Source organism: Vombatus ursinus, unplaced genomic scaffold (assembly GCF_900497805.2).
Source record: "Vombatus ursinus unplaced genomic scaffold, bare-nosed wombat genome assembly UNPS02012122.1, whole genome shotgun sequence".
NCBI classification, from domain to species: Eukaryota; Metazoa; Chordata; class Mammalia; order Diprotodontia; family Vombatidae; genus Vombatus; species Vombatus ursinus.
The window spans coordinates 1,402,983-1,466,061 of record NW_020951900.1 but is presented as its reverse complement, the minus strand read 5'-3'; the positions used below and the strand labels follow the sequence as shown (position 1 = coordinate 1,466,061).

The window sequence follows — 63,079 nt, the reverse complement described above, 5'->3', positions numbered from 1 at the left end:
TGGATGGACTGATTATTTGTTGAAGATTCCTCTTCTCTTCACCAGGGCCTCCATTTTAGGAGATTCTGGTTCACCTCGTGATACAGAGATTGCTCTGATGCCACGTGCAGTCTGTGGATAGATTTCTAGAGTCACTCCTCAAGGCCAGTGACAGCCGAGCTCCTTTGATCAATTTCTATCTGGTTGGATTTCTTCTCGCACTTTCCTCCTCTCTTTACCTGGCTCTTTTCTGGGGGGAATTGTGGTCCAGTTCCTGTTGTCTCTCTTGGTCAAGGGTCTGAGTTCCACAGCCTGTCTGTGGATAGATTTGAAGAGATCTTTACTCTAGGCCAGTTTAGGCCTTAATGCTGTGAATGACTGTTCCCTAGATTGTCTTCTTTTTGAATCAGAAATTCCTCTTTTCTTTAACTCTATTTTAGGAGATTGTGGTCCACTTCCTGCTCTTCATGGAGACATGAGAATTGTCTTGGGACCACATGCAGTCTGAAGATCGATTTCTGGGGTCTCTGTTACAGCCTAGCTCCAGACCCTCTACTGTGATTCATGACATCCTGGGTGGATTTCCTGTTGTCCATTCACTTTTCTTTACCTAGGGCTTTCTGTGGGGGAATTCTAGTGTCCCTCTGAACCATTAGACTGTATGATATCCCCAGGTTGCTCCAGCATCTATTTTAGGAAGTCTATACTAGAGTCCAGGGTTGGCCCCCTTGCTGGGAATGCTATTCCCATAGGTGGTTTCTATGAGGCAGATTCTGCTTATTGTTCCTTGGGTTTCCATTTCACATGTTCCCTATATCAGTAAAATCACAGCTCACAGCATGGTCCTAGAATTATATGGAACTTTGGAGACCATCTGGCCCAACCTCCTTATTTTACAGATGAGGAAACTGAGGCCTAGAGAACTGAAGTGAATTGTCCAAGGTCACATCGTCAACAACTCTCAGAGGCAGGATTTAATCCTAGGTCTTCATGATTTCAAGTCCACAAAGCACTCTACCTGTTATATCACACATTATCTCATTTGTTCTTGCCAGGTACGACAGGTGTGGTAACCTCTTTTTTTTTTTTTTTAACTGAATTCTGGTACAGTGGAGAGAGCACTGGTTATGGAGTCAGAGGCCTGAGTTAAAATTCTTCCCATGTTGCTTGCTTACTATCTGTGTGGCCTTAGGGTAAGTCACTTAACCTCATTTACCTTATCTGGAGTAAAATGTGCAAATTGAACTCAATGACTTCTGAAGGGTCAGAATTGGAAGGGCCTAGTTCTAAATCTCTGAGATTATGAGCTGTGATTTCATTGGTGGGTGACTCCCAGTAAGGAAAACCCTTCAACCAATGCATATTAACAGCTGCTTTACAACTCATGGTCTAAGAGGGACACTGAGACTTGTCTAGCAACTCAGACACACCCACCTACATGCTTATTGCCGGTTTGTGGTTGAAGTGGGACGCCCATTCAGGGCTGACTTTGAATCCACAGTCCAAGCCAAAGGTGTCAATCTCAACTAGAAAGGATCCTTTAGGGCTACATATTGCCTTAGAAAACCACAAATTAACATCGTCTACATTGTTTTGTATTTTTGTTTATTTTCTTAAACTTTTCCTAATTATATTTTAATCTGGTTCTGGCCACCCTGGGGAGTTTTGTGGGTGGTAAGTTTGACACCTCTCTTCTTTGTTAAACTGCCTCTCTCATTTTATAGAAGAGAAATGGCGGCTCTGGGACTTGATACTTGTTTATAGTCACAAAGGTTGGATGGTGCTGGAGGCAGGATGAAAACCCCAGTCTCTCTCTATATCTAAGGCTCCAACTTTTCTTCTCTTCCACACTGGTGACAGCATTGATCCTGGAGTCAGGGGACCAGCTTGTGAAGACAACCCTGGTATCTGCTTTAGTGTAACCCTGGCTGAGTCACTTGACTCACCTGAGTCTCCGTTCCCTCACTTACACTACCTACTGGGTATATGAGAACAATTTGTTCCAAAGGCCATGAAGGCAGCTGAAGCAGACACTGTGGAGTGCTTAGAGCTTGGTCAGACTCGGAAGACACCAAAGTCATCCATTACACCCTGGGCCATCGCTAGTCATCCTGACTTTTGTTCTGCCAGTGGACCTTGATGACTCTGGAAGAGAGAGTGAGGTTGAAGATTTGTGCAACTCTGCCTCACTTAAATCTAAATCACTCCCAGGTCAAGACATCACCCTGTGATGTCATTGGCCTCCTTTGAAAATGAAGGATAAACAACAATATACTGAAAGCATAATAAACAATAGAAAAGAAACTTAGACAAGCCAGGGCAGGAGGAGGAAGTCTCTCCTCTTTCCCTGATTTTCTGAGTGCGTGTGAGTGTATATTTTCTGCTTGTGTGTGTATAGATATGTTGTGTATACATGTACATTTACATATATACATACAAGATGGAATCAAAGTATGTGCATATATATATACATACAGACATATACGTATAAAACCCCTGAGATAGATGTATATGTATACACTGATATACTTGTATATATCCATTCATGTACACATGTGTACATATGCACACCCCTATATGGTGTACATACTATGTACATACACTTGTGTGGACTGTTTGTGCCCGACTTGTGGTAGAGCCTTCTGAGCTTTTATCAGCCACTGTTGGAAATGCTGTACCTTGACCCCAACAAAGTGATGTCATTTTGGTCCTCTTCTAGCATGGAGGACAGCCACCACATTTACATGCATGTATATACATAAGCACTAGGATAAACTATGAAATATACCCTCAGATGCTTATGGGGAGGCCATGGAGCATCAGGACACAGGGAAGATCTATCTATCTATCTCTCTCTATCAAGGTGTTAGAAAAATCTGAAACAAAAATCTACTACAGTGAGTGAGTGAAGGAAAGTATTTATTACGCTTCTCGAGAGAGAAGTGGGCACAACGCACTTTAGTAGCATGTGGGCACTGGTTCAGTGGTAGAATCAACTTTTAAACCGTTGGTAAGATCCATACTCCACCCATCAGGGCTACTATGGTCTGGTTCATCTGAGTTACTCCCTTCCTGGACAGACCATTGCATGTTTGTCCATGTTCTATTAACTCCGCCCACTTCATGGGTCCCATGTTCAAAAATGGTGGCCATCTCCCCCCTTGGGGTGTGTCAGTTCATATTCAATAAGCTTATAAAGCAAGCACAGTGGAGAAAAGCCTTTGCCCCGTCCTTGAACCCGACTGGTTGCAACCAGTTTGGCCTCTAGGGTTCTTTCTTAAGGAACTAGTTGTTCACAGAAAAGTTTGGGGCACTTTCTGATTGGTTGAGGGTCTATCCACGAGATCTTGGAATTTCTTATCCTGCTGTGGAAGCCTAACCCCCTAAAATCTTTCTTATAAAGAGACAGAGAGAAATAGAGAAACACAGAGAGCGAGAGGATGGAGAGACAGAGTCACTGAGACAGAGCCAGAGTGCCTTAGTGGATAGAGAGCTGGCCTGAAAGCCAGGAAGATCTGGGTTCAAGTTTTGACTCTGATACATACTGGCTCTGTGATCCTGGATAAGTCCCTTAACCTTTCAGTGTTCTAGGCAACTGAAGGTGTTTCCTATATGCCAGGCACTATGCAAAATACTGGCAGCACTTGAACCCAGGTCTCCTTGACTTTCTCCTATGTCACATTGACCCTCCAGGGGTGAAATAAGTTAAGAACAGAGGCCAATTCAGTTCAATGCAACAAGCACTTATTAAATACTTATGTGTCAGGTATTGTGCTAAGACCTGGGAATACAAAAAAAAAAAAAAAGTGACACAGTCCCTTGCCCTCTGGGAGCTTTCTTTCCACTGCTAGAAACAAATCCCTGACTGTGGCCCTTGAAGGTATGGAAAATTCAAATACCTAAAAAATGCAAGGTATCCCTGGCACCTCAGTCAAATGTCAACGGAATCCCTGAGATTGAATTAGATCTTTTTTTGTGAGCATATCTTTCTTTACAACATTTTTAAACATTATTATTTTTTTTTTTTTGGTGTTAACACTTTTATTTTCTTATACTTCTGGGTTTTACACATGCAAAAATGGATGGAATAGAATGGAACTCAATTCTTGTAAATACATAAAAGAAAGACAATTTTATAAACATTTTAAGATAACTCAAAACAGTGTATTTTCGAGACCAAGGAGTAATTCAGTTCCATTATTTAGCTTTCTGTTACATACTAAACATTATTTTTTAACATTCTTTTAAAAATTATTTCAAAGTATTTCATTAAATATTTCCTAATTACATGTAAAAAATCTAACAATAGTTTTAAAAATTTTTGAGTTCCAAATTCTCTTCCTCCAGTCCCTCTGCCACCCATTGAGAAGGCAAGCAATATGATATCAATAATACATGTGAAATCATGTAAAACATATTTCCATATTAGTCACATTGCAAAAAAAAAAGGCAAGAAAAATAAAGTGAAAAGTGTCAACCATTACTGTTTGTTCTAAGAAAGACAAAATTAGGCTGCATGTGCATGCTTATTTCTCTCAAAGCTGGTGGAACATGCAAATAGAGATATGCATGGTAGCTCATTGTGAAAAATGAGCCCAAGGACAGATAGACAAAGGGGACCTGATATCTTCAGATATAAGATATATTCACCTCTCCTTCCCTTCCTTACTCAAGATGCCTGTGTCAGCCAAAATTATAGTCTCCATATGTGTTAACCATAATATGAGAAAGGAATTTCTTAACTGGATAGATTATAAATACAATAAGACAAGAGAATGTCAAGGTGTCAATTAAAATTATAGATTCAGGATGCCTGTGTTTCTTTTACCATTAACACGACTATACATATATATATACACACACATATATATATACACACACATACATATAGCATAACATGTGTCCATCAAATACCAAGATAAGAAAAAGTCCCATTATTCAAGATAGTGTTTGGTTCAAGGCATCCTGCCCTGGACAGGCTTAAAAAAAAGAATGCTCCTTATCAGCTTCATCTGGCCTTGTAGTTGCTGACATAGGAAAGGGCATTTTGGGTTCACTCAGAGAGTAAAGCAAAGCATGTCTGTTATGCCAAAGCATACAAAGCATTATGGTAAGTTAAGTTTAGAGTGGGTCAAAATGTCTTTCTCCTGATTGGCCAATCCAGGTTTTAGGCCTTTCTCAGGTCTTGGGGGGCTCAAAATGGTTCACAAAAGCAATATGCTTCAGTCTACATTCTGAGTTCATCAGTTCTCTCTCTGGAGGTGGATAGCATTTTTCATTATGGGTCCTTTGGAATTGTCTAGGATCATTGTCTTGATCAGAGTGACTAAGACTAAGTCTTTCACAGTTGATCTTGACTTAATTAGATCTTCAAAGAAATCCTTACAGGCTAAGTTTTGGAACACACATGGATTTACGTGGGAGAGTGTTCCATTCTCTTTGACTGGATGCACTGCCTCGGCAAGGCCACAGGGTGGAGCTGTAACTGTCATTTTGATCATTTAGCCTAAGTATAGAAATGGAAACTGGCAGTAGAGAATGCTTCCTTCTAGATGGGGGAAAAAACGGGTCTTTGCTCTCTTAGTATCTGCTATATTGAGCTGTGGAAGAGCTGGCTGTTACTCGGAAGCTGAACTTTTCAGGAAACCACAAGTGATGTCCTCTTGTTCCTTCCCAAAGTAGAGCCTGTGAAACTCAGATGATGATAGAGTCAAGTGAGAGGACTGTAAGAAGTCTGAAGGTAGAGAAGGCTCCATTTTCTATTGAAAACTGAAAAATACTGAAAATATTGAAAAGTAAAGAGCTTTGATGTTATGGAAACATGGCAGAAACATGGCGGCCCAGTGGATGGAGTGCTGGACCTAGGATCAGGAAGTTGTAGTTGTTCAGTTGTGTCCAACTCTCCATGACCTCATTTGGTGTTTTCTTGACCAAGATACTGGAGTAGTTTTCCATTTCCTTCTCCAGCTCATTTAACAGATGAGGAAACTGAGGCAAACAGGGTGAAGTGACTTGCCCAGAGTCACACAGCTAGTAAGGGTCTGAAGCCAGATTTGAACTCAGGAAGATGAATCTCCCTGACTCCAGGCCCAGTGCTCTATCTCCTGTGCCACCCAGCTGCTCCTCCCCATACTTGGTTAGTCATTATTGTTTCCTAATCTCTAAAATGGGGAAAAAACACTGGTACTGTCACCCTCATAGGGCTGTTGTTATAAAGTTGTTATAAAGCTAAATAGCTGTGATGGACTTTGATGACCATTCTCTTCTCTGCGCTTCATCTTCCTCATCATTTGGCAGTGATTTTTTAGGTCCTTTCATAAATCTATTCATGACATTTTCCCTGAAAGTTCTCAGGCCCCATATGGCCCAGATGGCACTCTTAGGTCTTAGGATTGGAAAAGACTCAAGAAATCATGCAATTCAACCCCTTTATATATAGATGAGGAAATGGAAAGGCCCGGAAGAAGGGAAATGACTTGACTAAGGTCACACAATATGGAGCACAATAATAGGCTTTAAACCCAAGACCTCAGAACCATTGCTCTCTCCTCTTCCCCACACTTCCTCAGTGGGCTTTCCGGCAACACACCCTTTGAAGGTAGTAGGTTTAGATGGCATTCCTGAGCCTGAGCTTTAGTCAAGAGGATGAAGGGACTTGTCAGGGCTTGTCATGATCTTCTGCACTAGACATTCTAGGCCCACACACTTCCCTAGGCTTGGACAAAGGATGCTCAAACAATGTGAAATTCGTGAGACAGGTTTCTGTCTCATAATTCAGGCATTCAGGTTTCACTCCTTCCCCAGCTAGGTCCAACTAAGCTCTCTCTCTCCGTTCCCCACCCTGCTCTCCAGCCAGCATTCCCATCCATGTCAACAGATGAGGGTACCGATTTTGTCTTGTTAATAGTCTGCTTTTATTTTAGTGGTGCATTGTCTGATTCTATCTGCTGTTTCATTTCTAGGACAGTAGAAGTAACTTTGGTTTAAAAATCACATGAGAGTGTAATCTCATTGGGAGTAGGGATTATTTCATTTTTTTGTAGACAATGCACTCATGTTGACTGACTGAAATTCTTTGACTGAAATAATTTATTAATATTATGATCAGAAGCAGGGGAAAAAAAACCAAGATAATTCAGTAAAACAGAGTGCTTGGTTTACCTTAAATTCATTTACATACAAACAACATTTTGATGTCCACTAGGGTAAGGAAAACTTTCTATCTCTTCCAGCAACTAGCACGAAGGTCAAAATACAGTAGATAATTAATAAAATCTTGTTTATATTATATTTGTTATTATGGCCTTTTTTTACTCCTGATTCCTATTAGATTGTAAACTCCATAGGGGCACAAACAGTAGTTTAAAGTCTAAATTTTCTTCCTCTCCAACTAGTTGACACAGAATTCTGCATAAAGTAAACATTCAATAAATAGGATCACTGATTTAAGAGATGAAATCACTGAGTCCAAACCCTTCATTTTATAATGAAGTAACCGAGTCCAGAGGGGTTAGGGGCTTGTCCAGTGCCACAGGCAGTGCCACAGAGAACAGTCAAGCCCAGAGCTTGCTGTTTCCAAACACAGCATGCACTCTGTCTACCACATTAAGCCCCTTCCTTATATGTAGCTAGGTGACACTGCAGACAAGATTTCTGACCTGGAGTCAAGAAGACCTGAGTTCAAATATGACCTTAGACACTAACTAGCTGTGTGAACCTTAGGCAAATCACATAACCTCTGCTTGCTTCAGTTTCTTCATCTATAAAGGGGAGATTATAATAGCACTTACCTCACAGGGTTGTGGTGAGGGTCACATAAGATAACATATATAAAATGGTTTACAAACTTTTATGTATATACTCATATATATTATATAGCTATAAGGGGTGTATGGGGTATTCAGGGAGGACTAGTACCTCTGGTGTGAGGGCTGCCTATCCACCTTTGGTGTCTATCTTCACACAACTCTCTGTTGCGGCTCCAAGAAGTTGTAGCATAGGCAGCAGCAAACCCCAGTAAAAACTTTTGGCAGACAAGGCTAAACCAGGTTGAGGGGTTTAACTAAGTTAGGGGGATGTCTAACCCAAGCACGTGAAGACTTTCCAGCAACCATGAAGGCGGCTGAAGCATGCACTGTGGAGCACTTAGAGCTTGCATCGTGGGTCATCTTGACTTTTGTCTTGCCACACGACTTCAATGACTGTGGAAGAGAGAGTGAGGCTGAGGACTTTGTGCAACTCTGCCTCACTTGAATCCAATTCATACACAAGTCATCACCCGTGATGTCATCGTTCCCATTGAAAGAAAAGGATATAATGTTTTAATTTATGTAGCCATATAAATGCCAGCTGTTATTATGATGATATTGTGTCTGTTTGTTATTATTATTATTATTTTTTTTAGGATAGGCAATGGGGTTAAGTGACTTGCCCAGGGTCACACAGCTAGTAAGTGTTATGTGTCTAAGGCTGGATTTGAACTCAGGTTCTCCCAAATCCAGGGCCGGTGCTCTATCCACTGCGCCACGTAGCTGCCCCTCTGTTTGTTGTTATTCCCTGAATACTTTTAGCTTCATGAAGGTAGGACCTATAGCTTATCTAAAATTTCTATGTCCTCTAACGGCAGGTGCCACTGTGTCTAATGCACTGGACCTAGCTAGTCAGGAAGACCTGGATTCAAATCCTGCCTCAGACACTTAATAGCTGTGGGCAAGTCACTTAATCCCTATTTGCCTCAGTTTCCTTTTCTGTAAAATGAGCATAACAGCAGTACTCTCATAGGAGGACTAAATGAGTTAAGGTATGTAAAATGATCTGCAAACCTTAAAAGGCAACCTCAGTGGTAGCTATTATTACAACAACTGAGAATCACTTTGGTTTTTGTTATCTCTAGCACAGGCAGGGCTTGGCACACAGGCTTGCTGTTTGATTGAGAGAGTTTTGTATGCAGCAGGGACTTAACAGATGCTCTGGTTGCTAGATCTGTGAGCTGAGGTCTCACTGCCTCCCTCTGCACACAGCTGGGGCTTAATAGATGCTCTGGCATCAGCCGCTGTATCTGCAAGCTGGGGTCTCACCCCCTGGGCCTCAGTTCCTCCTCAGCACCAGTCTCCCTCCCCACACACAGAGCGCTCTGGGTGCACACAGCTGGCGCTTAATAAGTGTAGCTGTCAGTAGGGGCCCATGAGCTGGCTGGGCCTCAGGGCACCTCCCTCTGGGAGCCTCGGGGTCAGACTCAGGAGCGAAGGAGAAGTGGCCTCTCGATCGTGGGCATGGCCGTGCCGAACAGGAGTACCACGAGCCCCCAACACCCCATCTAAGGCCGCAGACTGACCTCCAGGCCGGAAACACGCGTTGCCTGGGCGACCGCGGGGCATCACGGGAGGAGGCGGGCTGGGGAAAGGAGAGGGGCGGAGCAGGCTGGGAGAGGCGGAACGGGGGGCGGGGCTAAGCCAGCCCGAGGAAGGGGCGGGGATTGACGTCAGGCACAAGAGCCTGGGGTTCAGACTTGGGGGGAGGATGACGTCAGGAGAAGTGAGTCACCTCTGAGGACGCGAGGAGACCGCAGTGGGGGGCGCAGAGCGAGGGCACTCTAGGGAGGAGGATGGCGTCAGGGGAGCCGAACGACGTCTACGAAGGGGACGAGATTGACGTCAGGGCAGCCTAGCGAGGTTGGGGAACTGGAAGGGGATGACGTCAGGGGCTCAGAGCCCTTCTCTCCCCCACTCACCGTACCCCCGCCCTGGGGCAGAGAGGAAGAGTAATGTTAGGGGCACAGAGTAGATCTTGGAAATTGGAAGGGATGACGTCGGGTGCTCAGAATAAAGACTGAAAGATGACGTCAGGGGCTTACGACCTTCCCCCTTCATACCTCCGCCCCCTCCCCGCCCCCAAACACACACACACCTACCCCAGGAACGGAGACAGGTTAATGTCAGGGGAACAGAGCGCGCCTAGGGAACTGGAAGGGATGACAGTGGGGGCTCAGGATAAAGAATAGAAGAAAACGTCAGGGGCTTAGAACCCCCCACCCCAACCCTTGTGGAGATCGTCAGGAGCAGAGAGCATGTCTGGGGAATTGAAAGGAGATGACGTCAGAGGTGCAGAGTGAAGTCCAGGGAACTAGATGGAGATGACTTTAGGATTCTCAGAGCTAGCTGAGGGATAGAGGACACTGACATCAACCGTTCAGGACCAGGTTGGGGAAGCAGAAGAGTGCCGGTGACGCTGATGACGTCAGTGGTGCAGACCAAAGTTAGGGAGCTGGCAGAGATTGATGTCAGAGACCAGATCTAGGGAAGGAGAGGGGGATTAATTTCAGGGGCATAAAGCAAATCCAGGGAATTGGAAAGGGATGACAACAGGGGCTCAGAGTAAAGTTAAGGAAAGGAAGAGCATGACATCCTGGGCACAGAACAAATCTATGGAACTCTTAGAGTCTGATGGTGCCAAGGCCAAAGGAGAGGTTGAGAGACTGGAAGAGACTGACTTCAGGGGCACAGAGTGAGCCTAGGGAACCAGAAGAGGTCGATGTCAGGCAGTGACCTGGGATTCATGGGATCAAGGTGTGGGGATTCATGTCCAGGGTACAGAGGGTGGCACCAAAGTGAGGTTGGGGAATGGAAGCAGATGGTGTCATGGACACCTGGGGAAGGGGAAGAGATTGGCATCAGGGGTGCAGAGCCGGGTTAGGGAACTGGAAGATAAGTCAGGGATACAGAGAGAGCCCAGGGAAGGGGAGGAGACTGATGCAGAACATGAAAGGAGGAGGGTGTCGGAGGTGCTGAGCAAGCTTAGGGAAATGGAGGCCATTGACATTCAGGGCTCAGAGCACAGCTTAGGGAGGAAGATGAGTCAGGGGTGCAGAGGAAGAAGGCTTGGGATCTGGAAGAGGATGACTTCGAAGGAGCAGAGCTAACCCAGGAAGCTGGACAAAGGCCTGGGGACACAGCAGTCTTGGAAAGGGAAAGATGATGGTGTCAGGAGAGCCAAGAGAGCTTAGGCAAGGGAGGGAGGATGAAGGCAGGGAGACAAGGATGGGGTTTGGGGGTTCACGGAGGAAGGAGTGGGATAGAGAGGGAAGAACACTGATGTTAGAGTCAGAAGACCTGGACTTGTTCTGCTGCTGGTGGAAAGACTGCTGGGAAGGACCCTCAGACTGAATCCCAGATCTGCTACTTCCTGCCTGTGTGACCTTGGGCTAGGGGAATATGACTTCTCTGGGCCTCAGTTTCCTCATGCATAAAATGAGGAGGTTGCATCCTTAAGATCACTTTCAGCTCTAGGAGAAGCATCATCATAAAAAGCAGGAGTGGGAAGCACCTTGGATCTGAGTTAAAGGAACTGGGTTCTAATCCTGACTCTCCTACTTACTACATGCATGACCTTGAACAAATTATCCAACCTGAGCCTCAGGTACCTCATCTGTAAAATCAGGGCATTGGACTAGATGACCTCTAAGGTCCTTTCCAGCCCTAAATCTCTGATCCTATGACTTAGGAAGTTATGCGGAAATAAGATCAGGAGAAACAAAATAGCCCAAGCACTAACAATACATATGCAAGGTAGGCACCATGGCATACTGGGAATTGGGAAGTCCTAGGTTCACATCTTATCTATGCTACTAGCTGTATGACTATGGACAAGTTGCTTAACCTCACTGAGCCTCAGTTTCCTGCCCTGTAAAATAGGGATAACAAAACCTAAGAGTAATAATAACATGATGCAATACCTGTCTCATAGCTGTTGTGGATGAATGCATGTAAATGTATTAAGCACTTACTAAAAAGAGGACAAAGAGCAAATGAACCTTTTGTTGGCTTTCCATTTATTTGTGTATTACAACATTGTTGTGGTTTATGTATTATTTTATATGTTTATTTGGTTCTTTGCTTAACTACCAGGGTCCTGCTCATCAGTACCTGAGCTGCATGGTTGTACTCTCCACTCAACAGCCCAGGGCACTCTGGGAGACCAAGATGCTGATGGCTCTCAGAGAGCTTAGCACCTACCACTCCTTATATAGATGACAGCATTCACATTGTTAGTGTCGGAGTGTGGTTAGTACAGGAGTAGTATAGGAGAGTTAGTATAGAGGAGTATAGATTTATCCAGTTGGATTCCTATGGTTCATGCTCTACTCACTAGTAAAATTACTTTCCATATCCTTATTCCTTTCTATGCTCCATTTCAATGAAATTCAGTCACACATGAGCATATGTAATGATATTCTAGACTTGCTCTCCCAGCCCACCTGTGCATTAACAGTTTGGGTCTCTCAGGGCAAGACAACATCTCCCCTTCAAGGTTATAGGGTCCCTTTCAGGAGTCTAATTAGCTCAAGTCCCCATTGGCTATATTCAGCCCAATGTTAACCATCATTGATCAGCACCCCAATTTCATTGAATCAATGTTAACTACTCAATTAAATTAATTATTAAATGATAGACAATCAATTAACATTAGCTATCATATGGGCATTTACTATAGCAAAAACAACTTAAAACACATTTTTGCCCAACACCCAAGTGGCTACCTGGAGGCCCACACCCACTGCTCCATCTCTAGCCTCTGGGCATTATCTCTGTCCCTCATGTTTGGAACGTTCTCCCTCCTCATTTCTGCCTCCCAGCTTCCCCAGCTTTCTTCAGTTCCCAGCTAAGATCCCACCTTCTACAGACAGCTTTTCCTAATCTCCTTTAATTCTAGTTCCTTCCTTCTGTTAATTCCAATTTAGCCTGTCTCTGTCTTGTTTATGCATAGTTGTTTGGGTATTGTCTCCCCCAACAGACCATGAATTCCTTGATAACAGGGACTGTCTTTTACCTTTCTTTGTATCCCCAGAGCTTAGCACAGTGCCTGGTACATAATAGGTGCTTAATAAGTGTTTATTGACTAACACTAGTTAAAAAAAAAATAAGTGCTGGATTTGGAGTCAGAGGGCTGTGTTTAAATCCTAGCTCTTCCATTTACTATCTGTGTGACCTTGGGCCAGTTACAACCTCTCTGGGCCTCACTTTGTTGTTATTCAGTTGTGTCTGACTCTTTGTGACCTCATTTAGGGTTTTCTTGGCAAAGATATTGGAATGGTTTACCATTTGCCAAGCAGATGAGGAAACTGAGGCAAATAGGGTTAAGTGACTTGCTTGGGGTCACATAGCTAGCAAGTATCTGAGGCCAGATTTGAACTTAAGAAGGCGAGTTTTCCTGACTTCAAGCTCAGCATTCTATCCATTATACCACCTAGCTGCCTCAGTTTAATCATTTATAAAATGAGGGAGTTAAATTGGATGGTCTCTAAGTTTCTTCCCAGATCTAAGAAATATGAACCCAAGCCTGGCATAGTTATATACAAATCTTGATTCATAACCGTAAAAGTTGAAGAATAAAAATTAAATCTGTTAAAACAGCCGCCTTGGGTTTTTCTCCCAAGCCCACATAGCCCCAGACCTGTCTTTATGCCTTCCTTAAAACTCAAGAATTCAAAGAACACAATTGGGGTACTTGTAATCAAAACTTCATCTTAATCACTCCTGCAGGGAACTAGCAAGCATTCTCCACGGTTATGGAGAATTGATATCCAATCATTTGAGGCCCTGGAGGTATCAGGCATCTTGGACACCACTCTGTTGCTGGTGGCCGCCACTCTATTGCTGGTGGCCACCTCTGATCTTCCTTTCTTACTGCTTTCAGCAATAGTTGGCTTATTGGCTTGGTTGGATGGGGTCCTGGCTTCTTGTCTAGGCTTATGGAACATTATTAATCCTGGAACAGCAGAGCCAGGCCCTAGCACTGGCACAGGGGGGAGGAAAGATGCCTGTCATTTCTCCATCTTCCCCCTGAACAAACCTGCAAAGAGAGCTGCTTCCTGGGTCCCCGACTTTGGCTCTTCACATCTTCTAGAGTTTATAGGCATGTCCACCTTCAGAAACTGTAGGGGAGGGGCGTACTCAAGACCTCTGATGTTTATTTTCATTGGTGATTAGTATTTCAAAGAAGGTAATTCTTAATAATAGCAGCAATCATTCATTAAGGTTTACAGAGGGATTTATTTACATGATCTATCTTATTTGGCTTTCCCTATCTCAGAGCTGGTGCTATTATTATCCCCTTTTTACAGATGAGGAAGTAAGAGGTCAGCAGGGGATACATGACTAACTTCCTCAGGTCTACATAGCAAATAAATGTCTGAAATGGGATTTGAATTCAGGTCTTGCTGATGCCAAGTCCAACACTCCAAGTACTTGGCCACCTCACTTCCCCAGATGCAGAACGTGGTGACCAGATGACTTCATAGATAATCTTTAAAAGTCTCCGTTGCTAAAATCATTCCCTGCTCCCCTCCCACCCCTGAGGCCAAACTAGTGCTGAGCATCTCTAGACTTAGGTAGGTTGGTTTGGAGGCAGCAGAGATATATCTCATGCCCAGGACCATCCTCAAAACCCTTCCAGATGGATAGAACCTGCCATGTCTGGCAGTCTGCTGGCAGCGCCTTCAAGAACCCAGGTTGACTTCCATGGAACCCACAATGAGGCCAAGAAGAAAGACTTTGGTGGAGTTTCCTTTCTAGTCATTTTTGGATTATTCAATTGAAATGATTCATTAATTACTCATTATTAGTATGAGAAAAGAAACACATAACATGCTTCTGTACAACTTTCAGGAGAGTACCATGGAAGAAAGTTGAAAGGGGGAAGAGTGGACAGATAATTCAGCTGAAAAACCTTCTTGGAAGGGTCCTCAGAAGGCAGAAAAATCTCTCATTTCCCACTTTAGGCAGCTGGATTCTCTAGGCAAAAGATTCCTTGCTCTGGGCCATCAGTAATTGTCCCTGGCCCTTTTGCACTAGTCCTATATGTATCAACCTAAGGCACTGACTCAATGGGCAAATTACTTAACCTCAGTCTCAGTTTCCTCATCTGTAAAATGGGGATAATAATTACACCTACCTCCCAGGGTTGTTGTGAGGATAAAACGAGATGATACTGGTTGTGTTTTGTAAACCTTCAAGGACTAGTTAGTATTATAACAACTATTATAACCTTTCTGGTAGCAGCTTACGGGAGGACCTGCAAGGTGATCGGGGGATGGTGGGGAGAGAGGACACATACAGAGGACATATATGACCATTGAACATACATGGAGGGACACACATACAGGGGGATGTGCAAGCTCAGAGAATGTCTGGGGAGGAGTACACATGTAAGAAACATGTCACTGGGGTATTCATGACTGATACTACAGAACCACCAATGTCTTTTGCAAACGTCATTGGGGAACTTTTGCAGATGATAAGCACTTCACAAATGCTTTGCCATTCCTTCAGTCATTCATCAGGCAGGCTGCTTTCTCTGCTGAGCTTGAGTCCTCTCCTGCTCTGTCTGTTCTCCTGGCCACTCCATTACCACTAAGCTGAGGTCATCACCACTGAGCTGCTCTCTACTGGCTGCATGTAGCGCCGCCGCTGCTGCTGCTGCTGCTGCTGCTCTCTGTCGGGTTTCTATCACTGCTACTACTGCTGTTGCCAGCTAAAAGCCACTTATCCTTCATTATTATACGACCCCTTCCCAGCAAGGGGAAGGGTCTGCCAATTCTCGAGCTTGAGAGCCCCAAGAAGTCTCTTTAGCCCTTTGCTGATCCCAGGCAGCTGGGGGTCTAGGTTTACAGCTGGGAGGACCTTTGAGGTCTTCTGATCCAATACCATCATTTTACAGGGGAGGAAAATGAGGTGCAGAGAGGTGATATGACCTGCCCGAAGTCACCCAGATAATAAGCTGCAGAACCAGGATTCAAACACAAGTTCTCTGACTCCAGATAATTAGAACAGCTAGCTAAGTTCTTGTTTTACAAACATTATATCATTTGATTCTCACAACAACCTTGGAAGGTAGATGTTATAATTACCAGATAAGGAAGCTAAAGTAGACAGAGGCTGAGTGACTTGCCCAGGGTCACATAGCTAGTGACTGAGGCAGGATTTGAACTCAGGTCTTAGTGACTACAGCTCCAGCTCTTTACATACTGTGCTCCCTAGCAGCCATTATACCATTTGCACCTTTGTAATACTATTCCTTTGCTACCACCTCTTCTTTTTCTTCTTCTTTCTCAGGAACTGCCCCATTTAATAACCTTCCAGTTGCTCTGAATGATAAGGAAGAGAATAATTTGTCCTTTACTATTTTAAAATTAAACTTTTATTGATGACAGAAAACCACAACTCAACTAAAACTCCTCATCTTGGTGTAGAGCTGACGTGAGGTACCCAAAGGCCATACAACCATGGTGCAAGCCCTGACCCCATCCTGCCCAGCTAAACAGCTTCAAATGCAAGAACAAATGTTTCTGGAGGGGAGGAACTGCGTCACTTTTGTCTATGAACCCCCAGCACTTATACCAGTGCCCAGTACATAGTAGGTGCTTAATAAATGCTCAGATTGAATTGAAATGAGGGCCCAATAACAGACTGTATGTCTGTCACCCAAGGACTTCACTTTCTAAATGAAGTTTGGAAAGGTTTATCACCAGTTGACTATGGGACAATGAATCTTTTTGCCACAGCAACTCTCAGAGACCAACTAAACCACAGAGGGGCAATGATATGTGATGAGGAAGGAAGTCTGTACACCCTGAACAGAATCATAGATCCTTGAAGTACTGGAAAAAACATATTGCAGAATTTGTAAGAAGTACCAAAAAGCAGGCAGTTTAACCCCGTAATGGGGTGGGAGGTTGGTCTAAATTACCTGGAAGGCCTCTTTCTGCTCTGAAATTCCTTGATTCTTTTTTTTTTTAATTTTTAAAAAATGGACTTTTTTTTATAATTAATTAATTTATTTTAGTTTTCAACATTCACTTCCATAAGATTTTGAGTTTTTAATTTTCTCCTCCCCCCCACCTAAGATGGTGTACAATCTTGTATAGGCTCTACTTATACATTCATGTTAAGCACATTTTCCCATTAGTCATGATGTAAAGAACAATTAGAACTAATGGGAGAAACCTTGGGAACAAAGGAAAAGGAGAGCAAATAGTAAGCTTTGCTCTGCATTCAAACTCCCTAGTTCATTCTTTGGATATGGATAGCATTTTCCATCATGAGGCCTTTGGAGTTGTCTTAGATCCTTTCATTGTTGAGAAGGGCCAAGTCTATCAAAGTCAGTCATTGCACAATGTGGCTGTTACTGTATACAACTTCTCCTAGTTCTGCTCACTTCACTCAGCATCAGTCCTTACAAGTCTTTCCAGGTTTTTCTGAAGTCTGCCTGTTCATCATTTTTTATAGCACAGTAGTATTCCATTACATTCGTATACCACAACTTGTTCAGTCATTCCCCAATGGATGGGCATCCTCTCAATTTCCAATTCTTTGCCACCACAGAAAGAGCTGCTACAAATATTTTTGTACATGTGGGTCCTTTTCCCATTTGTATGATCTCTTTGGTATTGCTGGATCAATGGGTATGCACAGTTTTATAGCCCTTTGGGCATAGTTCCAAATTGCTCTCCAAAATGGCTGGATCATTTCACAACTCCACCAACAATGCATTAGTGTTCCAATTTTCCCACATCTTCTCCAACATTTATCACTGTCCTGTTTTATCATGGTAGCCAATCTGATAGGTGTGAAGATTCCTTGATTCTATGAAAGCTGTTGCCAGTTAGACTAAACTTAACTCGGTCAATTCAGTTAAAGAGAATTTAACAAACATTTATCAAGTTCCTATTATGTGCCAGTCACTGTATTAGATTACTGGCTGATCAATCAATCAACTAATATTTCTTTTTGTTGTTCAGTTGCTTTTTAGTCTTGATTGACTCTCCAGGACCCCATTTAGGATTTTCTTGGCAGAGATACTGGAGTAGTTTGCCATTTCCTTCTCCAGCTCATTTTCAAGATGAGGAAACTAAAGCAAATAGTGTGAAATGATTTGCCCAGCATTACACAGCTAGTAACTGTCTGAAGTTAGATTTGAACTCAGGTCTCCCTGTTTCTTGGCCTGGCACTATCTGTTATGCTACCTACCTGTCAAACATTTCTTTTCTTTCTTTTTTTTTTTTTTTTTTTTTTTGGGCAATTGGGGTTAAGTGACTTGCCCAGGGTCACACAGCTAGTAAGTGTCAAGTGTTTGATCTGAGGCTGTATTTGAACTCAGGTCCTCCTGACTTCAGTCCAGGTACTCTATTCTCTGTGACACCTAGCAGCCCCTTCAAAAATTTCTTAAGTGCCTACTATGTACCAGTCATTATATTAGCTATTGGATAAACAGTCAACCAACCAATCAAAAAACATTTCTAAAATATCTACTACGTGCCAAATTTTGGCTGTACTATGCTTATGAATAAAAGCCAAATACAAAATAGTTGCTGATCTCAAAGAATTTACATTCATGGGTCACAGATCCAGAGGTCACCTAGTCCAACCCCTTCATTTTACAAATGAGGAAACTGAGGCCCAGGGAGAAGTTGCTTGTTCAAAGTCATTTAGGTAGGAAGTAAGCAGTAGAGCCTGGATTTGAACGTAGGGCCTGTGACTTCTAGTTCCATGCTTTTTCACTTGTACCCCATCACCTTTCCAACATTTGAACAAGAGAGACGATCATGGACACAAAATGAATATGAGATAGTTTGGGTATGAAGAGTACTAGGAACTGGAGAAATCAGGAGAGGCTTCAGGGGGAAGGTGGCAGAGCTTACATCCTACTGGGTGCTTATAATCCCACATATATGCACACACAAATAAAGGCAGAGCACATACATAAAGGAATACAATGGACTTTGTTTTTCAATTTTCAATTTCTTTTTTGAGATAGCTCTACAATTTTTTTCATCTTTTGTTTTTCCACCACCTTCATTTAAAAAAATATTCCACACCTTTCCTGCCCAGTGAGGCTTCTCCCCCTTGCAGCAAAGAAAAAAGAAAAAAGAAAAAAGAAAGGGATGGGGGCCGTGCAGAAAGTGATTCAACAAAACTAACCAACACATCAATTGAGATTCACAATTTTGGGAATGTTCTACACTGGTAACATCGTATAAAGAGTGGAGGAAGGCACACTTTCTCATCTCTCTTTAAGTATGAGCTAGGTTAACAATTACACAGAACTCTTATTTCCTTCTTTTATGGTCTTTCCATTTGTAGGTTGGTAGCAATTGTGTACATTGTTTTCCAGGTTCTGCTCACTTCACTTTGCATCAGTTCATTCAAGTCTTCCCATGATTCTCTGCAATTATCATGCCTGCTATTTCTTCCAATGTAGCAAAACTCCATTACATTCACTTACCAAAATTTGTTTAACTATTTCAGTTGAAGGGCCTCTATTTTGTTCCCAGTTCTTTGCTTCCATGAAAAGTGCTTTTATCATTAAGCCAATTAGAATATATACTGGGCCTGTAATCAATATCTCAATTGTATGAACAGGAGTAAGGACTCACCATTTAACAAAAACTGTTAGGAAAACTGGAAAACAGTCTGGCAGAAAGTAAGTTTAGCCTAACACTTCCCATAATATACTAAGTTAAGTTCCAAATGAATGTATGGCATCTATAAAAAGTCACATTATAAACAAATGTGAAGAGCATAGAAAAAATGACTTTTCAGATGTGTAGATAGAGGAAGAGTACACGACCACACAAGTGATAGAGAGGATCACACAAGATAAAATGGGTATTTCTGATTATATGAAATTTAAAAAATTTTGCACAAACAAATCAAATATTATAAAAATTAGAAGGGAAACAAGTAACTGAGCAAAAAAATCTTTCCAACAAATGTCTCTGAAAAAGGTCTGGTCTCATTTCCAAGATATAAAAGAACTGATTCAATTATATAAAGCTAAGAGCCATTCCCCAGTAGATAAATGGTCAAAGTATATGAATAAGTATTTTTCAAAGGAAAACCTCTAAGCTAACAACAATTATGCAAAAAAACCCAAAAAAACAAACCTGCTCTAAATCACTAATAATTACAGAGATACAAATAAAACCGATCCTGAGGTTCTAACACATACCTAGCCAGCAGGCAAGGATGACAAAAAATAGAATAAAACAGAATGACAAAAATCTTGGAGGGTCTATAGGAAAACAGATACATTAGTTTACTGTTGGTGCTGTGAATTGGTCCATCCATTCTGGAAAGCAATTTGGAACTGTATCCAGAAAGTTACCAAAATCTTTGGACCCAGCTATATCACTACTAGACGTATAGTCCAAAGAAATCAAAGCAATAAGTAACTAAATCCCTTGTCCAGGGTCACATAACCAATATATGCACAAGGCTTCTTCCTTCCAAGGCCATTCCCCTACCCACTATATCATGTTGCCCTCCTGCAGTAATAAGAGTGTTATTAACTGAAGAGATTCCAGGTAACAGGAAACAGAAGGAATAACATAGTTAGACTTTAAATAGTTCCCTTCCTGCCCACTGACCTATTAGTAATGCCCAAGTGCTAGGATGAATTTTTCTCGTTAGTGGCCATAGATAGTAGGAATCTTCACAAATAGGCACATTTATAGGAAGATGAACAAGATAATACACTGTTCATAAAGCTTCGAATTGGTTAAACCATTCTGGAAAACAATTTTGATTACATGAAAAAAGTCACTAAACTGTTCCCCTACGTTTTGACCCGGAGATCCCTCTACCAGGTATATAGGATCAAAGACAGAAAGGTACTATATATATCCTGACTGCACAATAAAAAACAGTGATCGCGAGAGATTCAGGGAAGTATAGGAAGATGTGTACAAACTAATGAGGAACAAGGAAAGCAGAACCGAGATGGCTATATACACAGAAACCACAACAAAAGACATCGGGGCCGAGTTAACACAAGTACCAAGGTGGGTTCCAGAGCTCCATCCATGACACACACTTTTCACTGGGGACAATGGGAGACAATGTTGAATATTCTATCAAACAGCATAGTTGTGGAGGTTTGTATTGCATTTTTGCTCCATATTGTGTGACTTTGGTCAAGTCTTTTCTTCTGGGCCTTTGGGTTTCCTCGTCTGTAAATAAGGGGGTTGAACTGCATGATTTCTTGAGTCTCTTTCAATTTTAAGACTTAAGAGTGCCATCTGAACCATACAAGGCCTGGGAACTTTCAAGAAAAATGTCATGGTGGATCCAGCGATGAAATATACTTTCCAGTACAACAGATTCATGAAAGGACCTGAGAAGATGAAGCCCAGAGAAGAGAATGGTCATCAAAGTCCATCACAGCTATTTAGGCCTTTATAACAACAGCCCTATGAGGGTGACAGTACCAGTGTTTTTTCCCCATTTTAGAGATTAGGAAACAATAATGACTAAACAAGTATGGGGAGGAGCAGCTGGGTGGCACAGGAGATAGAGCACTGGGCCTGGAGTCATGGAGATTCATCTCCCTGAGTTCAAATCTGGCTTCAGACCCTTACTAGCTGTGTGACTCTGGGCAAGTCACTTCACCCTGTTTGCCTCAGTTTCCTCATCTGTTAAATGAACTGGAGAAGGAAATGGAAAACTACTCCAGTATCTTGGTCAAGAAAACACCAAATGGGGTCATGGAGAGTTGGACACAACTGAACAACTACAACTTCCTGATCCTAGGTCCAGCACTCCATCCACTGGGCCGCCATGTTTCTGCCATGTTTCCATAACATCAAAGCTCTTTACTTTTCAATATTTTCAGTATTTTTCAGTTTTCAATAGAAAATGGAGCCTTCTCTGCCTTCGGACTTCTTACAGTCCTCTCACTTGACTCTATCATCATCTGAGTTTCACAGGCTCTACTTTGGGAAGGAACAAGAGGACATCACTTGTGGTTTCCTGAAAAGTTCAGCTTCAGAGTAACAGTAGCTCTTCCACAGCTCAATATTTATAGCAGATACTAAGAGAGCAAAGACCTGTTTTTTCCCCCATCTAGAAGGATCCCAAAGCATTCTCTACTGCCAGTTTCCATTTCTATACTTAGGCTAAATGATCAAAATGACAGCTACAGCTCCACCCTGTGGCCTTGCTGAGGCAGTGCATCCAGTCAAAGAGAATGGGACACTCTCCCATGTAAATCCATGTGTGTTCCAAAACTTAGCCTGTAAGGATTTCTTTTGAAGATCTAATTAAGTCAAGATCAACTGTGAAAGACTTAAGTCTTAGTCACTCTGATCAAGACAATGATCCTAGACAATTCCAAAGGACCCATAATGAAAAATGCTATCCACCTCCAGAGAGAGAACTGATGAACCCAGAATGAAGACTGAAGCATTTTGCTTTTCACAATCTTTTTCTTGCCTTTTTTTGGTAACATGGCTAGTATGTAAATATGTTTTGCATGATTTCACATATATAATTGATATATTGATTTCCTTCTCAATGGGTGGCAGAGGGACTGGAGGGAGGGAGAGAATTTGGATCTCAAAAAATTTTAAAAACCATTGTTAAATTTTTTAAAATGTAATTGGGGAATGTTTAATGAAATAATTTGCATAGGTACACATGTGTATATCCACATATGTACATGGATATATGTGTATATGGAAATATATACATGCCAGTATATACATATCTCAGGGGTTTTCTATATGTCTATATGTGTGTATATTCATATTGTGGAGGGGCCCCCTGAACTTGTTTTCTTCAGTTGCCCCATTTTTCAGGAGGAAGCCCCCTCCACAGCTAATATAATTTGTGACTTTGAACCCTAGCTAAACTCTCAGGGTACCCCTAAGAGTCGAACTAGCTAAAAGACAGGCACCAATCAGTCTGCACCAGACCATGCAGCTTGGACCCTTGTAGATAAGCAGACTATGCTATCTTCCCAGTCCAGCAGTTCCCAAGGGAACTTAATGCTGCCCCTCACATCCTGCGCACTCTGCTTCCCTTCACTTTCTCCACCCTTTTCTCTGCCCTTGGGGAGGGGGTGACTCTTTTTATCCCTTCTTAGGACTTCCTTTTTTTGTTGTAACCCATAAATACTCAAGGATCTGCCTGTATTAAAGGCTCTTTGTACTTAGTATAAAGAGTTCTGACACATACAATCTTCTCTTTTTTTTTTTGTTTTCTCTTGGAATAAAATAAGTTACTACTCATGTCTTGTGGAGTCACGACTTCTGGTAAACAATATATATGTATATGTACACACACAAAACACACACATATATGTATATATATATGCATATATGTGTGTATATATACATATACATACCTCAACTCATTATATAGAAATATGTGTGTACACACACACAAGTATCTACTCAGACAACCAAGGATGGGAGGTGAGAGCTTCTTCTTCTGCCCCTGGACTGAGTTGCTTTTATTTTCTTATCCTTTCAGGATACACAATAGACCAAAGAGCAAAATCTATTTTAAAATGGGTGAACAATTGTTGTCAACATTATACTGACACACACAGTACATATGTGTGTGCATACCAAGATTTGGTCATTCAGTCCTGTCTGAGCCTGCAGGACCAAAAGCTTAATCAAGTACAGGGTACCTGAGCTGGGCCATGAGGTGGCTTTTCATACATAGAAACAGGTGGGTGGTTCAGTAGATAGAGCACTGGGCCTGGAGTCAAGGAGACTCTAGTTCAAATCTAGCCTCAGACACCTGCCAGCTCTGTGACCTTGGGCAAGTCACTGCCATCTGCCTCAGTATCCTCATCTGTAAAATCTGGATAATAATAGCCCCTACCTCCCAGAGTTGTTGTGAGGATCAAATGAGATAATATTGGTAAAGGATTTAGCACAAGTAGGTGCCTAATAAATGTTTACTATTAACCAGTCGGCACTTAAGGTTTGCTTTTTTGGCCAGTTGAGAGTGGATGATAATAACTGACATTCATATCGCTAATTTTCGGAGTTACAGGGCACCATCCCATCGGAGCCTCACAACAACCTTGTCAAGTCGCTGCTGCGGGTATCATTTTGCCATTCATGCCCATTTTACCGATGAGCAAAGTGGCTGAGAGGCACCGCTAGACTGTCGTCAGGGAGCGCAAAGGTCCGCTCCTGCCTCGGACGGTAGGGTGGCCACGTCACTGCATGTCTTCGAGCCCCGAGTCCCCATCTGTGAAATGGGGACAGCGTCCTAAAAAGCCCGGAGCTCCCTGACGCGGCGGCTCTAAAGCCCTTGGCCAGGGCCGAGCCAATGCGAATAAAGCACGGGAGCGCTGCCCCCAGCCAGGAGCGGGATGGGAGGGAGGACCCCAGGACTACACATCCCAGAGGGCAGCGCGACGGCGATAGGCTCTGGTCCTTGGAGCCGGCTAAACTAGAGGGACCCCGGATAACCTGACCGGGCATGGATGGGGGCGGGGCCCACGCCAGCGCGGGGCGTGACGTAGAGGAAAAGGGGAGGGGAGAGGAGAAAGGGGGCGGGGGGAGGCGTAAAGGGGGACAGGGAGGGAGGACAGACAGAGGGTGAAGCGGGGAGGGGGCAGCGTCTCTCTTCGAGTGAGGGCTGACAGACGAACGGCCAGAACAAGGGAAAGACAGGAGAGGTAAAAACCATAAAAGAGGAGTGGGGGCGGGGCAGAAGCGTTGCGCGGCCTTGGCAGGCGCTGGGAGGAGCGTATTGCAATTGGTGGAAGCTGGGACAGGGCGGGGCCTATGCATTTGGCCAAGGAGGTACATCGGGGGCGGGGCTTAGTCCTCCACCAAGAGAAGGGAGAGAAAATACTGGGGGCGGGACTTCCTACTCCAGGGGTGGAGAGGGTGAAAGAAGATGGGGAAAGCATAGAAGGGGCAAGGCTTACTGGAGGAGGGAGGGAAGAAGGGAAAGAAGAGGAGGCGAGGGTTATTATTTATAAGAAATAGGAAGGGAGGGAACTGACTGACTGAGGAAGCAGGGCTTAGAGTCCATAGTACAAACCTGGAGGGAGGGAGGGAAAGGAGCTGAGGGTGAAAGGAAAGGAGAAAAGAGGCGGAGCTAACTTGAGAGGATCCGGGGAGAAAGGGCGGGCGGGGGCGGTGCCTATCCCTAACCGATAGCGGGAGTAGGGGCGAGGCCTGGGCCGCGGCCGTTGGCGGTTGGCTGGGAGGGGGCGGGGCCGAGAGATAGGCCAAGTTGCCGGCTGGTCCCGAAACTCCCTTAGTAGAGTGTAAGATGGCTGTGGCCGTGGGTCTTTTCATACGGCCGCCTGGTGGCCCGGGCCGTGCTGGGCGGCCTCTCGCAGACCGACCCCCGGGCGGGCGGCGGCGGGGGAGCCGGCGGCGGCGGCGTTGACTACGGGCTGGTGACGGCCGGCTGCGGCTTCGGCAAGGACTTCCGCAAGGGCCTGCTCAAGAAGGGCGTCTGCTAGGGGGACGACGCCTGCTTCGTGGCCCGCCACCGCTCCGCCGACGTGCTGGGTGAGTCGGGGCCCCCGCCGCAATCGGCCCGCGCCATCTCCATCCTCCGCGCCAGGCCTGCCCCGGGCACGTGCGTGCCGGGCCCCGAAGGGCCGCCCCATCCCCAGCAAGGTCATGTGGGGACGCGGCCCCCTCCCCCGAACGGGCCCCCGACTCGGGCTGGCGAGAGGCCTGGGCCGGGCCGTCGGGGCCACAGGTGCCTCGGGCCTGCTCCGCTTGCACCTGTAACTTGGGAGGCGGGGGGAGCGGGGGGGGCGGGGGGGGGGGGGGCGGCTGGGGCAGGTGCGGGGCAGTGCGCGCCGGTGGGGGGGGGGCTCCGGGGGTCGTCTGCCTTGGGTCTGCTTGTCTTTTCCTCCTTCCCACGCCTTAGAGACCTAGAGCACTTCCTCGTAGAGTGAAGGACGCCGTGACTTTGAACTTGGGTTCACATGTCACCCTGGCTTCGGCTCCGAGGGAGAAGTTGGGTGTGGGAGCACCTTGAGTTTTAGATGCAGCAGAAAAGTTGACAGTTGGGAGAGAGATTTTGGTAACTTTTCCTTTATCGCTTTTTAAAAAATTCTCCTTTAACCTGGAGCTCGAGCAGCTGCTGTCAGCTGATTTGTGGAAGGTAGGGTACAGAGTGTGAAAACCATCGTTCAATTTAGTTAGGGTGTCACTGCTGACCTTTAGTGGAGAAAGTCCTTCAGAGGATTTGGTGGCATGTGAGGAGTCAGAAATCTGATCCCAAGTCAGTTTGTTTCCTATTCTGTAACATTTCCACCAGGGCTGTCAGGAGTTCCCTTTTTCCATTGCACTTGTACATACTCTCTGCCTTCCCCGTCCAGCTTCTGACCTCTTCCTTTTCAAATTGTAGTCATAAGAGCAAAAGGATGTGGAATGGGGAGACGTTAACATCTGTCTTCTGAATGAATGTACTTTGCACAAGCTGTCCAGTAAACTTCTAATCTGAGTTTTCACAAAAGTTTCGTGGGGCTGATCCTTCTGTTTAAAATTGTAATTTTTAATACCCAGTGGTTCTGTCCATCATCTAATTCAGCCCTCACTACAGCTCAGAAAGGTAGATACTATAGATGTTATCTGTTAATATAACTGAGGCTGGGAGCAGTCAACTGACTTGCCTGTGGTTATACAGCTAATGCTAATAGCTGGCATTTATGTTCCCTTTTAAAGTTTGCAAAGCATTTTGCATACATTATCTCATTTCAGCTTCCCATTGACCCCATGAATTAGGGACTGCCAGTGTAATCATCCCCACTGTATAGAGGAGGAAACTCAGAGAGCTAAAGTGATTTGCCAGTCTTCACAATAGGAAGTTCTAGATATGTGGGATTCAAACCCAGGACTCTTCTGGCTCTTGAGGTCATAGTTCTTCCCACTGCAAAGAGAAAAAGGGTGAAGGGGGGAGGGTCTCCTTCAGTCAGGGAAAGAAGGAAACAGGCATCTGTTAAGTGCCTAGCAGGATACCAGCCACATCCCAGGGGCTTTACAAACATCTCCCTTGATCCTCACAACAGTCCTGGGAGGTAGGTGCTATTATTATCATCCCTTTTTTACTGTTGAGGAAGCTGAGTCATATGCAGGGTGAGTGACTTACCCAGGGTAGCACAGCCAATAAACGAGGCTAGATTTAAATTCCAGAGTCGAGGCCCAGTGCTGTATTCACTTTATCACCTAGCTGCGTTTGGTAAGCACTTCTTAAGTTCCAGGCATTGTGGTATGGATGCAGGTAAACAGGTCCATACAAGATCTGTACAGAATAGATGGAAGGAAATCTGGGAGGGAAAGACTTCCTGGGGTTGGGTGCTAAACTGTATTCTCAGATCAAAGCTCTAATGCATCTACCATGCTGCCTAACAGTGCCTAATCTGGCACTGTTGTAAATCAGTGCCAGGTGAGATCAACAATTATGACAGACCAGGGGGACTGAAGGAGATTTTAGGGCAGTGGTGACATTTGAATTGGGCTTTGATTTGTGGAGAGGAATTCACCCGAGTAAGAGGAAAAGTGAGGCTGGGGGGGGCATAGGGAACAGTGTGGACAAAGACAAGGAGGCAGGAAGGTAGGAGGAAAGGGCAGAAATTCAAGGGGCAGACAGTTTGCCTGAAGAACTGAACTGAAGTAGCCATCATTTTTAATGCTAAACCTCACCCCAAAGCCAGTTTCCTAGGGAGGGGTCATGTTATACTGTCTGTATCCCAGGCCCTTGATAGACTGAACTGATGCTGGAGGCTGTGGAAGAGGTGGAGGTGAGCAGTGAGTGTCAGTTCCTCCTCCTTTGGGGTTGGACTGGAGCTGCAGGGCACAAGCTCTTTTTGCACACAGACCCCTCAGCTATCCATTTCCAGAAAAGGGGTGTTCTTCAGGGTGAAAGTGTTTGTGGCTTGTATGATAACCAAGACTTAATTCACTGTTGGCATCCAGGACTTCTGGACTCTGGAGAAAAAGCTGTTGGTAGTGAAAGTGTTTCTTTTCTTTTGTGAGAAAGAGATAACTGTTTTGTTTCTTCTGTTGGAAGTGATTTGGCCTGTTAGTCATGCAGTGACTACAGTGTGCCAGAGAACTTGGTGTTTGACATTCTTCTGCTGGGAGTCCTCCCTGAATTTCTTTTGGGAAAAGCCAGGCACTGTGGTTTAGAGGTGGGTGTGGTGAGACAGAAGAACCACTCCTTGCTCCTGGAAAATTGGCATGGGCCACACTTACTCTTGGCTCAAGAGAACTTAACCAGTACCAACAGGACTTTGGCCCCTTTTGTCCTACTGCCTATCTATAACCAACCCTGGCTTCTCTTATACTCCAGTTGAGTTTTTTAAGGACATCACAGTGGGAGAATTACTTACCTTTTATTGTCTTGACCCGATGCATAATCTCTTGTCTTGCCCATAACATATGCACCCACACCACAGGGTAAATTTCACTTCTATAATTCTGCCAAGTTAAAAGAATTATGAAGTATGAATTTGAAATCCTTTTTGGTCTGGTGCCTGCCTTGCTCCCTCTCACTCTCTTTTTTTTTTTTTTACTAGAGTCTGCTCCCTACTATATGACTCATAACAGAAATGCAACAGAAATCCCTCAGCACACAGCATCAGAACACTAAAATACCAATTTTCTCTTCCAAAAGGGCCAGCAAACATACTCTGTGACATCTTACCTTAAAATAATGACTTTGAAGGTAATTTTTACGAAACTCAAAGCTGTGATGAATAACTAAAAGTCTAAATAAAGTTTGATAAGGGAATGAGTAGGTATTAGTCAGTGTGGTCAATGTACAAATGTAGTCAAACTGAATAGAATGGATGGGGATATACAGGAGGCAAGGAGGGGGAGCTGCGTTTGTGGCCAGACCACCTGAGTTAATCGAGTTAGGGCTTTGTCACTTAGGATTTATTCCCTGTGTGACTTAACCTTTTGGACTCACTGAGTGTCAATTTCCTTATTTATGAAATGTGAAAAAATTATGAAATTAAACTTGCTGACTCCTATCGTGCTTTCCAGGTCTAAATCTACCATAATACCGTAATGGGACAATGAGAATGAGGAGGATAAGTAGCTGCAGATGCCAACAGCACGGGCGACAGCATCTGTCGCCCCTGGAACACAGAGCAGCACCACCATCGTTCCAGGGGAAGTTGTCACCCCTCCAGAGGTCCCCCCAACCTTTAGGACTGTGTTGAGAAGGCACTTCATTTCCAACAGGTTTCAGGTAGGTAAGACTGAAAGCCGGACTAGTGGGATTGAGGGGGAAAAGGTCTAGGAGACAGGAGGTCTTGGGTACTGGGCAGTCAGGTGTCTGGTCTGAGCCTCATGGTATTTAAAGTGGAGGTAATAAAGCCTGCCCTCCCTTATCTTGCAAGGCTATTGAAATTGGAAAATCAGATGATAGCTGTGAATTTTTAAAAAGTTCAGAGCAAAGATCATCTTAGCCAAGTACTTTTGTTATTGTCATAATCATGATGATTATTATTAAAAAAGAAAATAAATGTGCTGTCTGTTCTGCCCACTTCCCATTTTCCTTTCTAGAATTGGAATGTCAGAACTGGAAATGACCTTAAAACAGATTATCCAAGCTGGAAGGGATCTTAAAATAGGGAATATCAGAGGGGCCTCAGAACAAGGAAGGTCAGAGCTGGAAGAGACTTTAGAACCTAAAATGTTAAAGTCTGAATGAATGTCAGGACACTAAATATCTGAGCTGGGAGGCCCCTGGAATCATCAGGGTCAATCCCCTCATTTGACAGGTGAGGAAAGCAGAGACACTGAAGAGGCCATGATGAATAAGGATCTTAGATATGGGTTGGCAAGTTGGACCCATTCAGCCTGCTCTGTGACCTTGGACAATCTCTTGCCCTCTCTGAGCCTTCCTTTTCCTTTCTATGTTTGATCCCTGCCTGTGCCTAGAAGTGAAACAGGGAACATGTCCCTGCAGCTCTCAGCATTCCTGTTGGACACCGAATGATCTGTGAGGCTAAGGAACCATGAAGCGACTGTCAGGATTGATTCTTGAACAGTTTTTTTTGTGACCCTGTCATAGGCCCCTAGGCATGCATGGTGCTAGAAATAGAAATGAACCCAATTCCCCAGATTGTGCAGATGTCATTTCCACTGTACCTGGGGGTGGGAAGCAGCCTTGTTTCTCTTCTGTCACTGTCATTGTTCAGCTCTTAACACGTTTTCCCTATCCTGGGGCTTAGAGAGAAATAAAGCTGCCCAAAAATCCATTTCCAGTCTGGGATCAGCCCGTCCCAATTGCGGCTGTAAAATTGAGATTGTTTGAAAATCACCTATAAAAGGAGACTTATTCACATTGACAAAATAATGACAAAAAGGTTTGTTGATGTCTCTGTTCCCTCCTGGTCTCTTTTCTTCTGTGTAATTTTTTTCACTTTTGCATTGAGTTGCTATTATTCTTTTTCACCTTTTTATCTCCAGTACGCACTTACATGTTTGTTGATTAACTGTCAATTGACTTTTTAAAACAAAGCTGTAATCAGTGTGTTCTGATTCTGCTTTCTTCATTCTGTATCATTTATCTTTCCATATTTTTTTTGGGTAGGGGGAACAGAGGTTCCTGTGATTTTACTGGTACAGGCAACTCCCCGGTGATAAAGTTCTCTCCACTAAGGCAAGGTGTACTCGGAGAGTTACCTGGGGCACTGAGAGAGTCAAGTGACTTACCTAGCATTCCATGGCAGCCAATACATAGATGAGGCAGAATTTGAGCATAGGTCTTCTTAATTCTGAGATGGATTCTCTATCCAGAATGCCATGGTATCTCTTAGTCTTCTATTTTCCTTTGTATTCTTCATGTTTACCATCTTCTGCAGCATAGCAACATTTCATTTTCTTAATGCATATAATATTAATATACTATATTATCATTTGTATTAATGTATTTCTTATGTAATGGAGAAAATATGCAGTATATTTTAATATATAACCGTTTATATACACACACATAAATGAAGGGTTTACAAAGAGCTTTGCACACATTATCTGCTTGCAGCCCCACAGTAACACTATGACATAGGTTCTACAGGTTTAATAATGCCCTTTGTACAGAGCAGGAAAAAGACACTCCTGGAGGTTTAGTGACTCGCCCATATTTACTGTCAAAGATGGGCTTAGAATCCAGGTGCCCTCCAGGGTTGAACCTCTAGGCCATTTTCTTGTAAATAGCAGAACAGATAGGTCTGTTTTTGCCTCTTGTAATGACACCTTTAGGATATAGTTCCAGGAGTGGGATCACAGGGCCATGAAGCAGGATCAGTTTGGTAATTCTCATTGTGCATTAAAGGATTACTTTTGTGCTTTTGAAGAAAGTTTGTACCAATTCACATTTCCCATCAGTGTAATTGTGTGCCTGTTTTCCCACAGTCCCGCCAACATTGAGCTTTATCCTTTATTTAACTGGTTTGGCAGCTGTGATAGGTGTAAGTGTACCTCTGAGTTGTTTTAACTCACATTTTCTCATTATGGAAGGGTTTAAACTTTCTTTATTGGAAGAATCAGTGGGTTTTCCCCATTTTTTAGAATAGTCTGTTCATATCATTTTTGTGTACCACTAGGAGGCACAACAGATAGAGCACCAGGCCTGGAGTCAGGAAGACCTGAGTTCAAATCCAGGTTCAGACATTTCCTGGCTGTGTGACCCTGGGCAAGTCACTTAACCCTGATTGCCTCCATTTCTTATTCTGTAACATGAGTGGAGAAGGAAATGGAGAATGACTCCAGTATCTTTGCCACGAAAATCACAAATGGGGTCACAGAGTCAGAAAGAACTGAACAACAACAAATCTTTCAACCTCCAAATTCTCATATATGGAAGAAGGTATAACTTGACATTTTCACTGTGAAGAGTTTAAAAAGATTTTCCTCTTCTTCTTCCCATAGGTTTTCATCGTTTCTCTTGTTGTTATGGACGCCATGCTAGTGCTTGTTGAGCTGATGTTAGACTTTAAAATCATCCAGCCAGACAAAGACAACCATGCTGGCAAGGTAGACCATAGATGGCTTATTTGTCTTTTCATTGTTCTGTCTTTTATCTCACTTCGAGGCCCAGGTTATCCCATAGTAGCTCACCCCAATGAGCATGTCCCCAAGGCTTTCCAACACATTCTGGTACTTGAATAGGGATTCATATCGGAGGCTTTCGTATAAAGGGCCAGCCTTGGAGTCAGGAAGACCTGAGTTCAAATCCTACCTATGATGCTAATTAGCTGTGTGACTGTGGACAAGTCACCTAAGGTCTCTGAGCATCATTTTGCTCATCTGTAAAATGAGGCCTTTGGACTAGATGGTATGTGAGGTCCTTTCAGTTCTAAATCTATAATCCTAAACTCTCTATGCCCCGAGGCCGCTATTGAGGCCTATGAGATGAGTGGCTTGGGTAGAGGGAGTTTCTGACTCAGGACTTGTCCTCCACTGATGAAATCACCATTCCCCACCCCCATCCTATGCCCTCCCAAAAAGACGTGTCCAAAATAACTCTGTGAAGTCACAGCACCCTGAATAAATCCTAAGGCCCTGTTGTGAAGGATGACTCAGGAGCAGGGGGAAAGCTGCCCACATTTTCAGAGATCGTCTCACTGGAGTCCAGGCTTCTCATCTCCTGCTCCAGTGAACTCTCTCAACTAGAAATCATATGCCCTCCCCCACACAGACTCCATCACCATGGTAGATGGTTAGAACTGGTCTTCTCTGCTTTTACATATGCCTTCTCTTTCCCTTCAAACTTCCTTGGGTGTGGATGTTAATTTGAGTTTATTGAGACAAAAATGGTCAGTCAGTCAGTCAGTAATCATGTATTAAGCACTTACCAAGTGATAGGTGCTATGCCCAGTGCTGGGCATAAAAAGCCAAAACAAAACAAAGAAAAGAGTCTAAGAGTTCCCATTCTAATGGGAAAGACTTCCAAACAAATATGTACATTTGAGATGTCTATAGAACAGGAGGAAGGGAGTCTCAGGAGGGAAGTCACTGGTAGTAGGGGAGGGAAGGTGGGAAGGAAGCCTGGGAAGCCAGAAGGGAGAGGGGAGTGAACCAAGCAATCCAGGCCTGAGGGATGGCCAATGCAAAGACTTGGAGATGAGGAATGTGGGGTGTGAGGAATAGCCAGGGGACCAGTGTAGCTGGATCCAGGAGTGTATGGAGGGGAAGAAGGTATAAGAAGACTGGAAAGGTAAGAAGGGGGCAGCTTATGGAGGCTTTACAAGCCAGACACAGGATTTTCGATTGATCCTGGAGGTAAGAGGGCACCCAGGAGCTTCTAGAGCAGGGTAGTGCCATAGTCACACCTGCACTATAGAAAAATGATCTTCACAGCTGAGGAGGATGGACTGGAGTGGGGAGAGACCCGAGGCAGCAGACCCCCAGCAGCTACTGCAATAGTCCAGGAGGGAGATGTTGAGGGCCACCCCCAAGGTGGAGGCAGTGTCAGAGGCCACAAGGGGGTGTCTTTGAGGGATGTTGCAAAGCTAGAAATGACAAGATTTGACAATGGAGAGATTGGATATACGCAGTGATGTGAGTTAGGAGTCTAGGATTACATTGAGGTTTTGTGCTAAATGACTGGAAGCAGGTGGTTCCCTTGATGAGGAAGAGGGAAGGGTTTGGGAGGGCAAAGATAATGAGTTTTGATTTAGGCATGGTAAGTTTGAGATGTCTATGGGGCAACCAGTTTGAAATGTCCAAGAGGGAGCTTGGGATGCATGATTCTGTAGCTCAGGAGAGAGACTAGGGCTGGGTATATAGATCTGGGAATCTCGTGCATAGAATTGGGAGCTGATGAGATCACCAAGAGAAATAATCTCGAGTGAAAGGAGAAGGAGCTTAGGACACAGTCTTGGGGGCCAGGCACAAGTGTGGCATGAGTGAGGAGCCAGCCAGGGAGACTGAGAAGGAGCTGTGAGCCAGACAAGAGGAGCCAGGAGAGGAAAACCCAGAGAAAAGAGCGTTGAGGAGGAGGTGACCCCGAATGGCAAACCCTGTCTGAGGGGTCAGGGCACAGCAGGATTGAGAAGAGGCCATTCAGTTTGGCAGTTAGGAGAGCAGTGGTGATTTTGGGGAGAGCTGTTTCAGTCGAATGGTGAGGTCAGAAGCCAGAGTACAGAAGGTTTAGAAAGAGGAGAGGGAGTGGAGGCACAGATTAGAGATGACTTTCTCAAGAAATTCAGCTGAGAAAAGGAGGTGAGAATGAAGGTTTTTTGAGGGTGGGGGAGAGACATGGGCGTATTTGTAAGCAGTAGGGAAGCAGATAGCAGACAGAGAGAGACTGATGCTAAGAGAGAGAACAGGGATGGTAACGTTTCAAGTCTGGTGGAGGAGATAGGAGGGAATGGTATTGAAATCAGTTGTAGAAGCGTTGACCCTGGCAAGAAGAAGGGCCACTCCTTGATCTGAGACCAGGGAGGAGGAGGGGATAAAAGAGGAAAAAACTGAGAAATCTGAGATAAGGAGGAGGGGAGAAGATGGAGCTCTCCATTAACAATTTCATCAGGTTTTTTGGTGAAAAATGAGGCAAGGTCCTGGGCTAAGAGCAGAGGGGTAGAGTATACAGGGAGGATTGAGGAGAGATAAGAATGTTTGGAAGAGCCTCAGTGAAGGGGGGGATAGTGAATCGATTGGAGAGTAATGAAAAATTTGTTTTGCTTCAATGAAGGCCCAGTTGAGATGAGATAACATCAGTTTGTAGTGGGTCCAATCAGTGATGTTTTGTGATTTCTTTCCACTTGGTTCAGTAGTACATGAGTAGGATTGAAGGGGGTGAGTGGTGGGAGTCTTCCAGGGTCCAAGCTTGTTAAGGCATGATAATCAACCTTGGACGGAGGGGCAAAAGAAATTATGGAGGAAGATAGTGTAGAGTTGAGCTGATTCTCCAAGGGACTGAGATACGATAGCCAGTCAATTTAGGGGTGATGGCCTGGGAAATAGCTGAGGGATGGAGATAATGGAGGTCACAATGAGGTTAAAAAACAGGGTAAGGCAGAGGGAAAGATGGAATGATAAGAGATTATGATCAGATTAAGGAATTTCAGAGTTCAGGAACATGGAGGTGGAATATTTGGGCATGATGGCAGGATCAAGGGGGTGAGCATCTCTGGGAGCAGCTGAAGTAGAGTGGAGGAGAAAGTCATGGAAACTGAATAAATTCAGGAATGAGGAAGATAGGTGTTGGATGGATTATCAGTTTGTATGTTTAAGTCCCCTTGTGGGAGGGTAAGAGACGGGAAAGAGAAAAAGTTTGAGCTAGGCACTTATTGAGGAAAGAGAATGCCTTGGACTGGGGGGTGGGGAGGGGATGTCTGTAGCTAGCAGCCACCAGGATTTTCTATTGAGTGACAGATTTGGCTAGTATGAATCTCAAAACAGGAAGTTGCCCAGTGAAGGTGTTCAGGGGAGGATTAGAGGAATGAGGAGCATTCTGATTTCCCCACCACAAACAGGAAGTTGGCTGAGGGGAGGGTATAGTGAAAATGTATCTAGTACTAGGAACTGCCTGCCTCAGTTTCCTCATCTGTAAAATGAGGGAAACAACAGCATCTACATCCTAGAGTGAAATCACAGGATAAAACGAGATACTGTAAAGTGCTCTGCAAGCCTTAAAGTGCTGTATAAATGCTAGTTATTATCAATATAAGTGGTCATTGTTCAACACGATTCTTGTTTCTAAAGTTCTAGTTTCTTATCTCATGATTCCCATTAGAGTTGTGAGGGTTGCCATCATCATGGCTTGGCATGTCAGCCTGCTCTTTCTCAATTCAACAAACAATTTTAAAACATCTACTATGTATCTGATGAATGTGGTATATACAGAACCAGCCTCAAACCTAGGAGACTAGGTTCGAGAACCCCTTCCAACATGTACTGGCCGTGTGACCCTGGCCCAGTCCCTTAACCTCTCAGTGCTTTGGGATATTCCCTAAGTCTATGAGTTGCAGAAAAGGTTCCAGCCTACATTAGTAGAGGGAGTTTCCCCTGTAGCAGTGAAATCAGTGAAATCACCCTCTCCTTTTCTTCTATATGCAGGGTGCTAGGGATAGAAAGACAGAAATGAAACAGCCCCTGACCTCAAGCAGCTTAAAAAAAAGCAGCAAGGTAAAACAGATCATAGGACTAGAGCCAGAAGAGACCTCATGAAATACATCAAGTATTTCTATTAAGTGCCTGCTGTGTGCCTGGGGTGGTGCTGAACACTGGGGATACAAAGAGAGGCAAACATGGTCCCTGCCCTCAAGAAGCTCCCAGTCTAATGGGGGAAACAACATGTGCAGAAGTACAACTCATCTAGTCCAACCCTCTCCCCTCACCCACTCATTTTACAGATGATGAGATGGATGTCCAGGGTGGGGTAAATGATTTGCTCAAGGTCACACAACTAACAAGCATCAGAGACTGAATTTAACCCCAGGTTCTCTGGGTTTCACCACTACCACCACCACTACTACCGTTAGTTACTATTGCTACTTCTGTTACTATTGCTACTATTGCTGTTGTTACTATTGCTACTGTTACTACTACAATTACAACTATTGTTTTACTAGTGCTATCACTACTGCTACTATTACTACCACTACCACTATTACTGTTGCTACTACTACTATTGCTACTGCTGCTAGTATCAACACAACCAACACCACTACTATTACTATTACTGTTAATAGCACTACCATTACTACTACCATCACTACTACTCTTAGTACTACTACTATTAATGCTACCATTATTACTATTATAACTAAGAATAATAACAATAATAATACAGTTCCACATTGTCTTGAATAGAAAGGAAAAATTAATTTACTGTGGGCAACCCAACCAACATAAGCAAGAACACAAAAATGATGAACCATGCAGGGTGAAACTGAGAACTTCTAACTTGATCATCTAGGTAGCTAAGAAGGTGCCGAATGAAAGAGGGTCAAGAAAGATGGAGATGGTGGAGGGGGTTTCCTGGAGGAAGCACCTTTTACCCCAAGTCTTAAGGGAGGTGATGAATGTCAAAAGAAGGTGGGACTCGTGCTTAGAGGAAGTCCTAAAATAACATTGGGTATTCCTTATACCTGAAAGTGAGAGTCTCTCTGGAGATGCACAGATGCACAAAGCGTAAGAGTTCATTTTATCAGCAGAAGGATGCAGACATAGAAGTTTCCCAGTGGTCATGCAGGTTATTGAGTGGAGTCCTTGTGGTTAAGTAGCATTAATAGAAAATCCATCACTAGTTAAGGGCTAGACCATGTTTTAGAGCAAGATTAGAATCTTCCCTTGTGTCCCTTCTCTGATGTTTCAAAGCGGTGGAAAGCTAATCCAGGGCTTTTGAAAGCAACTGTATGTCTCTCTTCTGAGACCAGTCTATCTAATTTCTTTTTAAAAATTTTTTATTGATATCTTTTTTTATATCACCTATATTTCCAAATATATCACTCCTTGCTTTCCTACTTAGCTAACATTATTTTTAAGAAAAATAAGAGAAAAAATGAAAAAAAAACTGGAGTTCAACAAAACCAACCAACACATCAGTCATATATAATATTATATGCAGCCCATCAAACATAATAGTATATGTACCATACTCATAATCTCCCACCTCTGTGAAGAAGCGAGGGAAGTCAATTTTTTACACTCTTCTCTGGGGACTAAGTTTGGCCAATATAATTAACGTGCTCAATTTAAGTTTCTTTTTTAATTTATTTTTCCATTTGTTTTGTCCTTTCTTTACATCTCCCATGCTTAGCACAGTGGCTGGCACATCATAGGTGTTTAGTAAATGCTTGTTGACTGACCACGTTGCTGTAGTCCTTGTGTATGTTGTTTACCTGGTTCTGCTCACTTCACTCCACATTAGTTCATCTAAGTTTTCCCATCTATTTCTGAATTCTTCCTACTCATCATTTCTTTAGGCACAGTAATAACATCCTTTTACATTTATGTATAGAAACTTGGTTGACCATTCCCTCACAATAAGTGTCTCAGTCTAGCTAATTTCAGAGAGGCTTATCACCAGATTGACCACAAGATGATGAATTCTTCAACCACAGCAACTCAAAGTACATCTGCTAAATTGTTTTTTTTAATAATAATAGCATTTATTTGACACTTTAAGGTTGACCAAGCACTTCATATGTCATCTTGTTTGATTTTCACAGCCTTGTACGGTAGTTATTCAATCAATAAACATTTAGTAAGTGGTACTGTGTGCTCAGCACTGTGTTAAGCTCTAGGGCTTAAAAAAAAGAGAGGCAAAAGACAGTGCCTGCCATCAGGGAGCTTACAGTTTAATGGGGGAGATGATGAGCAAACAAATGTGCACAAAAAATTATACAGGATAAATAGAAAATAATTAAGAGAAGGAAGGCACTAGAACTAAGCCAGAACTCGAACTCAAACTAGGAGAGGCTTCCTGTAGAAGATAGGATTCTACTTGGGACTTGAAGGAAGTCAGAGGGAGACCAGTGATGATGATGATGATGATGATGATGATTGATGATGTTGATGGTGATGATGATGATGGTGATGATGATGATGTTGATGATGGTGATTGATGATGATGAGATCCTCAGGTAGGTATAATTTAACTATTGGCTCCTGGCTTTTCTTCTAGGTGTTCCATTGTCTGAGCATTGCCATCCTGACCTTCTTCATGATAGAAATTGTAGTAAAATTATACGTCTTCCACAAGGAATTCTTCTCCCACAAGTGTGAGATCCTGGATGTTGTTGTTGTAATTGTCTCTTTTGCCCTGGATATTGCCGTTCTGTTCTGTGGGCATGAATTTGATGCCTTTGGCTTATTGATCCTTCTCCGACTTTGGCGAGTGGCCAGGATTATGAACAGTAAGTTCCAGTAGTGGCATGTCCTCCGTGAATTGTGGGCTGAACAGGCTGCTTTGAAAACTGGGCAGAGGTGGTAAGGGGGTGCCAAGTCTACAGGGCACTGTGCATTTTTGGGTTTCAATCTAACAAACATTTACCAAGTACCTACACCTTTCTTGGTTGTCGTAACGCAAAGATCAAACAACAAAGATGTCTGTCTTCAAGAAACTTATCTTTCTTTTAAAAAAATTCAATTTATTGATACCTTTTATTCTTACGACACAATAATTTCAGCTAGGTAGCACAGTGAATGGAGTGTTAGATATGGAGTTAGAAAAACCTGAGTTCAGATCCTACCTCAAACATTTATTAACTGTGTGACCTTGGGCAAGTCACTTAACTTTTGCTTGCCTCAGCTTAATCATTTGTCAAATGAGGATAATAATAGCATTTATCTGCCTGGGTTGTTGTGAGGATAAAAAGGTATATTTATAAAAAAAAGCTTTGAAGGCCTTAAAGCAGGATATAAATGCTAGCTATTATTATTTTTATCATCATTGTCATTATTTTTATGGCGAAATACCCTCACCTATATACAAGCCAGAAATGAAACCACTACCCCCTTATAACACTTATATAAAAAATAACCAATATAGTTCTGACAATGTATGCAGTGTTCTGCCCCTAGATTTCCCCATCTCAATGCTGAGAAGATATATTTCATTATCTATTTTCCAGGACCAAGATTGGTAATTACAATTAATCAAACTTTAATTCCTTTTTCATTCTTTATATTATACTCTTTTAATTACTGTTATCTGTTGTTCAGTTCATTTCACTATGCATCAGTTTGTTAAAATCTTCTAGTATTTCTCAGAACTCCCTGTATTAGTCTTTCTTAGCACTCAATGAAATTACATTGTATTGGGTAGGGTGAGAGTGGGGATAAGGTATGTACTCACAATTGCCACATTTTTTCCATTATGGTCTTTTCTGCTCCTAAAGAATTGAGTACTCAAATGAGGTAGAAAGATCGGTTGTCCTACCATGGCTTCTCCTGTGGTTCCATGTTGGTATTGTATATGTTCTTCCCCTTGTACTTAGAAGATAGGAATTCTAATGATTCATTCTAAGGCTAATGCCTTTGTACTTTGGTATTCACATGACCTCACTGATGTAACACTCACTCTCCTGGTACAGATTGTAATCCTCTCTTGCCTTTTTATCCTGAGTGATACTTATTGATGTTATTCCACTGGACTGGCCCACTTGCTTTTCCCTGACCTATAGATTTCATGCAACCTTTCTGTGCCTTTACAAAGACAGTCCTATATTCCTTCCTGGCCTCCCTCTCTTGGAATTCAAAGCTTCCTTCAAGGTCAAGTCAAATGCCACCTCCCCAAGAGAGCCTTCCCTACTGGCCCTCATTGTTAATCGTTTCTCAATCAGTCAATCAATCAATACTTACTAAGCACCATATGTGAAAGGAACAATGCTAAGTGCTGAGGATACAAAGCTATAAGGGGAATAATGGCTGCCTTCAAGGAGCTTACATTCTGTTGGGAGAGATAACATGTACACATGTAATTGCATATAAAATAGATACAAGAAAGATACCTAAATATAGAGAAATAGACCTCAAACTATAACATGTTTATTTATCTGTTTAAATGTTGTATCTTCTCTACATCGAACCCTCCACCCCTCAACTGGAATATATGTTCCTTGAGAGCAGGGAATATTTTTTGGTTTTGTTTTTCTGTCTTCAACATTTAGCACATAGCAGATACTTAATGCTTGTTGACTTGAATTTAATCTTTTCAAAATACTGAAGACTATCCTCTGGATCTTTTAGTATAGCAACACCACTACCAACAATAATCACATTTATATTGTACCTTAAGATTTGCAAAGCCCTTTACATATATTATGTCATTTGATCCTCACAACAACCAGGTGAGTTCAGTGCTGTTATTATTCCCATTTCACAGATGAGGAAACTGAGGCAGGGAGAAATTAAGTCACTCGCCCAGGGTGACATTGCCAGCAACTGTCTGAGGCCACAATTGAACTCAAGTTTTCCTCCGACGCTTACTAGCTGTGTGACCCTGGGCCAATCACTTAATCCTATTTGCCTAACTTTCCTCATCTGTAAAATGACCAGGATAAAGAAATGGCAAACTACTCTAGTATCATTGCCAAGAAAACCCCAAATGGGCTCAACAGAGAGTCAGAAACAACTGAAATGACTCAACAACAGCAACAAATTACCTTTACTGTCAGTGTCTTGTTTACCATTTTTCCCCTTTCTCCTTACCTGTGCAAAGGTTATACTCCTTGGCAGAGAAAACAGAAGAAAAGTAAAGCACCACCTTCTTTCTGTTCTCACTTATCACCGTTCCATCCATCCTCAAGCAACAGTCCTATCCCATTTTTCATTCTCTTCTCCCCAAAAAAGTTTAAAAAAAACCATGCTGTTTTGCTTTTTGCTTTCATTGCTATCATCAGTTCATTCTGAATGTTAGCACTCCTGACAATTCTTATAGGACCAATGCAACACCCTTACTTATATTCATCCTATTCCCTTGCCCTTCCTTCCATCTTCCATGTCTTTTAAAAATCTAAATTATTTGGTGAGCTCCCTATGATTCCATCAATCTATTCAAACAACTTTTTCTCCTCCTCATTGAGATGCTTTCTTTTAGTTCTTTAGAATTTCATTCTTCATGGCTTCCTATTCCTCTCGGGCTGACTTCCCTATAGAATGGTGGGATCCTACTTATTCTCTAAACCCTTTGGAACCTGCTCTCCCCAAATCTAGGGTGCATGTCAGACCATTCCTGACTCTCCTCTCTTCTCTTTCACAAACTCTAACATGGAGTGGGTGTTTCCTCCAAAGGTCCTCATCATCTCTGCCCTAACAGTCAGTTCCTTGTCTTCTCCAGCTGCACTTATTTTGGACTCCTTTGACTTCTCCATCTTGCCCCTCTGCCAGATACCTCCCCTCCCACCCACACTTTCAGCTTTCTTTTGTGTGTTGGATTGTAAGCTCCTTAAGGGAAGGCACTGTCTTTCTTTTTAGTATTTGAATCTGCAGCACTTAGCGCAATGCCTGGCATACAGTAGGCACTTAATAAATGTTTATTAACTATTAACTACTTGTTTTGTTGGTGAAAATCATCCAAAACAGAAATTCTCCTCACTGGTTCTCTTGCCTTTTAAAAAATGAAATGATCACTAATGCAAAAAAAAGAAATTAATTACTATTCTTTGGACAGAGGGAACAGCCCAGCAGATGTCTGGATATTAAAGTCTCCCATCATTACTATGCCATGCCTCCTTGCCAGGCTTGTGATGTTTCCCAAACTACTCCTCTATTTCCTCTTTCTGCCCAGGTGGTCTATAGTATAGGCTGAAGACAAAATTAATTGTTGCTTTGTCCATTGACTTTCACCTGAAAGCTTTTTGCCATGCTTTTCCCCTCAGATTCCTAGATTTCCTCATGAATGTGTATATTCTTAATATAGGGTGGCAATCTGAACCCTGTTTCCTTTACCTTTTGAATAAGATAATGTCCTTTGAATAAGGCATATCTTGTTCTTTTTAAATAAAGTACACCCTTTCAGAACCCTATTCTTGTCATTGGGTCAGTGATACTCCATGGCCTAGGAGGGCAAATGTGCCTCTTTCAGTTCACCTGTAGTTCCCCTTGTTTGTTACCCAAACTGTACATCTGTGTCTAGATGGGCCTTTCTTGAATTTTCATTTCCTATTCATTTCTGGTCTTTTCTATGACTCCTCTTCCTGCCATTTCAGCTGCTTTACGAGGTAGCTAGCTGGGTGGAATTGTAATTGTTTTCTCCCTCCCTCTTCCTTTTCAGCTTAAAGCTCTTTGGATTCTATTTTTATCATCCTTTCCATTTTCAACTTGAAATAAGCTATGTTTTCCACTACAGAGTTCTTAATATGTAAATGACTGCTAATGTGTTTGCTTTTAGTTGAGAACCTTGTAATGAGGCTTTATCACTTTATTTTTATTTCAAGTATGAACAGTTTTACACCTAGTTATCTGTCCTTTGAAACCAAGACTGGTCACTGCATTTAATCTGAATTTAGATGCCTTTTTAGAGTTGTTTCCATTTATGTCATAATAGTTGCTATGTGTCTCTTCTGCTGTCTTCACTCCGTGTCCTTCCATACATCTTCCTGAGTTTCTCTGAATTTCTTATATTCATCCTTTTTTCATAATATTCTGTTACATTCAGAAATCACACTTTGCCCAGCCATTTATCCCCCAATTTATGGCATACCCACTTTGTTTTTAGGTTGTTGCAAGTTCAAAAAGCACTTCTATAAGTGTTTTGGTATATGTAGTAGTCGATCAACAAACATTTGTTGTGTGTACTCTGTGGCTGGGTGGACAACCCTGTTCATAGATATTATAGAAGATATAAAAAGTAAATATGAAATGATTTGGGGGTACACTAACAAGTGGGGGAATCAGGAAGGACGTCTTCGAGGAGGTGGCACTTCCACTGAGACTTGAAGGGAGTTGTGAGTTTCCTGAGGCAATGATGAGGAGAGAGAGCATTCTAGGCATGAGTGACAACTTCTGTGAGTGAAGGAAGTGGGAGACAGAAGGCCATGGCCTGGGAAAAGTATGTAGTCCTGTTTGGCTGGAGTCCAAGAGTCTCTGGGAGAGGAAGAGCCAAAGTGCAAAGGACTTTAAACACCAGAGGAGTTTGTGTCTAGTCTTGGAGGCAACTGGAAACCTCTGAGAGGTAAAGCAGGCTCTTGAAAGAGGAGTGGTATGGTCGGTCCTGCATTTTGAGAAGATCAGTTTGGCAGCTGGTGGGTTGGGTTGCAGACAGGAGAGAATGGATAGAGAGAGGCCAACTAGGAAGCTATTGCTGTAGTCCAGACAAGAGGTGATGAAGGCCTGGATGAGCATCGTTATTTGTGCAGGGATAGATGCATAGATAGAAGAGATGCAGAAGAAATAGCATCAACATGGAAACTGATGGGATGTGGGGGATGGGCAAAAGTGTTTCTGGTGCCTCTGACACAGACAGACTCGAGGAGGAAGGGTGGGCTTAGGGGAAAAGATAATGAGTTCTCTTTTGGCCATTTTGACATTGCGATGCCTACGAGATATCCAAGTAAAGACTGTAATATCATAGATTAAGAGCTGGAAGTGACTTTAGAGGCCACTATAGTGGTCCAAGTTCCTTGTTTCATACAGGCTGACAGAGGTGCAATGACTTGTTTGTCTTGTCACCAAGTCATGTCAATGTACAATTATTAAGCATGGTGCTAGGTATTGTGCTTAAATAGTAGGATTACATAGCTAGTAAGTGTGTGGGGCAAGTTTTGAACTCAAATCTTCATTCCAAACCCAACACTCTCTCTACTGTAAGATGGACATCTATCAGATGATGAGAAAATGGGGCTGAGAGGAGAGCTGAATATGTAGATTTGGGAGTCATCTTCATAGAGATAACAGCTGCATCCATGGGAGCTAATGAGATTACCAAAAGAAATACTGTGAAAAAGAGGACAGAGTCCAAGGTTGAGCCCCTAAATATACCCATGTGACATGGGTTAGACATAGTTGGTGATCCTGCAAAGGAAACTGAGAATTAGCCAGAGAAGTAGGATGAAAATGACAGATCTGTCACAAAAACCAAGTGGAAAAAGATTTTCCAGGAGGAAGGAGTGGCCAAGAATGTCAGAAAATCTTTGGCCCTCAGCCAAATAGTAAATGGTCAAAGGACATAAATAGGCATTTTCTAAGGAATAAATCCAAGCTATCAGTTTACATCTGAGGAAAAAAATGCTCCAAATCACTAAAAGTTAGAAATGAAAAATTAAAGCATTGCTGAGGTTCCACCTTACATCTACCAGATTGGCAGATTTCACCAAAAAAGGAGAATGACAAAAGCTGGTGGAGATAAGGGAAAAGGTACATTAATGTATCATTAGTGGAATTGTGAACTGATCCAGCCATTCTAGAAAGCAATTTGATACAGTAGTCCTCCCACGCAAATATTTAATTGTACACACCATGGACATAGTGCAAACCCCTAAGAAGATCAAAGATGAAAATGTTTTATGTGTACAAAATTATTTATAACACTTTTTTTCCTGTGGAGGTAAAGAACAGGAAACTAAGTGGGGGGGGGACCAGGGATGCCCAGAAATTGGGAAATGGCTGAATGAATTAAGGTACATTAATATAATGGAATATATTGTGCTGTAAGAAATGATGGGAGGGCATGGTTTTAGAGAAATTTGGGAAGACTTGTATGAAACTATGAAGTGAGAAGAACTAGGAGAACTGTTTCTATTACAAGAATATTATAAAGACAAAACTTTGAAAGACTTAAGAATTCCGTTCAATGCAAGACTAGCTATATTTGGTTAATCACATATAGTTGGTCATTGCATAATGTGCACAATTCCAGAGGACCCAGGTTGAAGTCTGCTGCCCATCCTCTTACACAGAGGTGATGGATTCAGGGTGCAGATTGAGACATATTTTTTGTACTTTGGCCAGTGTAGAAATTTGTTTTTAGCTGACTATGCTTATTTGTTGAGGGCTTTTCTTTTCTTTTTCTTTTTTCCCCAATGGGCAGGGGGAAGTGGGAAGGGCAGAAAACAGATTTTTGTTCATTGGGAAAAAAAAGAAATTTAATTTAAAAGCGTTTTAAATTCTTGATATTTGACTTTGAGAAGTTAAGAAGGATAAAGACCAAGAAAAGATTGTTAAGTTTAGCATATAACTGATAACTGATTACTTTGCATAGAAAACTTTTAGGTGAATGGTGAGGACAGAAGTCAAACTACAAGAGTGTGAAATGGAGGTGAAAAAATAGAAGTCTTCCATATAGAAAGATTTTTCTAGGAGTTTGGCCATGAAATGAAGGAGACATATAGGATGACAGTTTCAGGGGACGGTGGGGTCATGTGAGGATTTTTTGTGACAGGGAGATGTGGGCATGTTTACAGACAGCCAGGAAGGAGCTTGCTTAGATTGAAAATTAAGGAGACGAGGGGCAGCTAGATGGCCCAGTAGATAGAGCACCGACCCTGGATTCAGGAGGACCTGAGTTCAAATCCAGCCTCAGACACATAACGCTTAACTAGCTATGTGACGCTGGGCAAGTCACTTAACCCCATTGCCTACCCCCCCCCCCAAAAAAAAGAAAAAAAAAGAAGAGGAAATGATAGAAGGAGCAAGTTCCTGGTGACAGGAGGGGATGTAGTCAGGGGCACAAGTAGAGGCGCTGGTATGGCAAGGATCACCTCCTCTGACACTGGAGCAAAGGAAGGGATGAGGGAATGATGTTGAGGTGACATAAACCGTGGAATCAGGGAAGAAAAGCAGCTCATGGCAGCCCTCAGGTATTTCAGTGAAGCATGAGACAAGGTCTGCTGAGGGAAAGAGTCAGCATCAGGGGCTTGAGGAACAGCTGCTATGGGGAATATAACAGGGGTCAATTGTGAAAAGTAGAATTGGTCAATGCAGTACTGAGGCCCCAGCTGAAATTAAACACCAACCTGTAGTATACTCAGGCAGCACAGGTATATGGCTTCCCCCATTGCCTTTTTGCAACTTGAAACAAAGAATGTAGTGTTTTTGTTGTTGTTGTTTTTTTAGGCTGAGATTTGGTAGCTAGCCCCAAGGTCACTCAGCTAGGAAGTGGATGAGGCAGGATTTGACCTCAGGTCTCTTCTGACTCCAAGTCCTGCACATTTCCCACTACACCACCTAGCTGCTTTTGTTGTTGTTGGGTGACCTTTCTTTCTGACCTCCTTAAAATATCTGTCCTGGAGTTGGGTCAAGCATGAAATTTCTAACTTTGCATTCTTCTAAGTTGTTTTCCAGAAGAATGGGGCCAATTCAGTGCCACTAATAATATGTTGTTTGTGCCTGTCTTCCCACAGCTCTTCCAACAGCCATCTCAGTCTTTTATCTCCTCTTTGTCAGTTTGATGCATGAGATGACACCTCAGTTGTTTCAACTGACATTTCTTTCATTAATGGTTTGGCACATTTTTTCCACATGGTCGTTGTTAGCTCACTTATAGTCTTTTGAAAACTTCTTGGTCATATACTTTGACCACCATCTCCTGTGAAATATGTTGAGTCATATGTTTGCATTGATTCTGTATACATCTTGGATATAGCCTTTCATTAGAGATGTTCAATGCAAAGATCTTCCCCACTGACTGGCATCTTTTCTTACCCAAAATTGCACTGATATCATTTGTATAACAGCTTCTAAAATTGTATGCAGTCAAAATTGTCTACCTTGTCTTTGGTGACCTGCTCTACTACCCGGTTAGGTCGTGAAATTTCCCAATAACCAGAATTGTGAGATCTACCTACCCTGTTCTGTTCTCTACTTTTGTTACGATCTCTGTTTTTATGTTTGTCCCTTACTCACTTGGAGTTTACTGAGGCACACAATGTAAGCCATTTAATTAAATTTATTTTCTGCCAACCAGCTCTCCAGATTTCCTAGCAGTTGTTGGGAATAGGGAGTCCTTTCCCCCAGTGGTTTATATTCTTGGGTTGATGAAACATTGGGCTACTGTGTTCATGTGCTTTTAGGCCTTGCTTGCCTGATCCATCAATGATATAATTTCACAACCTCTCATACTCTACAAGAAACAGGGGATGAATTCAAACTGGACACTAAACATATTCTTGCAGAAGTTTCCTCTGGTCAGCTCAAAAGCTCAAACCAGACTCTCTGAGTTTCCATGCCTTTAATTAATGATTAATGACCGGAGAAAATGAAACTCCCATACAAATACATTGTGTGTTAGCCTACAGTACACATCTGTGAGCATGTGTGGATGGTGGAATTGTGTTGAGGTTGCAGGAGTATCACATCCCCTGAGTTTATGTCTCAGCTCCATGAGTTGGGCCCTGGCTCACAAAGGGCACGTGTCTTAAATTCTCAGAATTGGTGGTTCATTTTTTAAATGCCCTATCTCACAGGGCTGACAAGATGATGTATGGAAAGTACTTTGCAAATCAGAAATCAAGTATAATGGACTCATTATGTTAATGCCCAAAGTCACAATCTAGCCCTCTGAATTATTTTTAGGCATAATTATTTCAGTCAAGACACGTTCTGAACGACAACTTTCAAGGCTGAAAATGATTAATTATGAACTGGCCATGAAAATCCAGGATCTTGAATTTAGTTGCACTAAGAAGGTAAGACAAATGAGAGCCTCAAGTAAGATAGATGACTAATGGTCTCAACAGTAACTAGACTTATGAGCCTCAGAGATGTTCACAATGTAAAGTCGATCTCTGTCTTTGAAACAGGAACAAGAAATTGAAAGACTTAACAAACTACTGAGAGATCATGGACTTCTCCAGTAGCTGAACCACGCAACATTTGCCTAACCACATGGAGAGGAAACATCTTGTTGGATGGACTGGCCTTGTGTACATGTCTGCGAAACACCCTGGGTGTCTCCAGGGTTATCTCTGGAAATGATCTGAAGCCTTCATTTTACTTGTTCTCAGGTCTGATTATGTCCAGATGTTACATAGTTCCTCCTAAGAGCTGTCTTTTTATCTTGATGTGAAGAGAGTTGCCTTGGTAACAAATGCTTCATAAACTCCCTTTTCTTATATTCCAAACTCTAAACTTGTTTGAAAATGAATGCTAGAGCTGAATGGGTTTGTATAAAATTTAATTTTGCCAAATGTATGCTTTCCAAATAGTTTCACATATATTTCAGCACTGGATTCCCTAGTTGTGGACATTCTGAAAGACAAAAGTAATAAAAAAAAATTATCTTACAGTCCAGGTGACTACAGGAAGGTCATTTTATTCATGAGCTAATCAGAAAGACTATGTGTCCTGTTACTTGCCATTGACCTCCTGAAGTTTGCGTCTTTCCATGGATGTTGCTCAAGAACCCTCTGTAGCAACCAGCTGCAAAATGCAGTCTGAATCTCATTGTATTTATTTATGCCTCTGTCTGACATTTTTGGAAACTACCACGCAATTAATGTATGCCTGAGCCCTCCCCCTAGATTCTCTTGCCACAATAGTGATGAACTCTAATAATCCACCTCCATTCTGTAGCATCCCAGGAGTGTTCCTGGGCTGGGCTTGGGATGGCACATAGCAATTAGATCGAAGAATAGACTGCAATTAATGGGATATTCGAGCAAGGAGCTTTCTTTAGCCTTTTTATTATACTTCTAACATTTTTGTATGATATTGTACTATTTTTGCACTTGTTTGCATATGGAAGGAAAAAGGACAGCCTGAATTGAACAGCTATTGCTTCTAAAGTAATACAGAGGGTGAATTAAGGGGTTGGATTTAAAGAATAAAGAGAAGTAGCATTTATATGGCATTCTGCTAAGCAATTTTAAAATAGTACCTCATTTATTACCCTGGGAGGAAGGTACTATTATTATCTTTATTTTATTGCTGAAGAAACTGAGGCAAACAGAGGTTAAATGACTTGCCCAGGGTCACACAACTATTAAGTATTTTAGGCCAGACTTCTGAACTCAAGTCCTCATGAGCCCTGGCCCAGCATGTTATTCAAGGCACCACCAGCTGCCTCTATTTAAGACAAACCTACAAAAAGGTTGTCCTAAATATATTCCTTCCCACAATCCTGAGTCAATTTTCTTCCCCTTTTGCTTTGTTTGAATATGAAGGCTAAATGTTGCAGGGCTGGGCAGGACCCTGACCTGACTATTGCCTCATTCTGAAGTAAAACCAGGGAGATAGGAGCTCTGAGGTCACCTGGCCCAGCACCTAGCTGTGAAACATCTTTGACAGCTGGTCATACAGGCTTTGCTTAAAGCCCTCCACTGAGGGGGGGAACTAACTACATTCTGAGACATTGCATTTGTGGACACCTGACTGTTAAGTAACTTTATACTGAGCCAAAACTGCCTCTATACCTTCCACCCATCATTCCTAGCTTTGCCTTCTGGAGCCAGAATAAATTGCATCCCTCTTCTACAAAACAATCGCTCTGATATTTAAAGACAGCTATCCTTCTGTGCCTCCCCCTCCAACCTCTCTAAGTCTTCTTTTTTCCAGCCTCAATGTCCCTACTTCCTTCAACCAATTGTTGTATGGCATGGTTTTCAGGCATAGTGGATAGAGCACTGGGATTGGAGGCAGAAATATTCATTTTCATCAGTTTAAATCTGGCCTCAGATACTCTGAGCAAGTCACTTCACCCTCTTTGCCTCTGTTTCCTCATCTGTAAAATGAGCTAGAGAAGGAAATGGGCAAACACTTCCGTATCTCTGCCAAGAAAACCCCAAATGGGGCCAGGTACAGTCAGACACGACTGAAATGACTGAACAACAGCAAAAAAATGGTTTCCAGACCTCACTCCACCCCACCCTGGCCTGCAATGTCTTGACCAGCCTCAATGAGATATTCATGTACTGGCTTGTCAACATCCTTCCTAAAAGTGAGTACCCCAAACTGAAGACAAGCCTTCAAATGTAGTCTGGGCAAGGCAGAGCTAAGTCTCCCTCCCTGAATGCTGCATTGGTGTTCAAGGAATATTTGGAGGGTTTTAGCCAAACCTGATTTCACCACTGTAGGAACTCAAATGAAGAAACTGCCTCATTTGATGCCAATCAACGCTCACTTGCTGTCTAGGGATCCTGAGAGGAGAAGTGACAGGACCATGGCCATGCAGCCAGGATGGGTCAGAGACCAGCATTTGAATCTGGGTCTTCCTGACTCTCTGTCTTCCAGCTCTCTATCCTACACCATGTTGAGCAGTTCCTCTTGGTAGGATTTGTGAAAAGACACAGACAGGAACTGCATCAGATGAGCAGGCACAGCTCTGGTCCCCTGAAGGACTGGAAATCCCATGAGCTTCTTGGCCCTCCTCCTTTGCCAAAATCAAGAAAAGCCCAGGGAGAGGCAACAAGAGAAATCTCAGGTAAGGAATGTTCTAGGAGAAGTCAAAGGCAGAAAGGCATGGAGGAATGGCATGGCTCTCAGAGTTATGGGGAATCATCAACCCAACAGTCACAATTCTCAGGGCTAACAATCCTTGACAGCAGCACCAGGATTTCCTGAATTTAGTAACTACTTACGTCACACAAATGGAAAGAAGAAATTGGAGGGCAGCTTGGCATCAATGGTGGGCTGAGCCTTGTAACCGGCTTCTGCTGGTGCAGACACATCAATGAAACTAACCACAGTAGAAACCTGTGCTGTCCTTCCATGTTCTAACTCAGTCTGTGAGGAAAAAGGAAGAGGTACACAAGTCCTGAATAGCCTGTGTGTTAGTTGCCAGGGTTTAGCAGAGACCGGGAAACTTCATTCTATTCTTGACTGTACTCTTACCCCTCACCCCCCATCCCCAACTTGATTGACTCACAATGTGAATCTGGATGAGAAATACAATTTTTATTTCCTTAGTAAAATTATTAAAATAAAACCACTGATGGGTAAATATAGATAAAATGAGCCAATAAAGCATTTTGAGACACAGGATGAAAGGTAGTATTTTTTCTGAAAGTTTCAATGACTAAAACATTAGGTCTATTTCCATTGCTAGATGAATTTTCAAAAAAATTAAAAACAAAAATCTACTTTTAAAGTCTTTTAAAGGTTTTACTGTGAACAAAATCTGTTACTAATGAATACTGTTCCCCCCCCAAAAAAAGGTTAAAAAATTATAAACTAAACTGTTTTTGAATGCTCAAGGAGGAATAAATACACATGAAACATTTTCCAATCTCGGCAAATATGTATAATGTTTGTGTTTTGAAACGTGTCATGCAACCACCTTTAAACAAAGATTAGTCATACCTTGGAAAATGCGGATGAAATCATTTGCACTGCAACATTGACTATTTTGGCTTGTGGATTCATTAAGGAACCATACTTAGTCCACTTCACTCTTATATCATAGACCAGTGGGATCAAACATGGCTCCTGGAAGAGTAAAACGACAATCTTCCATTATTCCATGGAATCAATTTCTGATACTGAATGAAATCCAAACTTTAGTTTTTCTTTTTTTTTACAACAATTTCATCTTTTCAGTAATGTTCTGAGCAAAAGAATTTCCTAAAAGTTTGGATAAAATGGTCTAACAAGTACTATTTCTGCTTTCAAGTATTCCTTGTGCCAAAAATATCTTAACAGCTAGGGTATTAATTTTTAGATACCCTTACACTCTAATGCTAAACTTTTTTTTATTTTATCTTTTGATTCATTCATTAATTGAATTTAAGTGAGACAGAGTTGCACAAAGTGGTCAGCCTCACTCTCTCTTCCAGAGTCATTACAGTCCAGTGGCAGGCCAGCGTCAAGACAATTAATGATGGCTGGGGATGCAACGGATGACCTTGGTGTCTCAACCAATAACTAGTCTCCTTCGCAATTTAGGGCAACTCACTTAGATTTTCTACAGCTTAGCTGCTCTGGCTTAGAAATGGGAAAAATCCTCTCTGGCTTGGTACTAGGGACAATAATGTCAGAAGGAGCTGGTGAAGACCACGCCAGTAGTATCAACAGAAAGGCAGGCTCCTGCACAGAATAAGTGATGTGTGTATCACCTTGGACATATTTCCAAAGTATTTTTGGATCAAAGCAGGCACACGTTTCCCTTGAAAAAATGGTAAGAGCTTTTCTGTGGGAATTCAGGAAGAAGCTGTCATCGTCAGGATCTCCTTTCTCTCAGAGAGGGAAAGAGAAAAGGGCTGGCAAAGCAGCTATGGCACCTGAAAGCCTTTCAGCCCCTGGCCCCTGCCTTCAGTGCCCAACAGCAGGGCCTTGGAGGTCACTAGGGTCAGGGGCACTCCTGGGGTTGAACTTGTGCCTAAGAAGCTTATTAGCACACAAGCTAGCAAGAAGGCCTACTGCAGCAATGGGAGGGAAAGTCCACACATCCACCCTGATTCAGGTTCTCTGGTCCATACTTCTTGGAAGAAAAGCTGCAAAGCCTTGAACCTGCCAGATCATCAGAAGCTTGCAAAGGGGCAGCTGGACATGGGGGCAAGAACTATGGGCACTTCCCTCCTCGTTTTTTATTTGCCCAACTGACCAAAGTAGCCACGCTGATTCAGGACTAAACTGCTTGTTTCTCAGAAGAGTGGCCTGAGCAAACACCATCTCCAAGGGGGATGCTGAGAGCTCCAGTCTGAGCCGGCAAATGCTCTTCTGGCAACGTTCTCCTGCTGTAAATAGACTGAATTGTATGAGACAACTGCACGAGAGACCAGCAAGATCGGCCTCTTAGGCAGAGATGGAGAACTTGCCTCAGGTGACAGAGGCCCACACACATTCCTTACAGCTTAGACAAGGAGAAAGGTGGGCAGGGAAAGCATCACAGGGAGTCAGGGGGGCTAGACAGTTATCAATCCCATGAAACTCATTGGGGATTTTGGATAAAAAGTGCCCAGTGTGGGTTGCATCTATAGCCTAAAGATGCTGATATGATTGGTTGCTGACAGCATAGCATAGTGGGTAGAACACCAGATTTTAGAATCAGAGGACTCCAAGGATCAGTCAGCCAGCCAAGAGACAATGTAGTAAGGGCTTACTCTGTCCCAGACTGGGCAAAGAGCTAGGGGTGAACAAGAAAAGCCACTTGTTTTGTGTATGACCTGGAGCTTCCTCATCTGCAAAATGAGAAGGGGTTGGGCTCAGTCTAATTCTACATCCTGTGACTGCAGGAAGGTCATGATGCTGACCATAGAGACCTCTGGATCCCTTTGAAACAGTCTAGAGGTTATAAAAATCATAGACTGCCAGAGACAGAAGAAATTAGCCTCAGAAGTTTAGTCCAACCTCTTCAGTTGCCAGAAAAGGGAAATGAGGCCCAGGGAGGAGAAGGACTTGCCCAGGGTCATAGAGGCAGAGCCAAGGACCAGAAACCAGAACAGGTTTCCTGATTCCCAGGTCACTGTGCCTTTCAGAATACCACACTATCTCCTCTAAAACCCTCTCCATTCTGTCATGAATTTCAAGGGAGGGAGAGTAATAGTAGGACAGCTGTTCAAATATATCAGTGTTTCTGTTTCTTCAGAGCTCCATCCAAAGTCTTTTCTATACAGGTGAGTGAGGCAGGAAGTCACCACCTGCCACACTAGACATCTTAATGAAAACAAAAATCAAAACTGCCCTCCAAGAACTGCTCTGCCTTCTAAGGGGACAATGAAGAGAAAGAATGGGGAAAATTTGTTCAAGGAAGTATTTAAACAATGGAGGAGACATTTGGGGAGAGCAGGCTACACTTGAATTTCACTGTCACTGGAACTGGTTCAAGCAGGGAATAATAATACACAAATGAGTATAGAATCCATTTTAACCTAACTGGGAAGTGGGAAGGAAAGGGGTTAAGGAAAAAAGAACAGAGAGATAAGAGGAAGGGTTGGTAGCTAGTTGGTACAGTGTATAGTGCTCTTCTGGCCTTGAAATCAGGAAGATTCATCCTAAGTTCACATCTGGCTTCAGATGCTTATTACTGGGGTGACCCTAGGCATGTCACTTCACCCTGTTTGCCTTTGTTCCTCATCTGTAAAATGAGCTGGAGAAAGAAATGGCAAAGCACTCCAGTATCTCTGCCAAGAGTAGCCCAAATGGGTCACGGAGAGTTGGGCATGATTGAAAAACGACTTAACAGCAGATTAAGGGAGGCATTAATCAGAAGCAAACCAAACTCTTATGAGGGGACAAGGAGAAAAGTATGAGAATAGGATGGACAGAAATAATACAGTTAGCAGTCTTCACTGTAAACATGAATGAGATGAACTCACCAATAAAATGGAAGAAGAAATGAGACTGGATTAGAAACTAGAATCCAGCAATATGTTGTTTACAAGAAACACACTTGAAAAAGAAAGGTACACAGAGAATTAAAATAAGGAACTGGAGCACCATCTCTGTTATGTTTCAGCTGAAGCGAAAAAGGCAGAGATAGCTTTCATGATCTCAGATAAAATAAAAGCAAATATAGATTTAATTAAAACAGATACAGGGAAACTACATTTTGCTAAGAGGTACCCCAAGCAGTGAATTAATATCAGTATTGAACATATATGCTCCAAACAGCATAGCACCTAAATTCTTAAAGGAAAAATTAAGTTTCAAGAAGAAATTGACAATACAACTATAATAGGGAACTCAATTTATCCTCAGGTCATGATAAATATGACCATAAAATAAATGAGAAAGAAATTAGATAGACGAATAGAATTTTAGAAAAGAGATGTAATAGAACTTTGGGGAATAAAGGCAACAGAAAAGAGTGCATCCATTTCTCATCTGTGCATGGCACCTTCACAAAAATTAACTATGTATTAGAGCTGAAAAACCTTACAAATTCAGAAAAACAAATGCTGAATGCATCTTTTTCTGCCACAATACAACAAAAAGTATAATAAAAAAAGACCTTTGAAGAAAATATTAAAAATTGGTTAGAAACTAAATACTAGAAAATGGATTGGCAAAAGAACAAATTATTGGAATAATCACTAATTCTATTAAAGATAATAACAGGACAACACATCAAAATTTGTAAGATGCAGCCAAAACAGCATTTAGGGGAAAATGTATCTCTCTAAACTCTTATCCAAAGAGAAAGAATAGATCAATAAGGAATGTGAAACTGAAAAAACTAGAAAACCACCAACCCCCCCCATTAAATATCAGAATTGAAATCCTGAAAATCAAGAGATTGAAAAAAGTGAAAAAAAAAACCCAATTGAATAAGTAATAGTAGCAATTAATTTTTTGGGAAAAATAAGCCATTAGCTAATTTGCTTTTAAAAAGAAAGAATGAAGACAGCTGAATTATTGGTATAAAAAATGAAAAAAATTGAATACACAACCAATGAAGAAAAAATAAAAACAATTATTAGGAGCTACTCTACTCAACTATATCCATATAAAACTGATAATCTAAAAGAAATGGATGAATATTTACAAAAATATAAATTGCCCAGATTAAAAGAAACAGAGATAGAATATTTAAATGACCCTTCCTTAGAAAAAGAAATTGAACATGCCATAATGAACTCCATAAGTAAAAAACCCCAGGATCAGATGGATTTACAAGTGATTTCTACAAAACATTTTAAAAACAATTCCAATACTACATAAACCGTTTTTAAAAAGGATCTTACAAAATGACACAAATATGGTCTTGATACCTAACCAGCGAAAGTTAAAACTAAGAAAACAATAGACCAAATAGATCAAATTCCCTATTAAATACTGATGCAAAAATTTTAAATATTAGCAAGGAGAGTATAGCATTGCTACATGTCACAAAAATCATACACTATGACCAGGCTAGATTTATACCAATAACATAGAGCTGGATCAATACTGGGAAAACTATAAACATAATTGATCCTATTAATTACAAAATCAACAAAACACAAAAAAATATTATTTTAATAGATGATGAAAAAGTTTGGCAAAGTACAACCCCCATTCCTGTTTAACAAAAAAACCAAAAACACTAAAAAACATAGGAATGAATGGAGCTTTCCTTAAAATGATGTGGTATATATCTAAAGGCAAGAGCAAGCATTATCTATAATGGGAATATGCTAGAACCCCTTCCAAAAAGATCAGGAGTGAAGCAAGGATGTCCACTATCACCATTACTATTCAATATTGTACTAGAAGTGCTAATTATAGTAATAAGATAAAAAAAACTAAAGGAAAATGCATAGGCAATGAGGAAATGAAAATTATTACTACTTGCACGTGATGTGAGAGTTTACCTAGAGAACCCTAAAGAGTCAAGTAAAAAACTATTGAAAACAATAACTTCAGCAAAGTTGAAGGATATAAAAGAAATCCACACAAATATCCCATATTTCTTTATGTTAGCCCACAAAATCCAGTAGGATGAGATGGAAAGAGAAATTCTATTTAAAATTACTATGGACAGTATAAAACACTTGGAAGTCAACCTGCCAAGACACACATGGGAACTATATGAACACAATTACAAAATACTCTTCACACAAATAAAGACAGATCTAAATAACAAAGAATATTAATTGTTAATTTACATATTCAGTGCCTTATCAATCATACTACCAAATAATTACTTCATAGAGGTAGAAAAAAATAACAAAATTCATCCAGAGGAACAAAAAGTGAAGAATATAAAGGGAATCAATGAGGGGAAAAATAGGAAGGGAGACTAACAGTACAAGATCTCAAACAATATTACAACGCTGGAATTAACAAAACAATTTGGTACTGGATTAAAAAATAGGTTGATCAGTTAAATAGATTAGGTATACAATATACGGAAGCAAATGAGCACAGTAACCTAGTATTTGATAAACTCAAAAGATCCAATCTATTGTGGGAAGAACTCACTATTAAAAAAAAAAAACCTGTTGGGAAAACTGGAAAGAAGTCTGAATGAAACTAGGTACAGATCACCCTCTCCCACTGTATATTTATCCTGTGCCTTTGCTCTCCTATTTCTTTTCTTTTTTTTTTTTTGTAGCTTCGTTTGTTTTTTTGTTTTTGTTTTTTTTTTTTGTTTTTTCGTGAGGCAATAGGGGTTAAGTGACTTGCCCAGGATCACATAGCTAGTAAGTGTTAAGTGTTTGGTCTGAGGTCAGATTTGAACTCGGGTCCTCCTGACTTCAGGGCCAGTGCTCTATCCACCGCGCCACCTAGCTGCCCCTAGAAGTGGCTTTTTAAATGTCATTTTCTTCTTCTAAGTATGAACCCAGATCTTCTCTATCACCATAGTAGTTAATCTATGGTTGAGTTCTTTTGTGTTTAATTTTTTTTAAGTGACTTCTTTCTTGGCTGTTAACTTTACATTACAGTCGGGTTCTAGTGCCAGTGTATGGGGGATGGTGTCTCAGACTTCAGGTTTTTTGTACTGTTGTTTTCTGAATAATGGAGGGATTTTTACACTCTTCTAAATGTATATGTTATTCCCTCTTTAACTCAGTTCTGATAAGAATAATGTTCTGGCACTATCAGCCCTACACCCCAACTGTGGCAGTTCTTTCATCGTCAAATGAACTAGGAAATAGGAGAGGGAGGGGACTGGATAAAGAAGGGACTTTTAGAACAGTGTGTAGATCAAGAAGTAGGAGGGTGGGAGGAGAGGAAAAAGGAGCAGTAGGAAGGTTAAGGAATAGGAGGGTAAGGGGAGAGGATAAGGGAGGGATTCTTTAAAGCGGTGCTTCAGCTGATGTAAAAAAAAAAGCAGGGATAGCAATCATGATCTCAGACAAAGCTAAAGCTAAAATAGATTTAATTAAAAGAGATAAACAGGGAAACTTCATTATGACAAAATTACCATAGACAATGGAGTAATATCAACAATAAATATATATGCACCAAATGCTATAGCACCTAAACTTTTAAAGGAAAAGTTAAATGAATTACAGGTGGAAATATAGGGTAATACTATAATAGTGGGAGACTTTAACCTTCCCCTCTCAGAATTAGATTAACCAAAAATAAGTAAGAAAGAAGTCAAGGTGGTGAATAGAATCTTACATAAGCTAGATATGATAGATATCTGGAGAGAACTGATTGGAAACAGAAAGGAACATGCCTTTTTTTCAGTGATACATGACACCTTGACAAAAACTGACCATTACAGCATAAAATAGTATATAGTTAAATGCAGAAAAGCAGGAATATTAAATGCATCCTTTTCAGATCACATGTAATAAAAATTATATATTCAATAAGGGACCATGGAAACACAGATTAAAAACTAATTGGAGACTAAACAACCTAATCTTAAAGGATGAGTGGGTTAAAGACCAAATCATAGAAACAATAATTTTCTTAAAAGGGATGACAATAGTGAGACAACATACCAAAACCTATGGGATGCAGCAAAAAGAATAATCAGAGGAAAATTTATATCTCTAAATGCTTATATCAATAAAATAGAGAAAAAGCATGCTAATGAATTGGGTATACAATTAAAAAAACTAAAAAAAAAAAATAAATTAAAAATCCCCAATTAAATACCAAACTGGAAATCCTAAAAGTTAAAGGTGAGATTAATAAAATTGAGTGTGAGAAAACTGTTGAATTAATAAAATTAGGTGTGTTTTTTGAAAAAAGCCAACAGTTAAACCATTGGTTCATATGATTTTTAAAAAAGAGAGAAGAAAACCAAGTCACTATTATTAAAAATGAAAAGGGTGAATATACCACTAATGAAGATGAAATCAAAGCAATTATAAAGAGTTATTTTGTCTAATTATATGCCAATAAATTTAACAATTTAAGTGAAATGGAATAATATTTACCAAAATATAAACTGGCTAGATTAACAGAAGAGGAAATAGAACATCTAAATAAAGCTATTTTAGAAAAAGATGAACAGGCCATAAATAAGCTTCCTAAGAAAAAAAACCATCAGGACCAGACACATTTACAAGTGAATTTTACCAAACATTTAAAGATCAACTAATTCCAATATTAAATAAATTGTCTGGAATAATAGGAAAGGGAGTTCTACCAAACTCCTTTTATGAAACAAATATGGTGCTGATACCTAAACCAGGAAGAGCAAAAACAGAAGATTATAGACCAATTTCACTGATGAATATAGATGCAAAAATCCTAAATAAAATATTAACTAGGAGACTACAACAATATGTTCCAAAGATTGTAAGTGGAATTTATACCAGGAATGCAGGGATGGTTTAACATAAGGAAAATTATTAATAGAATTGATTATATCAATAATAAACGTAACAAATCATATGATTATGTCAATAGATTCAGAAAAAGCTGTTCATAAAATACAACATTCATTCTCATTAAAAATACTTGAAAGCATAGGTATAAATGGATTTTTCCTTAAAATGGTAAAAAGCATCTACCTAAAATGATCAGCAAGCAGTATTTATAATGAGGATAAGCTAGAAGCCTTCCCAGTAAGATCAGGAGTGAAACAAGGATGCCCTTTGTCACCAATATTTTTCAACATTGTATTAAAAATGTGAGCAATTAACAATAAGAGAAGAAAAAGAAATTGAAGGAATCAGAATGGGCAATGAGGAAATAAAACTATCTCTTTTTACACAAAATATAATTGTATGCTTGGAAAATCCTAAAGATTCACCTAAAAAGTTAGTTGAAAAAATTATTTTAATTATTTCATATTTTCATTAATTATTGTTTTAATTAAGTTGAAAAATTAACAATTTTAGCAAAGTAGCAGGATATAAAATAACCCCACATAAATCACCAGCATTTCTATATATCACCAACAAAACCCTGTAAGCAGAGATAGTAAGAGATACCCCATTTAAAATAATTGTAGATAGTATAAAATACCTGGGAGTGAACTTGCAAAAACAAACCCAGAAACTACATGAATATAATTATAACATTTTTATTCAAATAAAGCCAGATTTAAGTAATTGGAGAAAAATAATTGTTCTTGGGTAGGTAGAGCCAATATAATACAAATGACAATTTTACCTAAACTGTTTATTCAATGCAATCCCAATTAGATTACCAAAAAATTATTTTACTAACTTAGGAAAAAATAACAAAATTCATTTGGAAGAAGAAAGGGTCAAGAATATAAAAGGAATTAATGAAAAAAAAAAGTAAAGGAAGGAGGTTTAGCAGTACCAGATCTTAAACTATATTGTAAGGTTGTAATTATCAAAACTATCTGGTGCTGGCTGAGAAATAGAAAAGTAGATCAATGGAACTGAGTAGATATATAATACACAGTAGCAAATGATTATAGTAACCTTGTGTTTGACAAGTGTAAAGATCATTATTTGGTAAAAAATTTTGGAGAAAACTGGAAAGATATCTGGGAGAAACTGAGCATAGACCAATATCTTACACATTTACCAAGATAAGGTCAAAATGGATACATAATACAGATATAAAAGGAAATGTCACAAGAAAATTAGAACATGGATCATATTACTTATCAGACTTATGGATAGGAGAAGAATTTATGAATAAACAAGGGATAGTAAGCATTGTGTGGCATAAAATGGATAATTTTGATCATATTAAATTAAAAAAGGTTTGTACAAATAAAACCAATGTAGTCAAGATTAGAAAGAAAGCAGAAAATTGGGAAAAATTTTTTATAGAGTTTGTCAGATAAAAGTCTCATGTCTCAAATATATAGAGAACTTTATAAGAATATGAGTTATTCCCCAAATGATAAATAGTCAAAGGATATGAACACGCAGTTCTTTGATGAAGAAATCAAAACTATATATACTCATAGGAAAAAAATGCTCTAAATCATTATGGATTAGAGAAATGCAAATTAAAACAACTTTGAGATATCATCCTACACCTATCAGATTGGCTAAAATGAGAGAAGGGGAAAGCAACACATGTTGGAGGGGATGTGGAAAAATTAGGACGCTAATACATTGTTTGTGGAACTGTGAATTGATCCAACCATTTTGGAGAGCAATTTGGAATTATTCCAAAAGAGACCTAGCTAGAGTCAGGAAGACCTGAATTCAAATCCTACCTCAGATACTTAGTAGCTGTGGACAAGTCACTTAATCCCTGTTTGCCTCAGTTTCCTTATGTGTAAAATGGGCATAACAGCAGTACTTCTCTCATAGGTCTAAATGAGTTAACGCATGTAAAATGATCTGCAAACCTTAAAAGGCAACCTCAGTGGTAGCTATTATTACAACAATTAAGAATCACTTTGGTTTTTGTTATCTCTAGCACTGGCAGGGCTTGGCACACAGGCTTGCTGCTTGAGAGTTTGGCATGCAGCAGGGACTTAACAGATGCTCTGGTTGCTAGATCTGTGAGCTGAGGTCTCACTGCCTCCCTCTGCACACTGCTGGGGCTTAATAGATGCTCTGGCATCAGCTGCTGTATCTGCAAGCTGGGGTCTCACCCCCTGGGCCTCAGTTCCTCCTCAGCACCAGTCTCCTCACACACAGAGCGCTCTGGGTGCACACAGCTGGCGCTTAATAAGTGTAGCTGTCAGCAGGGGCCCATGAGCTGGCTGGGCCTCAGGGCAGGCCGCACCTCCCTTTGGGAGCCTCGGGGTCAGAGTCAGGAGCGAAGGAGAAGTGGCCTCTCGATCGTGGGCATGGCCGTGCCGAACAGGAGTACCACGAGCCCCCAACACCCCATCTAAGGCCGCAGACTGACCTCCAGGCCGGAAACACGCGTTGCCTGGGCGACCGCGGGGCATCACGGGAGGAGGCGGGCTGGGGAAAGGAGAGGGGCGGAGCAGGCTGGGAGAGGCGGAACGGGGGTCGGGGCTAAGCCAGCCCGAGGAAGGGGCGGGGATTGACGTCAGGGACAAGAGCCTGGGGTTCAGACTTGGGGGGAGGATGACATCAGGAGAAGTAAGTCACCTCTGAGGACGCGAGGAGACCGCAGTGGGGGGCGCAGAGCGAGGGCACTCTAGGGAGGAGGATGGCGTCAGGGGAGCCGAACGACGTCTACGAAGGGGACGAGATTGACGTCAGGGCAGCCTAGCGAGGTTGGGGAACTGGAAGGGGATGACGTCAGGGGCTCAGAGCCCTCCTCTCCCCCACTCACCGTACCCCCGCCCTGGGGCAGAGAGGAAGAGTAATGTTAGGGGCACAGAGTAGATCTTGGAAATTGGAAGGGATGACGTTGGGTGCTCAGAATAAAGACTGAAAGATGACGTCACGGGCGTAGAGGGGAGTGGGAAGCACCTTGGATTAGAGTTAAAGGAACTGGGTTCTAATCTTGATTCTGCTATTACTACACGTGAGCCGTTGAACAAGTTACTTAGCCTCTCTGAGCCTCAGTTTCCTCATTATCTTGGCAAAACCCTAGTAAGTCTCCACCCTGTTTCATTTTGTACTCAAAGCCAGATTTCCTGTTATTCTGCAGCAATACTTCCCACTCCTGCCTTTTATGATGATGCTTCTCCTAGAGCTGAAAATGATCTTAAGGATGCAACCTCCTCATTTTATGCATGAGGAAACTGAGGCCCAGAGAAGTCATATTCCCCTAGCCCAAGGTCACACAGGCAGGAAGTAGCAGATCTGGGATTCAGTCTGAGGGTCCTTCCCAGCAGTCTTTCCACCAGCAGCAGAACAAGTCCAGGTCTTCTGACTCTAACATCAGTGTTCTTCCCTCTCTATCCCACTCCTTCCTCCGTGAACCCCCAAACCCCATCCTTGTCTCCCTGCCTTCATCCTCCCTCCCTTGCCTAAGCTCTCTTGGCTCTCCTGACACCATCATCCTTCCCTTTCCAAGACTGCTGTGTCCCCAGGCCTTTGTCCAGCTTCCTGGGTTAGCTCTGCTCCTTCGAAGTCATCCTCTTCCAGATCCCAAGCCTTCCTTCCTCTGCACCCCTGACTCATCTTCCTCCCTAAGCTGTGCTCTGAGCCCTGAATGTCAATGGCCTCCATTTCCCTAAGCTTGCTCAGCTCCTCCGACACCCTCCTCCTTTCATGTTCTGCATCAGTCTCCTCCCCT

General features: G+C 41.9%; 1 protein-coding gene and 1 long non-coding RNA gene across 7 annotated transcripts; one reads left to right on the top strand and one right to left on the bottom strand.

Annotated features, from left to right (window-relative positions):
• The first annotated feature begins 24,375 nt into the window (after positions 1-24,375).
• On the top strand, positions 24,376-48,443 carry LOC114039576 (voltage-gated hydrogen channel 1-like). Of its 4 annotated transcripts, XM_027857377.1 has the most exons (7): positions 25,216-25,303; positions 28,425-28,475; positions 28,799-29,006; positions 31,694-31,798; positions 38,400-38,631; positions 47,729-47,841; positions 47,956-48,443. In XM_027857377.1, the coding sequence occupies exons 3-7, from the start codon at positions 28,860-28,862 to the stop codon at positions 48,010-48,012; spliced, it is 654 nt and encodes a 217-aa protein (XP_027713178.1). In that variant the 5' UTR covers positions 25,216-25,303; positions 28,425-28,475; positions 28,799-28,859; the 3' UTR covers positions 48,013-48,443. The 4 variants fall into 4 exon arrangements, with proteins under 4 accessions (XP_027713179.1, XP_027713177.1, XP_027713180.1 ...); XM_027857378.1 differs by lacking the exons at positions 25,216-25,303; positions 28,425-28,475 and adding an exon at positions 24,376-24,453; XM_027857376.1 differs by lacking the exon at positions 28,425-28,475 and having other exon boundaries at positions 25,208-25,303.
• A 1,475-nt stretch (positions 48,444-49,918) lies between these two features.
• On the bottom strand, positions 49,919-61,802 carry LOC114039577. Of its 3 annotated transcripts, none has more exons than XR_003568689.1 (3): positions 61,772-61,802; positions 51,452-51,577; positions 49,919-50,875 (listed from the first exon to the last, which is right to left on the bottom strand). It is a non-coding gene; the product is annotated as an uncharacterized LOC114039577 (long non-coding RNA). The 3 variants fall into 3 exon arrangements; XR_003568687.1 differs by lacking the exon at positions 61,772-61,802 and adding an exon at positions 61,646-61,743; XR_003568688.1 differs by lacking the exon at positions 61,772-61,802 and adding an exon at positions 61,512-61,599.
• Positions 61,803-63,079: the final 1,277 nt, after the last annotated feature.

Bases quoted from the DNA above. Each gene is read 5' to 3' on its own strand.
- LOC114039576 (XM_027857378.1), top strand. From the start codon at position 28,860: ATGCCAACAGCACGGGCGACAGCATCTGTCGCCCCTGGAACACAGAGC. The intron at 29,007-31,693 runs GTAGGTAAGACT...TTCTTCCCATAG, and splicing joins TCATTTCCAACAGGTTTCAG to GTTTTCATCGTTTCTCTTGT. The intron at 38,632-47,728 runs GTAAGTTCCAGT...AATTATTTTTAG, and splicing joins AGTGGCCAGGATTATGAACA to GCATAATTATTTCAGTCAAG.